General features: G+C 34.4%; 1 protein-coding gene across 1 annotated transcript; it reads left to right on the forward strand.

Annotated features, from left to right (window-relative positions):
- Positions 1-1,185: 1,185 nt before the first annotated feature.
- On the forward strand, positions 1,186-21,296 carry LOC136042714 (microtubule-actin cross-linking factor 1-like; the record flags this gene model as incomplete). Its single annotated transcript, XM_065727677.1, has 6 exons — positions 1,186-1,346; positions 2,819-3,159; positions 6,259-6,683; positions 13,301-13,557; positions 17,212-17,270; positions 21,205-21,296. Coding segments are annotated over 3 exons (895 nt in total), but the record flags the coding sequence as incomplete, so codon positions are not given.
- Positions 21,297-58,690: the final 37,394 nt, after the last annotated feature.

A 58,690-nucleotide genomic window follows, 5' to 3' on the forward strand; every position in this document is an offset into this window, starting at 1 on the left:
AATTTTTTTCTAATTATTTAAGAATAACCCCTTAATCACAAGGCTGTTTAATTAGAATAAATAGCTCTTTTGAAAGTACTGTAAAAACTTTAGCGTAAAGAATGAGGTATTGAAGAGCGGGTGAACCCCCTCATATACGTCACAATTTCTGTTCGTTCTTAGTTTTAATGTTGCTCCTTACTTTCAGTTGAAAAAACTTGTTTTTTATTTAATTTCTGATCGTTTTTTAAATAATGATGGGAAATCTAGCACCCCTTCATGTAAAACCTCTTCCCCCATGAAAAATTCCTCCATGGAAAGATCTTCCCACGTAACCCCCCCCCACCCACCAGAAAAAATCTCCCTTGAAAACGACTGTATACTTCCCAATAACCAATACTATATGTGAGCAATTGGCAAAGTTCGTAACTTGAAGCCCATCTTCTGGGGACTGTGGGGGATTAAGTCATCCTCAGAGACATCAACTATGCGAACAAAATGGCTATCTCAAAATTTAGATCTAGTGACTTTGGAAAAAAATGAGCGTGTGAGGAGGCCTAGTTGCCCTCCATTTTTTCTGGTCACTTAAAAAGGGCACTAGAACTTTTAGTTTCCGCTCGAATGAGCCCTCTTACGATAGTCTAGGACCAATGACCCCTGAAAAAAAATAATAAAACAGGCATCCACGATCTTTCTTTTGGCAAAACAAAAATCCATAATTTTGCAGACAGGAGCTTGAAACCTCTATAGTACTGTTCTCTAATACGCCGAATCTGATGGTGTGATTTTCATTAAAATTATATGACTGTAAGGGGGTCCTTCTCTTTTTTTTTATGAAATAAAGCAAATTTTCTCAGGCTTATAAAATTTGATGGATAAGAATAAACTAGATGAAACTTATATAATTAAAATCAGCATAAAAATCTGATACTTTTGATTGTTTTGATTCTTTTTGAGTCTGTTGATTCTTTTGTTTTTCTTTAAATACAAATTTTCAAAACAAGTGCTTCCCTTTTATTACAGTATTAGTGCCACTTATAGATTTACAAGTAGCTGGCATTTTAGAGGGTTCTTACATAGATTTAGGTCCTCCCTACTCCTAGTCGTAAATAGGGCAGGAGTGGTTGACCTCCACATCGGATTATCCTGAGCAAGAGACCACAGTTAATTAAGCGATGATCTTATAATTCTTACCTCATCTTCTAGAGAACGATCAATAGTGGTCTGTTGTCTTACCACTCAGTTTGAGGCCCAGAAGAGTCCAGCACCAAACTTCATTGGGAAGTCGCCCTTGCTTCATACGAGTCACTTGATCCCGGTATCGGCACCTTCTAAGTCGCACTTTGTCGGCTATTTGAGGTTGCTCGGTGAGGAACATAATCTTAGTACTAGTTACTCTATCAACACAACTGGTCACAAGCATTCTTCCCCGGCAATTGTTCCAAAATCCTAGTAATCTTTTATGTACAGATCTAGAAAGACTTCAATTTTCGTGTACTAGTGTCAATACAGAGATTCTATTGCTGTTGAATAAGCGCAGCTTCAACTTCAGAGAATACTTGCTAGACCTCAAAATACTATTTAATTAGGAGAATGCTGAACTTGAATGCGCAATTCAAAGGATCATTTCCCTGTCGCAACTGCCGTTTTGAGTTATTGTACTACCTACACTAGATACTTGAATTTACTGACTTCTTCTGTTTCGAGTTCCCCGAATTTAAGACCTGTTGGTAGCAAAGTGATAACGCCATTTGACATTACCTTGGATTTGCTCACATTGATCTGCAGGCCAGTTTGAGAGGCTCTTGAAGCTAGCTCCTCAGTCTTCCGTTGCATATTTTTAAGTCATCCATAAGTTCACTTCTGCTCTATTTGGCCGAGACACGGTCCCTTGAATCTATTATCCTGAGTACGAAAGAAGGCTGTCAGATGAAAAAACCAGAATCGAGGAAAACCGAAGATTTGATTTTATTAGTAACAAAAGCAACTGCCCCTGCCCCTGTTCATCAAGCACCATTCTCAACTGAGGTTGCCGAGTGAGCCCTCGGATGATTTTGGCATCTCTGTATTCCACCGGTAGCTCCTAGTCGAATTACCCCATATTGCATGGTTGGTGGCGTCCGAGGGGCAGGTCTTGGACGAGGTGGAAGGGCAGTTTAAATAACTTCCTTAAAATGACATACATTATCGTTAACAAGCCTCTCCCCCTCCGCTCATGGTTGCAGATCGGTACGGCTAAAGGACTAAGCTTGCGGCACACTCTACACCATTTACCATGGAGCAGGAGTCAAGTCAAGTAAAAGCGCAAGAAAAGTCAATGTATCTAACTTGAAAACCAAATCTCTTGAAAGTGACTCTCGGATAAAGAGAAGTGTAAAGTGACTAGGAGAAAAAGCTTGCATAGATAGGTTCTAAAACCATACTGGCTACACGTGTCGTGAAAATTATTCTTGTTTGGTTTGTCATTTTCGTTCTCTTTATTTTATTTATTTTTTGCACGAAAAAGTAGCCAACGTTTTTCAATTTCTCTGCTGGCTGATTAATCTGCTGTTCTGGTGCAAATATTTTACTTAACGAAAATGCGTCTTGATTCAGAACAAAATGCCACGAAAGCAAATTGCCCTGTATCTCTGAAGATCGTAAATCTGCTTTAAATCGTATAAATCCTGGATGATTGTTAAGGAAATATTTGATGATAATCATTTAGATGTAAATCCACTTATTTAAATGGCGCAAAATTTTGACAATCAAACTTTTTTTTTCTGCTTTTTTCATCGTTCTCCTATTTCTTGTTACAATTTTTTACAATGATTTACAATTGTAACGCTTCGTTTTACAGGCGACTTTAATGAACAACTTCGCGACTTGGATCACTCTCTTAAGAAGTGTGAAGATCATCTTTCCCCTCACGATGCGTTGGGCGATACTGGACGAGATCCTAAAATACTTGAGTGCATGAAAGCAATTCTAAAGGAAATTATAGCTCTCGATCAGAGGCTTGTCGCACTAGATGGAACAACACAAGCTCTTGTAGATGGTGCATATAAACATGGATCAAACGCCTGTCATATTGCAGACCAAGGTGAAGCTATTAGGGGACGATATGCAGACCTGCACCAGCAGCTTGAAGAAAGATGTGCTGCTTTGCAAGTGGCATTTGGAGCTGCAGCTCAATTTTCGGTCAGTTTCTATTTTAGTAAAATAATTGAAAGTATATCATTCCTAAGTAGAGGTGTCATTTGAGGTTCTCAGGCTGAGACTATACTCAGTCTTAATAGAAAAAGAAGGTTTTTATTCTTGTCGTAGTAAGTGCTCCACTGACCCTCAGGGGTGTTCATTCACTAAATTATTGGGGGAGGGGTATATGTTTTTCAAAATTGAGACAAGGGATTTTTTTTTCAATGTAAATACCAAAAAAGATGTTTTTTATATACCTAAAAATATATAACGTATCCTTGTGGAACTGTGCTTGGACGCAGTTAAACTGGACTAGACTTGGAAAATACAATAATACAAATTTTTTATACTTAGTGAAGGAAGAATTTTGTCATCATACTGTTTTAGTTCAGAAGAGGGAATTATTATTATAATTGTTGTTATCATTGGATGAGCTTAAATAATTATTGAAGCTCTTGCTACAAAGGCACATTGCATCCACTTCCAAACACAGGGGGCTATTTGGACCTTTTCGAGCTTGGTAATTGAAATAGGACTCGTCTATCTGTTTTTCCTTGGCATAGAAACCTTCCGTGGTAGTGCCAAGGTATCCACCATTGTTTTCTTGAAGTTGAGAACCCTACTCACCAGCTTCAGACCGGCTTGGGCAGGAAAGATTGAAGGGGAGAGCCAGCGGTCAGTGGCTGTAGTGCTTGATCCTCAGAACTGGTTCTAATAAGAGAACCTCTTTTCCCCACCTTGGATTGTTCTTCAAGGTATATTTTCTTATGCCACAGTCAGCCCTTCAGGTCTCGAGGAGGATTGACCGCTTGGGCAGCAATTACTGACCTCAATCTGTCCAGTCTCGGCAGGGTATCCCAAAGAATACTCCGCCTTAGGGTCAAGGCGCTGGCAAAAACGGCCAGTGGCTACACGTTGACTGATATTAGCAGTAGTAGGTTTTTATTTGTTCCTACTACTCCAGGGTCACACGAGAATGTTGGTTACCGCCCTCCCACCAAGGGGTTGATAAATTGATTCCTCCCATAAAGGTTGAAAAATTGATCTGTTTTTGCAGCTAGTTGAGAAGGGAATGTTATACTAAGATTACCATTTTTGTATTCGCTTTCAGTTTAATTACACCCCCCCTCCTATTGCATGGACGTAGTCCTTTATCGAATGTTAAGTTCGCTAGGTTTTCTTCCTTTTTTCCTCATTTATGAGTCTAAGTAAATATTTTGCTGTTGCATTGTTTATTTCATAAGATGGAATAAACTAGACTGTAACCTAAAAAATGGACAAAGAGACAACATATCCCTCGTAACCTTCGGTAAAAATATTTATTCTAAAAAAATCATCATCTACACATGTTTTTTTATTATGTTTGTTGTTTCTCAGAGCCAACCCTCAAACCATCCCTGGGGGGGGGGGGGAGGAGTCTCATCCCTCACTAAAATATCTTGAAAGAATGCCACACCAACTCATTCTTGAGAGTGATATGTAGTGGTGAGGTTTTAAAAGTACCGCTTTTCATTACAGACGGAAACGATAAAGGGGATGCTTTCGATAATACAAACGAATAATATTAGAAAGTCTTACACAACAATTATGAACACTGAAACTAGAAAAGTATATTAACATGACAAAAAATAAAATTTATGTGTGTTAAGCGTCTTAGAAGAAAAAAAAAAGTGAAAACATTTTATAGCTATTAGTGTAATGAAAGTATTGTAATTTCAAGAACAGTAAAATGCACAAAAACAAATAAATACAAGTATATAGTATTTTATGAAAATTCAAGTTATTTACCGAAAGTTATTAGCTGAAATTTAAAAGAAAAAAAAATACAAAAAAATGCAAGTTCGTAGCATTTATGAAACTTCTGAGTTACCTACCGAAAGCTATTCATCCTGTGAAATTTCTTCAATAATAATAAAAATGTATGGCTGACTGTACTGTATCTTTTGTCTAATTTACTTTTTTCGATGTTTGCAATTTGTTGTCTTTTTTTTTAACCGCGGTGCATGTAAACTAGGTACTGGAATATTTGTCAACAGTATCAAAACAACCCCGTTTTGTTCTGCTGATGTTCTGCTGATCCTCCCTGTTATAAAAAACCTAACAAATGGTTTTGACAATTATCTCAGACACCTCCTGTAGGTGTGACCGCGAAGATTCCAGATGTTTATTTGAACTTTCCATCTAAGATGAAATAAAAATGCAAAGCCAATAGAAGATAAATAAAAGGCTGGTCTCATGTAGCTTTTTACGGTGTGGATATACCAAATCGTTGTTGATTTGCAAAGAACGGTGCCGATTTAAGCTTGAAAAATTTTCAGATATTCATTGTCAGTTTACAAAAACAGTGTCAAATTTCATCATGATTATAAAAAAAAGTCTTCAATCCTCAGCAGCAAAAATCCCTCTCTTCAGCAGAAAAATCAAAGAATTAAATAATAATAGTAATCAAACAGTTAATAATCAAAGAACTTCATAATTTAATAAGGAAAAAGCTTAAAATTTAATGAAATTTTCTAAATGAAATAAAAAATTAAAAAGAATAAAAATTTCAATCATGTCAATCAACTTAACTAAATAGTAAGTTGAGATCAATCATCCAACTAAGATAACCTACAGTTGACTATTGATGTCCATGATGTTTAGATTTGAATATCTCGCGAAAAGGCATTATTTATGTACTACTATCGTTTGCCCACTGAGCTGGTGAATTCTGTTCCTGAAAAAGTTACGTGTGTCGGGCCCTTAAGGAAAGTTTAAAAGAACCCTGAAAAGAGAGAGTTGAGCATCATGTCTCTACTGATTTAAAACGAAAGCAGCTTTAGAAAGTTTAAGTGGTCTTCAGAATCTTTGCTGCGGTTTGCAAAAACCAATTTTATCACTGAAGACAGCCTTGTTTTTGTTCTGGTTGTATGTCTGTGTTGCACAACGTGGCAAAATTGGTGTAAACGGCCCAGTGCTTTTTTTTTTGCTTTATCAAGAAGGCATTGGGCTACCGGAAATGATACCACCAGTATCTGTTGCCGGGAACCCCTTTTGTGAGTCTTCAAGGAAAACAGCCTTTTGTTTACGAAAAAAATGTGATACTTATTAATTGTTTTATAGGAGGTGCTCAAATCTGTCACAGCTGATCTATCTTCATTGGAGCAAGAATTTGACAGTATGGAAGCACCGGCTCGGTTGTTGCCAGTTGTTCAAACACAGCTGGATCAGGTGGCTGACTTTTTCGCTCGGTTGCAGCAGTACCATGACCATCTTGAGGAGACTCGCAGCGCAAGTGAGAAACTGACAAAACAGGGGAGAGATATTCAATCAAGTACAGATCAGATTACGAATATGGAAAAGCATATACTCAAGCTGGAAGAGAGATCGAAAGCTCGTAATGATGAATTGGAAAGAGTTCTCGGGAAATTGGAAAGTTTCTATGGACTGTTGGATAAGGTTTTGATCAATATTGAAGAGTCTTCCAATGAAGAGGTGAAGTTTAAAGCTGTTTAAAGCTGATCAGGCAGCAACAAGCTGAGTTCAAGGTATGAACAGATGTTCTTATTTAATGATTTTCCCTTGTTTTTTTCTCATTTTAGTTTTTTGGTGTATTGCAATGAAAAGATGACAAAAGTGAAAAATTGTGAGTGGGAAGTTGGAAATTGTAAGCCGGTAAGTGGAAAAAATAACAAAAGTGGGAAATTGTAGATGGGAAAGTGGAAAAGATAACTGAAGTGGGAATTTGGGCATTGACTTGAAATTTTGGATTTTTTTGTCGTCTTTTGGCATCCAGAGAGAATGGGGGAGGGGGGGGGGATGAATTATTGCTTGTAATGGATAATATCCGATTTAGAGGGACTGTTGGCTACTTTGAAGTCTGAGATCGTAACCCGTATAAATTTTTTCAAATGCTCACCGAAGAGTCTAGGGGAATACCTGTTGATAAATGTGTGAACTGAATGAGAAATCATTCGGCCAAAATATTTGACAAGTTCGGCTAGATATTATTTATATCTTGGGAACATATCGAGGAGGGATGAACAGATTTTTTTATTTCATGCTTTTACCGTTATTCTGTTATTATTCTTCTTATTTCTTTCCTGTATCACAATGGATAAATATTAAAAAAACGTGAGAAATTTTAAGCTAGTTATTAAGTCATGAAAAAAAGACAGTTCCTCTAAGATTTCACCCAATTTAAGTTAATCGATTGGAAACGCTCGTAGAGGAATATAAAATACATTTTGCATATTTATATATATGTTATATGTGATGTTATGTACGGTGTACGTGATATAATAACGCATATACATTGTTACATTGATGATGAATTGAGAAAAGTTGAAAAAAATTTATTTTTTCAAATTTTGAATTTTAAATTAATTTTGTCCATGGTTTTTATTAGAAAAAAACTATAACCTGTGGGTGATCTATTGATAGCCAATTATTCACATTTTGAAAGTATAACTGATCTAGTATGAATTTCGTCTTTTTTCGTATAAGTTTACATTAAAATTATCTCACCAAATATTTCGAGCGAGATTGGAGAAGGGGAGCAATCGATTTGACCGACCAAAATCGATTTCTCAGTTGAAATCAAAACAGTTGTATTAAAAATACGGTAAAATTTATATTGATCATAAAGTTTAGTTTAGTATTTCAAAAAAGGTAAAGTTCAAAATAAAATATATATCTTGAAGGTTTTGCTTCAAGCTTCAATCGAATCTTCAATCAAACCCTTCAATCTCGATTGAAGCTAATCTAACACACTGTGTCTGGTCAAAATGATTGAGTCATTCAAACTTTCTATCAGTCACAGTCAACGCTTGACCCAAGCGTCAAATAGGTTCATAGACTTGAGTCTATCCATTGACGGAAGCTTTTGGTCAAAATGATTGACCCTCTCAAACCTCCTTTAGACGTTTCCCTAGAGTATAATCTAAACTTAATCAAAAATAGTAAAATTCTCTCATTTCCAAGAAACCTTTTTATTTTGTTGTTATAATAATGAGGGAGGAGAGGGGAAAGCAAAGTAAGCACGATCCCTGTCTCATTAACCGTTTTTTTTAGCACAGAGGTTCTTGCAAAAATATTTGCTTTGTCTTTTCATCGCGCTTCTTCTCCACTAGACGAAAATTTACCCTCGTTATTTGGTTTCTTGTAGGTTTTTTTTTTTTTTTTTTTTTTTTTTTTTTTTTTTTTTTTTTTGTAAAAACGTACGCTAGAAATTCCAAAATATAATTCGGTCGATATATAAACTGTATCTCTTAATGATGGCTAACTCCTTAAGTTGATAAATTAAAGCCGCTTGAGCTCAAAGACAATAACATATCAAAAACATATACAGGGAATATAAATCTTGAATTGGTAGAAGTATCCTTATTTACACGATTTAAAGAATAATTTTTTCTTTATAATTTTAAATAATATTTTAGTTCTGTGAGAAGCTGAGAAACTCATTGGAAGAAACCGTCCTGGAAGCCAACACTGGTCAGGGATTAGTTCAATCTGCAGCACCAGGCGTAACCACTACTAAGTTGGAAGGTGATATAGAGAATATTAATGAGAAATGGAACACATAAAAGGCTAAGGTGAATTCATCTTTCTTCAGGATTGTTACTTGGAAGCGGGAAGCTTTCCCTTTCTAGTTTTTTAAGCCTCCGCCCTAGATTTTGAAAAATACCATTTTTCAGGCCGCTCAAAGCTAAAACCCAGATTTGCCCCTCCCATATCTCGGTTTGCCCCCTAGAACCCAGTTTATCCCCCCCCTTCTAAAATTCAGTTTTTTGAAAATCTTATCAAAACTAAGATAAGCTTGCATAACTTAAGTATCTGCAGAAACAGGTATATCTTTACCTTGTTGGTACTGTTTGGTTCATTTTTTGTCCTGTTCACTTGATTTGGAAAAATTTACTCCAACTTTGCCTCCCTTCCTAAAGATTTTGACAAGGTTACGCCATTGTATTCGTATAATTAAAACCTGGTCAATTTCAATGAAGCCCCAAATAAGGGATTAAATCAATTAATTATTATTTGACTCGCAATCTTTGCACATATGAAAAATTAGAAGTCCAAATCTCCTTGTCCAAATTAAGTCCCAAAAAAGTCCAAACTAGTTGCCATCTGAGGTGAGAAGACAGCTCGCACATCTCGAGCAACACTTTGGGCAACTCCGTATCCAAACATCATCCTGTCTTCTGTTTGTGCTTGAAATATTATATTATACGTATCTGAAAACATAATAGATTAGGAAGGAGGGTTTCTTTCTTTTATTTTATAGCGTTTATGATTTTTATCTTTTTAAGTTTATAATTTTTTTCTATCATTTTATCAGTATTATTAAAGCTTTACCGGTTCTCAATACTTTCATTTAATTTAATTATAAATTTATTCAATCTAAATTCGTTTTCATTTCACTATTTCTTATATTTTTACAAATATGGGAAAAGTTATATGGAAGTACTTTTTTATTAAATGGTTGGCTTGGACTCTTTCCTAGGAAGTCCATCGTCCCTTAAAAATTTTCCTTCCTTTATTTATTGTGCTTGTTAATTTACTGCTAAAATAAATCAATCTTAATGAAATTTCATTTTATTGTGTTTTTGCATCAATCTTTTTCTGAGTATCCCCCCTTCCTCTGGCCTTCTGTATGTAACTCGATATAATTAAGCTTTAAGGCCGAGGGTTCTCAAAGAAACCATTCAATTATAGGTTCTCAAATTTGATTAAATATTAGTTCTTTGTGTCATTTCATGTTGGGGCACGAATTTGAGCATTCTTGCTCTTGGATCGTATATCCTGAAGTAATTTATACTAGATTGTTTTTGTGTTTATCGCTAGATGCTCGCTAGCGTATTTGTTACATCGTCTGCCGCGTAGTAGGTTTTTTTTTTTTCTTAACGTATTGTTTTTGGAGTAGGAAATACTGGAAAGTAGTATTATCTAATAAACATGGGCAGGGGGGAGATTGTGGGGGGAAGGAGGGTGCATTGGCGGTAAAGTGATAAAGAGTACCATATGTTATACCTAAAACATGCCAAATAATTGCTAGGGATTCCCGAGTAACGCCGGCTAGTTCGTTGTATTTCAGATTTAAGTATTCTATGTGTTTTTTTGTGTGTATTTTTTATGCCTCTCATCCGACAAGCTTTGTTGCTGGTATGTTTAAGAAACTACAACCGGAACTATAACTAAGAAAAATAGATTTTATTCTTTTCACTTAGCTTTGGATGTTGCTTGCTGCGATTATCTCAAACCTGTTTTTTTGGAACTTAGTCCATTATAATGCAGGACCGTCTGATTTTTAAACAATTTTTCTTTTTAGTTGTTCGAACGAGAGAGAAAATTGGATGAAGGTCTCCTTCAATCTGGTAAGTTCAAGGAAGCTTTAGACAGTCTTGCCAAATGGCTATCTGACACCGAAGAAATAGTCACTAATAAAAAACCCCATCAGCTGATTACAAAGTTGTCAAAGCACATCTTCTAGATCAGAAATTTTTAATGAAATGTTTATTCAATCGGCAACACAGCATGTCCGCTCTTTTGGATATGGGTCACGACCTAGCCTCGAAACTTGAACCAAAAGAGAAAAAAAGATTTGGAAGAAAGGATGCAAGAGCAAGTAGCCAGATTTGACGTTTTGAGCCAAATGGCTGATGAAAGAATGCAGGCCCTAAACACTGCTATGAGTGTGGCTAAGTAATTCTTGGTAAGTTTTTTTTTCATGCTTTTCTTCATATTCTGTAGACAGTATGCTATGTCAGGTCTTTTGGATATGGTTCACAAATTGGCGTCGACAGATCCCCCCCCCCAAAAAAAAGAAGAAGACGAAAAGAGGGAAGAGTTAGTAGCTATGTTTAATCTTTTTAGCTAGATTATAACAGGATCCAGATGAGTAAATTCAAGTTATTTATTCAAATCGAATGGAAGGGTAGCCCTCTCCATGCAACAATGAAAGGGCAACTGCATAAAAACACCAGAAATTGAATGGCCCTTTTTTATTTTAGTTTTTTTTAAAGGTTGGTTTTGTTTTTAATTTATCCTAAGGACATCTCTACAGCCACTCTTACAGCCACAGTGTGATCTACATTTTTGGACTTGTTAATCTTAATTATTTAGAGCAATGGTACCCAAATGATTTTTGGCTCTACCCAATCTATGCATTTCGAAAATCCTGATGCCTTTGTTGGGACAAATTTTTTTTTATTATTCAAAATTTTACATCTTTTCACCTGAAGGAAGGTTAAAACGTCATTAACTTGGTATATTTTTTCAGGTCTTCGTCGAGACGTACTAATGGCTTATTATTTTGTACCAATGAAAAATATTGTCTGAATACAATACTTTTACTCAATGTATGATGTCATTGCAATACTGTCATATATCTTTCTGTTTTTTAAATGAATATGAATGTAACGTCAATTACATGAAAATGTGACTTTCAGAATTAATGGTATAAAGTATAGTCATCCGAAGGGTGCACGGGATCGCTATGTGGTTGTTTTCAGAATTAGGGCTGTAAAGTATAGTCTGCCGAAGGGTGCATGTCCTGCCCATGATTCAGCTATATAGTTGGGTGTTTTTCAGTTATATCATTGGGGGGATAGGGGTTGGGAGTAAAGTTTAGCAACACTGCATAAAAATGTGTTAGGTACAATTTTTCTGCATAGGTTAAAAAACCTATATCTAATTGAACAAAATCATGTAAAACTAAACCCTCACACCTTGTTACCAAAGAGGAATTGAGAAGAACTATATGTATCAATGAATAGCTAAAATTCTAAGCTATGCTTCAATATTTGCATTATTAGAATTATTTAGGATCCAACACTTGAAATTATTAGTTTATTGACTTATCTAGAAAGACCTCTTTTTGGAAATACCTATTATCCTATTTTGACATATATATCCTTTCATTCTTTCAGTTTTATTGACATTAATACAAAGCTGAATTTCTTCTAATTCTAAAAACGTAACTTTTATTGCTTGATATTTATTCTATAAGCCACAAATATTGAATATAACTTATTTTTTTAATTTGCTGGTCGAAACAGAGACCATATTTTTAATTCCTGCTGACAAATTATTGGTGAAAATTTCACCTAGAAGGAGGGACTCTTGTTACTACCCTGTACTCTAGTATGGGTTATGCCTGTGCCCTACGTTTGGAATCGCAGCCCTACGTTGGAGCATGTAGCACATTTTTAGTGAATACTGAAATGTATGTTGACATGCCACCAACTGCATCGTATTAGTAACCATAGTCCTCTATAGGCTAGAATTTTCTTTTTGAAGCTAATTTTCTATTGAAAAATTACTTCAAATCTCTAGTTGCAATTGTGTCCCTTAGAGTTTGGTTATTTTCTTTTGTCTTATTAAAAAAAAATATATATATAAAAAAGCCCCTCCCCGCTAGATTAAAAGAAAAATACCTTATTTTTATCTTTGTTAAAAAAATTGAAAAAGCCTCCGTTCCCCCAATTGTTTGAAAGTGGACTAACTATTAATTGGGATAAAGGGTGGAGTTAAATCAAAAGACACTGTTTGGATCCAGGCTATCCAAAAAACAATGTCTGCAACATTTAGGGGGATGAAGCAGAGACTTTTGTTTAGAGTAAGAGAGATGCCTGAGGGAGGGGCAAGGGGACTTGAAATTATGTGTTAAGAGAGGGATTAAATAAATTTAATTGTCAACTGGAACGTTTTTGTTTCGACGCAGTTAAGTGTCACAAAATTCATTGGAAACAAGAATCTTATTTATTTTCCTTTGCTGATGCATATCTGACTAACTCAAGACTTTCGTATTACATCCACCATTTTAAATTGTCAGTAGACTTCTGACCTTTGCTTAGCTTCAGTTTCTTGTTATTGGTTTCTTACTATAAAAAATAACCCTCCTCTCCCTCATCCTCCTCACAATCCTTAGTAAGGATTCCTTACCCTCCCTCCCCTCTTCCCTTTTTCATGTCTTGAAATAATCTATCTACCAGGATCAACTATCTCCTTTTATGGAATAGTTGGACAAAAATGGGAAGAAAATTAGGGATATGGACAAAAATAATATAATAAACAATATGTAATATAAAAGGTAATTTAAAAACTTACTTCATCCTCCTCTGCCTCTTTTCTGCGTCATAGAGTAAGTTATTTCAATCCCTTCCAGGATCAATTATCTCCTATAATGAAATGGTTGGATAAAAATGAGAAGAAAATTAGGGATATGGAAGTGGTACCTACCGATGAAGTCAAAAGTTTCAAACGCGACTTAGGAACACGATCTATTGCATGAAGAGATCGTGGCAAAAAGATCGGGCTTTGCGACACTTTCAGATACTGCTTCCGCTCTTATGATCCTTGTTGGTGAAAAAGAGGCCTGTGGTTTGGCAGATAAAGTGGTCTACATCACTGACCGCTATGTGGGTTAGTATGTTTTAGTATTAATAAGAACATATATATATATATATATATATATATATATATATATATATATATATATATATATATATATATATATATATATATATACATATTGGAATTTGGAAAATATATTGGAAAATTCTTACTTTGGAATTTGCTTTTCTAAGAAGTCTGAGGAGTCGTCCGATTTCGTTTTTTCAAGGAACTTTCTGAGCAATTTATATAAAAAAAAAAAATGGAATTTATAAAAAGAAATATGAAAAAAATATAATTATGTTGTTGAAACTGGAATATAGTAAGAATAAAGTATAAAAAACTGAAATATGAGCCTCAATCCATATTGATATATGAACTAGTTCATTTTTATAGCACTTGGTATTAACCAAGTGACATATACCAATCGCAAATTCTGTCGGTCCCGGTTTTGCTACTTTAGGCACTTCCAGGTAAGCTAGAACGATGAAATGTGGCAGGCGTATCAGGGACCGGACTAGATTATATTAGAAATAGTCCCTTTCCCGATTAGAACCTCTGGGGGGGAGTGGGGGCCCGGTAATTCGGAAAAAATTGAAGTATTTTTAACTTACGAACGGTTGATTAGATCTTAATGAAATTTGATGTTTGGAAGGATATCGTGTCTTAGAGCTGTTTTTTAAATCCCGACCGGATCTGGTGACATTGGGGGATTTTGGAGGGGGAAACCTAAAATCTTGGAAAACACTTAGAGTGGAGGGATCGGGATGAAACTTGGTGGTAAAAATAAGCACAAGTCCTAGATACATGATGGACATGACTGGAACGGATTTGCTCTCTTTGGTGTAGTTGGGGGGGCGGGGTTAATCTTGAAAAATTAGAAAAAATGAGGTATTTTTAACTTATGAACGAGTGATCGGATCTCAATGAAATTTGATATTTAGAAAGATATCGTGTCTCAGAGCTCTGATTTCAAATCCCGATCGGATCTGGTGACATCGGGAGGTTGGGGGTTGGGAGGGGGAAACCTAAAATCTTGGAAAACACTTAGAGTGGAGGGATCGAGATGAAACTCGGTGGGAAAAATAAGCACAAGTCCTAGATACATGATTGACGTAACCGGAACGGATCCGCTCTCTTTGTGATATTTGGGGGGGTTAATTTTTTAAAATTAGAAAAATGAGGTACTTTTAACTTACGAACGGGTGATCGGATCTCAAGGAAATTTGACATTTAGAAGGATATCGTGTCTCAAAGCTCTTAATTTAAATCCCGACCAGATCTGGTGACATTGCGGGGAGTTTGGGGTGGGGGAACCTAAAATCATGGAAAACGCTTAGATTGGAGGGATCAGGATTAAACTTGGCGGGAAAAATTAGCAGAAGTCTTGAAAATTGAGGTATTTGTAACTTACGAAAGGGTGACCAGATCTTAATGAAATTTGTTATTTAGAAGGATCTTGTGCTTTAAAGCTCTAGTTTTAAATTCCGACCAGGTTCTGTGACATTGGGGGGAGTTGGAGGGGGAAACTGGAATTCTCGGAAAACGTAAAAACTAGGGTACTTTTATCTTACGAATAGGTGAATGGATCTTAATAAAATTTGATATTTAGAAAGAATTCATGTCTCACAGCTCTTATTTTAAATCCTGACCGGCATTAAGCCCTTGATTTTCCTTTTAAATCAATCTATTGATTCTTAGGATTTTGTTAGAGCTCATACCATATGAGCTCTTGGCTCTTCTTGCCTCGTCACAAGTGCCATACGGGCTCTTAGCTCTTGTTAGTAGATAGTAACGTATAGACTAAGACTTTATTTTGTAGCTGGTGACGATCAGCTTCAAACCGAAAGATCCCTATTTCATTTTAGCTTGTAGGCGTCTCTAAATGTTTAGGTTTCACAAATCAAAAAGTGCTCTTTTGACAAATAGTGTATTTTCTATGGATTATCTATCTACAGGATTGGGTCCCTAATTAGACTATTATGGCCCGTGGACTCTTAGAAAATAATAGGGCCCGTAGACCTTTATAAATATATAGGTTCCATGGACTCTTTAAAAGTAAGTTGAATTATTGAGACAATGCTTCTATTTTTATACTGTCCTACCATGCATACAGGGGTGAATTCTGAGAAATCAGTCCTAGCAATTCCGTACTTATTACATTTTAGAGTCTTATAAATCAGATATGAGAACGTTTTATTCCCGAGAACTGACATTGTAGCGATGTCGGACTGAAGTCCATGTGAAACTTCAGTCCATACTATTTTATCGCTGGTAAATATGAATGTGTGGACTAGGGACTATTTTTGGTAATGTGAATGATCTGGTTAATGGAAAAAATTTTGCCGGACTATATTTATTTTTTGGCAATTTTGGGTTTAAAATACTAAAATTGGTAAATAGAAAAGAATTTTAGAGTTATTTTGATCTCTTAAGGTTAATATTTTGGATCGAGTCCATATGCCGTTTGCGCTTTATTATTGAATTTGCAAAGACATCAAGAATCTTTAACAATTATACCAAGGACATCAAAGTGAAAATATTTTTGGCCGCTTGGACTCATCTTAGGTCTATTCATTTCTGAAAACCGCAACATTTTCAGATTTTTCTCTTGTAGGGTTAAAAATTATGATTGTTTCTCTTTGGAGGGAATCATGCTTTTGCCTGTTTTCCTAGACTGACACATGAAAATAAATGTCTAGTGATCCCCAAGACAAGGTTCAAGGCAATATAACCAATATATACAAAATATTAGGTAACTCAAGGCTGAGAGTATAGCTCGAATGCAATTGAGCTACCTTTAAACCTACACCTTCACAACTACACGACAACTACACCTTCAGAGAGAAGTTGTACCTGCTTAAGCTTTTTGGTGCTAAACAAAATTATTTTAATTACCAAAAACCACACAACTGCATATGGAGGTCTTTTGTATTAAAATCGAGTTACTTTTCTTTGAAGACATTCTTTTCTTTCAATATTAAATAAGTAAATAAATAATTGAAATAAGTTATTTTTTAATATAATTAATTTAATAACGTAATAAAGTATGACATAATAATTATAATAAATAAATTATTTTCTTGGTTAAATAAGTAATAAGTAGAGAGGAAGAAAAGAAATTTGAATCTTGAGTGAAGGGAATCTTGAGTGTTGAGTGTAATTTCTTGTGAATTTAATTTCTTTGGCAGTTGTGCCAAAGAGCACGGGGGGAGAGAGCCACCACAATAGAAGGCTTAGTGCAAAGAGTCAATAGTCGGTTTTATGCCATTTGTGAACAGATACAGAGACGTGGGTAGCGGCTGCAACTTACTAAACAGGTTTGTTGCATTTAAGACTATTTTGACATGATTTATATAATTTTATCCATTTCTGCGTATAATGAGGTTACAAAAAATATCCTAAGATGAGGGAAACGGATATTTTTTAAAGAAACAGAAAGGAAGGTATGAATAATTTCTTTTAAATCTGGTTTTTGATCCCTCCCCTCTCCTTCGCGACTTTCTGGGGTAAAACTGAGTGAAATACCCAAAACGTCATATATTTGGTCCTTTAAATATCCCTGCGCAAGTACCAAATTTTTCTATTTTTTAATATACTCATATGTTTTTAACTTAAAGAATGAAAAAAGGATTTTATTTTCACTGTGCTTGGTACTTATGAGCAAAATTTTTTTTATTCCAGAAAATGACCGCTGGAATTTCTGAACACAAACCATTGGTTGGCAAACTTTTTTTATGAAGGTACACAACATTTCTTTTTTATTAAAGTACCCTAAAAATATAATTCTGCCGTTAAAAGTGTCGCTAATAGAGAAAAAGCGTTTAAACCTGGCAAAGCCCTTAAAGGTATACAAAAAATAAAAAAAAAAAACTTTCACAAAGAAAACTTCTTTTTCTTACAGACCGCAACTTTTAGATGTAGCATGAAAGAATTTAGATAATCACAAGCCGTAGCATAAATTCGAATTGAAATCTTACTATATATTTTCGAAATAAACTGAAAAATTTAAGTAAAAAATCCACGAGATTTTTTTGTAAATAAAAGCGTTTGATCCAAGTTCTGTGCTAAAATAGAATTTTAATATCAATATTCCTTCTCTTTTTTTTTTACCTTGAAATACCAAAGGCAAAGACAAATTGACGCAACCTCCGATCAGGAAAAACCAGAACTTCAATTATTAATTTGGTGGTTGTTGGGACTGAATTAAAAAATAAAAGAAGCCTGGTTGAAGAATTTAGATAACCACAAATCGTTGCAAAAATTCGACCTTAAATCTTTCTATTTATTTTCGAAATGAACTTTAAAATATTTAGTAAAAAAGTTACGTGTTTTTCTAGCAAGAAAAACAAGTGTTCGATGCCGGATTGGCGCTAAGATCGAATTGAAATTTAATAATGTCGAATTTACATAATTGCTTATTTTTTTGACGGTTCAACGTCACAACACTGATAGAAAAGTGACCTTGTTCTAAAACTTCATTGATAATTAGTAACCACAACAAAAATCTTAGAAAATTATGGTTTTCAAGAATGAATAAATTTAGGGCGGATCCAGGAGGCAATTTTTATTTTTATTTTAATGCCTGTGGTTTTTTTACTTCTTGTATCTTATTAAGCTCCTGTTTCAATAAGGTAAAAAGTAATATATTATTAATCTATTTTATACAAATTCAAAATAATATGTTCTATTTTTTATTTTATATTTCAAAGAATCTAATCAGATTATGATATAGTCGTCAAATTACCTTTGGCATTAATTTTTGATAATTTGGTATTGAGTATAAGTTTGTTTTTTCAGTGTTTTCCAAACTTACCATGAGATTAAGGTTGGGTTCTGGATATATTTTAAATCTTGAAGTTGACTAAATGTATTGTCGATATATATTCTATATATATGCATTATATATTAAAAATTCTATTTCTTCTCCCCCTCCCCCAACATTGACTTGTTCGTTTTTTAAATTTTGGGATTTATATGCTTATGACTGTCATAAACCAAAACACATTTCCAATATATTTTACCTACTACTACTACTAATAACTCACTGCAGCACCAAGCCGCCTGAGGCCAACACAGCTACGCACGCTCCTCCTCCAACCTAATCTATTTAAAGCCTCCCTCTTTACACCCTCCCAGGAAGTTCCCATTTCCTTTAAATCCTTATTTATGACATCCTCCCAACCCAGACAAGGACGACCTGCTTTCCGTGTAGCCCCAGACAGTTGGCCAAAAAGGACAATCTTCGGTAATCTGTCATCCTTCATCCGTAGAACGTGGCCTAGCCATCTCAACCTTTCTTTCATTATAGCCCCAGAAAGCGGGATTGAACCACACTTTTCGTACAACCTACTGTTTGAAATACGGTCAGTCAGCCGGGTACCCAGAACAATCCGTAGGCAATTTCTCTGGAAAACATCTAGTAAATTTTCATCTGCTTTTCGGAGTGTCCATGCTTCAGAACCATATTTGACCACTGTCATCACTGTAGCTTCCAATATTCTAATCTTGGTTTGTAGGCTTATCTTTCTATTCTTCCAAACTTTTTTTAACTGTGAAAAAACACCCTGAGCTTTAGCTATTCTACTTTTAACATCTTCACTGCTCCCACCATCTTTACTAATAATACTACCAAGGTAACTGAAGCTCCCAACCTGATCAATCTTTTCGTTACCTAAGGTCACCTGTTCATCTTCACTTATTCCTAACCTTAGTGACTTAGTCTTCTTAACATTAATTTTCAAGCCTATTTTAGCACCCTGAACTCGTAAAACCTCTAAAAATTCATTCATTTTGCTCACACTTTCATCTAATATGCTTAAATCATCAGCATAATCTAAGTCCAGGAGCGTTCTTCCTCCCCATTTGATTCCATGGTCTCCAATTGCCTTTCCTGTGCTCCTTAAGACGAAGTCCATCAAAATGATCCATATAAAGGGGGATAGAACACAACCCTGCTTAACTCCTGATTTAATACAAAACCAGTTGCTAACCTCATTTCCTACCTTAACCGCAGCAGTATTATTCTCATACATAGTGCAGATCACTTTAATATATTTTTCTGGTATACCATATAACGATAAGACCTTTGTTAACGCTGTTCTATCAATAGAATCAAAAGCTTGCTCATAATTGATAAAACTAAGGACCAAAGGTGTTTGACAACAAAGGGACTTCTCAATTATTAACCTAAGAGTGAAAACATGGTCAACACATCCTCTACCTTTTCTAAAACTGCATTGTTCTTCCCTGAAAACTTTGTCTACAGCATGTCTCAGTCTAAAAAGTATCATATTACTCAGTAATTTGCTACCTACAGAGACCAGACTAATGCCTCGATAATTCCGACATTCACTCTTGTCACCTTTCTTATACAGTGGTTTAATTAAGGTTTTCCTAAAATCATTGGGTACTTCCCCTTTTTCAAAAATCATGTTCATAATCTTCAGTAGCTTATTCCTAACCTCAGAGCCACCATATTTAAGGAACTCATTAATCATACTATCAGCACCTGGGGCCTTATTATTTTTTAATCCTTCTAGTACTGTCGCTAATTCTTCCTCACTAAACAAATCTTCCTTCACATCCAAGGTATCACAAACTTTTTCATTTTCATCTATATCTTTTCCTGCAACTGTATCTCGGTTTAGCACATTCTCAAAATGTTCCACCCATCTTTCTTTAACTTTTTCCTTATCACTAATTGTGACCCCATTTCTATCTTTAACTGGGACTAGTCCGGATCGGCTACTCCCTTTCAATTTATTAACATGCCAGTATAATATTTTACTATTATGCCGTCTAGCCGCATCTTCCAGATCCTCAGCAATTTTATCCATCGCCTCCATTTCACATCTCCTTAGTTCATATTGTAATGCTTTCTCCACTTTCTTTACATTCCTTTTGTTTTCATACGACCTATCGCTCAGATAATTCTTATACAAACCCCTTCTACTCTCTATTAAACCTAAAGCTTTTTCACTAATATTCCTAGTTGCTGTCTTAGCACTCTTCCCTAGGACACCATCAGCAACTTCACAAATTGTTTTTCTGAAATTATTCCATCCATCTTCCACATTGTCAAATTTTAAACCCTCAAGTTTAGTACTCAACTGTTCCTGGAATTTTTTTCTCAAATTTTCATCCTGAAGTCTACCAACATCATAACTTTCCGGGAGGGAGTTACTCTTCCGAAATTTCAGCTTTAAATTAACCTTAGACACTACTAGATGGTGATCTTTACTTTTAACATCAATAACGGCACTCCTATACACCCTAGTATCTTGTATTGATCCTGCTAGTCTTCTGTTTACAATAACATAATCAATAAGGTTTGCTGTCTTACCATCACGTGAATACCATGTCAACTTATGGGCCATTTTGTGACCAAACACCGTATAGCACATTAAACCATATTTTATGGTGAAAGTATCTTAAATTACCGAAAGTATCATAACAATAAAAAAGATTGTTTTCCTAGTTTACTTTTACCTTGCCATGAAATTCATTACAAAGTTACTTTGCTTATGATATCTTTATATTAATGTAAAATAACCGTGAGTCATTAGCCATAATAGTAATAGCAGGGTTATACCGGTCTTTGTGACATAAATATGTGATTTTTGTCAATATGACAATCATTAAACACCACATTATAGACTTAATTTTTTCTTGAAGATATCAAGAAAGATGGATAAACTTTTAAAACTCTGGGAAAATGTTGTAAATGCTACATTTGAGCGAGGCAGATCGTTGGAAGAAGCCCTTTCCATTGCATAACAAATCTGGAACGAACTTCAAAACGTTTTGGCCTCCTTGAAAGATTTACAGGTACGTGATTCAGTATATCTACCATGTCCGTGATTTCCCTTTATTTCCCTGTATGAAAATTCTCCGAAATCTCCAAAAAAAAAACAACGCCAGTGAAAACTTTCAATTTGTAGTTCATGTTAGCGTTCTTTTGTTTACGAACGTTCATTTTAGAGCTTTAAACAATCAATTTAGCTTCTTGTTTTTTGCTAGAACAGCGATGTACATGCCCAATGGTACACTTAGCACTGTGAATAGAAAGCACAGACAGAAATGAAAGCCATTTTAACCTTCAAAGATAAAACAAAAGATTAAATCAATGATAATTAAAAATGTTTCCGTTAAAATATTCGGTTATTAATGGGAAAGCCTGTAGAGAGCAAAAGAATTAGCTCAATGAGTAACTTATTAAGTTGATTAAATATTAATTACATTTGATCAAAAACTTTTGCCCCCCCTCCCAAATGTCTACCGTTGATCCAATCCACCCTCTTTGAAAAAAAACAACAAAAAAACAAACACAGTAGAGTTTAACAATTCTAATTTTAGTCTGCTTAAAAGGGGGAGCAAAAGCCAGAACAAACAGGTAACTACAATTCCAACATTCTCATTTTTTGAAAAAAGAAGCTCAGTTTGACTATCTCATTGAACTCCTCCTACCCCGGTAGCACACACATCTTTTTTATAAGTTAGTTTGATTTTAAAGCTTTTTTTTTGTTAAGATGTGTATAAAAGATTGCATTAGTTATTACGTTCATTGATAACTAATATAGTCACTTGACCATTTATTGTATTTAATAGGAGGCTTCGGCCACTTTACAGCCACTTGCCATAGAATTCAACCGCATTCCTGTTGAAAATAATACCGGATAATCTAGACAATTTAATTTTTTAAATGCCCCTGAAAAATTGCGCAAAAAACAGAACACAACGAAAACTACAATTCAAGGATAACCACTCACTTTTTTCAGGAAGAAGTCTTATTTCCTCTCCCATTTAAATATTCCTATCCTTGCCACGTGTCAATTTAGAATTTAGGAATGGGAAGGTTTGGCCACATGCTTTAGAGCCAAGCCACATTGAATTTAGGATTTAGGAATTTAGGAATGGGACATTTTGGTCACATGCTTTAGAGCCAAGTCATATTTAATTTAGGATTTAGGAATGGGAAGTTTTGGCATCATGCTTTATAGCCAAGCCATGTTTAATTTATGATTTAGGATGGGAAGCTTTGGTCACATGCTTTAAAGCCACGCCACACTTAATTTAGGATTTAGGAATGGGAAGCTTTGGCCACATGTTTTAGAGCCAAGTCACATTTAATTTAGGATTTAGCAATGGGAAGCTTTGGCCACATGCTTTAGAGCTAAGCCAAATTTAATTTAGGAATGTGAAGTTTTGGCCACATTCTTTAAAGCCAAGCCACATTTAATTTAGGATTTAATAGTGAAATCTTCAGAAGGCTGCACAAATTGTTAATTATATGCTTCGCTGAAGCCTTCACCATTTGAGGTTTCCAGCTAGAAGCCTTCGAAAGGCTTCCCTATTTAAGTTGTTGGTTAGTTTATCATTTAATAGCGAAACCCTCAGAACGCAGCACAAATAGTTAATTATATGCTTAGCTGAAGGCTTCTCCATTTGGGGTTTCCCGCTGGAAACTTTCAGAAGGCTTCCCCATTTACGTTGTAGGTTAGTTTATCATATAATAGTGAAACCATCAGAAGGCTGTACAAATAGTTAATGATATTCTTAGCTGAAGGCTTCTCCACTTGGGGTTTTCAGCTGAAAACTTTCAGTAGGCTTTCCCATTTAAGTTGTAGGTTAGTTTATCATATAATATTGAAGTCTTTGAAGGCTGCAAATATAGTTAATTTACTCTCTTAGCTGAAGGCTTCTACATTTGGGTTTTCCCGCCAGAAGCCTCCAGAAGGCTTCCACATCTAAGTTGCTGGTTAGTTTGTCATTTAATAGAGAAACCGCAAGAAGAATGCACAAATAGTTAATTATATGTTTCGCTGGAGGCTTCCCCATTTGGGGTTTCCTGCTGGAAGCTTTCAGAAGGCTCCCCATTTAAGTTGTAGGTTAGTTTATCACTTAATAGTGAAATCTTCAGAAGGCTGCAAAATCGTTAATCATATGCTTAGCTGAAGGCTTCCCCATTTGGGGTTTCCAGCTGGAAGTCTTCAGAAGGCTTCCACATTTAAGTTGTAGGTTAGTTTTTCATTCAATAGAGAAACCAACAGAAGGCTGCACAAATAGTTAATTATATGCTTAGCTGAAGGCTTTCCCGTTTGGGGTTTCCGGCTGGAAACTTTCAGAAGGCATCCCTGTTTAAGTTGGATGTTAATTTATCATTTCATAATGAAATCTTCAGAAGGCTGCACAAATCGTTAATTATATGCTTCGCTGAAGGCTTCCCCATTTGGGGTTTCCAGATTGAACCCTTCAAAAGGCTTCCCCATTTAAGTTGTAGGTTTGTGTATCATTTAATAGTTTAACCCTCAGAAGACTGCACAAATATTTCATCATATCCTTAGCCTAAGGCTTCCCCATTTGGGGTTTCCGGCTGGAAACTGTCAAAATGATTCCCCATTTAAGTTGTAGGTTAGTTTATCATTTAATAGAGAAATTTTCAGAAGGCCGCACAAATAGTTAATTATATGCTTAGCTGAAGGCCTCCCCATTTCGTGTTTCGAGCTGGAAGCTTTCAGAAGGATTCCCCATTTAAGTTGTATGTTAGTTTTTCATTTAAAAGAGAAAACCCCAGAAGACTGCACAAATAGTTAATTATATACTTCGCTGAAGGCTTCTCCATTTGGGGTTTCTAGCAGGAAACTTCCAGAAGGCTTCCCCACCTAAGTTGTAGGTTAGTTTGTCGTTTAATTGTGAAATCTTGAGAAGGCTGCACAAATCGGTAATTATATGCATCGCTGAAGGCTTCCCCATTTGAGGTTTCCAGCTGGAAGCCTTCACAAGGCTTCTCCATTTAAGTTGTAGGCTAGTTTGTCATTTAGTAGAGAAGCCACAAGAAGGCTGCACAAATAGTTTATTATATGCTTAACTGAAGGCTTTCCTATTTGGGGTTTCCAGCTGGAAACTTTTGAAGGCTTCCCTATTTAACTTGTAGGTTAGTTTATCATTAATAATGAAATTTTCAGAAGGCTGCACAAATCGTTAATTATATGCTTCGCTGAAGGCTTCCCTATTTGGGGTTTCCAACTAGAAGTCTTCAGAAGGCTTCCCCATTTAAGTTGTAGGTTAGGTTATCATTTAATAGGGAAACCCTCAGAAGGCTGCACACATAGTTAATTATATTCATAGCTGAAGGCTTTCCCATTTGGGGTTTCCAGCTGGAAACTTTCAGAACGCTTCCCCATTTAAGTTGTAGGTTAGTTTATCATTTAATAGTGAAATCTTCAGAAGGCTTCACAAATAGTTAATTATATTCTTAGCTGAAGGCTTCCCCATTTGGGGTTTCCAGCTGGGAACTTACAGAACGCTTCCCCATTTAAGTTTTAGGTTAGTTTATCATAAAATCTTCAGAAGGCTGCACAAAAAGTTAATTGTATGCTTAGCTGAAGGCTTTCGCATTTGGAGTTTCCAGCTGGAAGCCTTCAGGAGGCTTCCACATTTAAGTTGTAGGTTAGTTCGTCATTTAATAGAGAAACCGCCAGAAGGATGCACAAATAGTTATTTATATGCTTCGGTGAAAGCTTCTCTATTTGAGATTTCCAGCTGGAAACCTTCAGAAGACTTCCCCGTTTAAGTCTTAGGTTAGTTTATCATTTAAGGCTAATGGTCTTTTTTGTTCCCGCCCAATTTCTGAAACAGATTATAAGAATCTTAATAACGCCACTGCTAGTATCTATTCGATAGCAAACCCGTTTATGAGACTTGACAAAAACATAATTAGTTTGTATGTTTTTACATAATGTTAATCCAGTGGGTGAAAAAAAAAACAAAAGATGTTTATTTAGTAAAAGCACGTTAGATTCTACGAAGATTAATTTAGATGAACAGGTTATGAAAAAGAAAATATACCCACTGCTGAGCTAAAAATAGTGTTTTCTTTTGCACTTCAATTTAAAGGGTAATCCTATATTTTTTCACTCACAGATTTTGATTCGATGTGTATTGAATGCAAATGGTAGAACTTGTACGAAAAGTAGACAAATCTTTTATTTTCGAGATGGGTGTCTGTTTTGAAATGTAAAGCGTGAACCCTCCCAAACCTCAACCGAGACCGAGTCCGTTTGGAAATGAAAATTGTTGGCTATTGGGAGAACCCTTGGGTATTGGGTATTGAAGATATTTAATCATCAGTTCTCGAAGTCCACCAGTCCCCAAGCTTAAACCTCGTCATGTTACTTCTGAATTCCTTTTTACAAATTGTGATGAAAATGAAATAAATGAAATAATTATGAGTATGAAATCACAATCCTGTGGAGTAGATGAAGTATCGTTAAAAGTTGTTAAAGCAACAAAAACAATTGTTAATTCTATTTTGACTCATCTGATTAATTTATCACTTGAAGATGGAACTTTTCCAGAAAGACTTAAATTAGCCCGAGTGCTACCCATTCACAAGGGGAAGTCAAAAAATGAACCGAGTAATTACCGACCCATTTCTATTTTACCTTTTTTTTTTCGAAGATTTATGAGAAAGTAGTCCATGAAAGAATGTATGATTACCTCCAGGAGCACAATCTTCTGTGCGATACCCAACTTGGCTTTCGCAAAGGACTTTCTACGGATATGCACCAGCTATCTGGAATTCAATCCCCTTGGAAATCCGGAACTCAAATAACCTTACTACCGAGCAGTGAAGGGTCGTTACAGAAATACTGTTTAGATTTGAATATCATGCGGTCCTCCTCTTTTCGGTCTTTTCTTTTCTTTTTTTTCTTTTCTTTCTCTTCTTCACCCCCCTTTTTTCTCTTTTTTTTTCTTTTTTGATAAATCCAGTTGATTCGTTGTTTCTGTTAGTTGATTGTTTAATTATTCTTTAGTTAAGTTTCTGCCCTAGTCAAGCACTTTTGTGCTTTCCTGGCAGATTATGTACATGTAATTATGTGTTTTTATTTAAGTATATATGATTGAATTGAATTGAATTGAAGAATTCCTGCGAACAAAACTCTAGCACAGCTTGCATGAAACAATAATTGCGTAATTGGTAATTTGATGTGTGTGTGTAGACTTGTTCCTGTGTTTGAGTACGTTTGTGTGTTTTTGTGCTCCTCAATCTCATCCTGCTAAATAACTAAGAAGACTAATCCACCTTTCCATCATAAATTTACTATGAAAAAGTAGCATATAGACAGAATTAATGGAAATAAAACTAATTTATTGGGAAAATAACAAGAGGAAAAGTTTGTGTACAACGAAAAACTCAATGCATGCCCGTACTAATGAACTTATTTTGGAAGAAATATAGCCTCTCAGGCGCATACGGGTTAAAGCACATAAAAAAGAATTTTTATTGAAATAGAAGAAAAGCGATAACAGTAAAAAGTCCGGGATTTCCCAAAAGGAATTTAAAAACCCTCGTCCATCTGTTACAGGGTGGTTTTAGTGAATCTAATCAGTTTGGTGGGAACTTTACTTAGGGGGGTTTTTACCTTGAGGTGCTTGGGACTTTTCTAAGTCTTAATAGCTTATTGCGGATACGAGATATGGGAGCTAAATTACTAACAGAATAAAAAGGCTTTGTATATAATCCGCAGTAACCCGGGAGACAGAACCATCTCAGTGATGTTCGAGGTCTCCTGAGACAATATAGATTCCCTTGGGACCGTACCTGAAGACTAGAGGAACTGTACCTGATGTCCTAGTACATAGACAGAAGATGATTAAATACAAGAAGGTTTATTTACTTACAACATACAACTTTGGACAAAATAGCTCCAATAACTTATAGCATGAAAAGGTGCACATGAACACTCGAACTTGACTATATCAAAACTCCCATGAAACTGACTACTCGCTCCTTGCGTTGAGCTGATATATCCAACGCGATTTCTAAACAAGAACTCCCCGGACAGACTTGGTGACCTGGGTGGTTGACTTCCGCTACTGTTGGTATTCTCCAATCATGTGACTAGTCCTGCACCCAGAAGTTATTTTCGTAGCAAGGATCTCCCTTCTGGTTTTGAGTCGAAAAAACCCAGAGTTCAAATAAACCAGTTAGTTGGTTCCAAAAGGAACATTTAACTTGTGTCTAAATGCACGTAGTCCAAAGAATTGAATAACTGCTAAATTCTTTATGATTTAATTTAAATCTTTTTCTAATTGAAATTTACTAAAGGGGTATGACTGAGATATTTAGTCTTGAACTTAAGAGTTTGTATGGATGGGAGATTTGGTCCTGTATTTGAGAATTTCTAAGGGGATGTGAATGAGCGATTTGGTACTGAATTTTATAGAGGGGGGGGATGGGCTGGTCTATATGTTACATATCCCCTTTCCCTTTTTAGATTGATGTCCCCATCAATCAGTCTAATCCCTTTCTTTAAATATTGCATTTAATTTTATTGTCTATAAAAATTTTATTATAACTCCATGACCTTATAGTGATGATTTTAAAATTTAAGAAATATTTTCCTTCACCTTATATATATATATGTCCTGCACCTAGCACTAAAAAAATTACTTAACAACAACACTTGACATTAACTGTTATTACACATGAATACCTGGTTCCAATTGTTTGTTTTTATTTGACTTATAAACAATTTTAACTGTTATATTTAATTTTCAATTGATCCCAGGCATTTTAACAATAAAATAAAAAATATACAACATTATATAAAAAGATTTCCACTGGCACTTTTATTTAATTTAATTTATTAATTCACTATTTGGCACTTTTAATTGTTCATCACTTATTATTTTAGGATATTAATTTCACACCGATCACAATTTTCGTGTCCTTGCCCTATTTACTGATTGAACAAATATAATGTCATCTTCTAATCTATCGCCTTTAAATGTTTTTGTTGTTTAAAAATTTAGCAATTGTAAAGACTGTCTTGTTTTCACGCTTTCACAAAATGGGTAGCGCGGGACCCGGAATCACCTATCCCCAGCAGTTTAAGTACAAAAGTACCGCCGGTACTACGGCTCTTCCGTCCCGTTCCCGCTCTCTTCTGCATTTTAAGCTTATCTTTATTGTCTTTAATTCAATTGACTGAGGTAGTATTTAAGACCTTACGTTGTAGTTGATTCCTAAGTCGAAAAAAAAGGTCTCAGCTGGACTCATCTAGGTCTGTGACTTTGCTGACATTATGTTTCCATATTGAATTAGGTTATCATCTATGGTGTCTTCGTGGGTATGTTGTGGTTGTACCCGCTGGCTGGATGTTTCGTCTTCTCTAATCTACGGTGTTCAGTCAGAAAGATGAATATGATTGTCACTTGGGTGATAGCTGTCCGGTTGGATCAGATGTGTTTTTCGGGCATTCTTCGGCGGTAGATAAATCATGATAGGTGTTTTCCAGTCTTTTACCATGACGTTCGTCGGTTATTGTCAAGAGTATGCCAAATTCTGTAATTAAAAATTTCCAAGCAGAATCATGTTGTCAACATATAAAATGATACTAGTGATACGATAACATGAAGCATTATTGTAACATAAAATTGCATAATAATAGCATATAATTGCATAACAGTAATATTATTTAAAAATTGAAAGGGAAATTGAATGTACAATTTCTTAAAAGAAGTTTTAAATTCTAATAATTTTTCAGGTACATTCGAAGTAACGTGAGGTATATGAAGTTATATAGTAATTAAGAATATTTTATTGTTGTTGCACTATTACTATATTATTATGATTACATTTAAATATAAAAACACTGAACTAAAGAGGGTAGTTAAATATAAGATTACATAGAGGTCTTAATATGTTCTGGATCATACTTTAATCCAAAATAAAAATTTGAACTTCCAATGCGTGATTAGTCGAAAAGTAATACATTTTGCATCATAGCCTTTCAATTATCACGCCTTGGAATATTTTTAGTTTGGAAATAGAGCAGCAAAATTACAAGAGATGACCTCTTAAATCTCTTGCACATGAAAAAGTTAGGAACGAATTTTTCGTGCTTATTGGAGGTCTATATTTACATAAGATTTTCTGCCAAGAGTATTTTTATGTATATGCCAAAAAGTAATACAATATGTTGCATCATAGCATTTTAGCTGTTATACACCAACAATATTTCCTACAGTAGGGAAAGGATGTTAACGTACGGGGAAAGACCTCTCAATTTTCCCGGATTATTACATCCTCGCTTTTAAAATGGCTTAAACATCATCAGGAGCAGTAGGGTTCAATTGATGCATCTCTTGTGCTTCAGTTGCATCATTATTTATCCTTTTTCGCTTCAGTAGTTTCCCATAGTTAATTGTTAGTAGCGCTCTTATTGTTAGTGACATAAGAAATACCATGAATATAGTGATTATAATATTATACCATGAGTTTGGTGAGAACAAACCGTATTGGCTCTCCACATATTTCAACCTTTTGTCTTCGTCAGTGAATAAGGGTATTTGCATATCTAACGCTTCCTTTATTTTTGTTAATTGCATTGTACCTTTAACCTTTTCTATTTTTGGCCATATGGATGTTTTAGATTCCTCATCATTTATATTCGGAATCGTGAAGGACAAGTTTATTCCTTGAAAGTTTATTATTTTTGCGCTCATGACGTTAGTGCTGGTTGTGATTAGAGGTGTTTGGACAGTTGTTTCTTTAGTTACAAGTCTGCAACCTTGTTTGGTTGTAATAGTTCCAACGTCCTGTAACAATATTTCAGTTCGATAGCTGGGGTCAATTTTTTCTGTATTGTTATAGCAGGATAGGGTTCCTACCGTGTTTTTAGGTACTGTAAATAACCATAAGTCGTTCAGCAATTTCTCTTTTGGTATTTCCTATTAAGGCTTCACAAGAATCAGGAATATTTTGCTGCTGTGATTCCTTTAATAATAGATCTAGCGTGCATGATCCTATCTTCACGTTATATATAGGTAATGTTAGTTGGCAGACCAAATTTTTAAATGACACGGATTCTTTTAATTCTTCGGCATTTGCTAGTGTGTATTTTCTTCTGTCTTGATCTATTAACCTATATTCCGCTTCTGGGATGATGCTCATGAAGGAGTTTGTCTCTTTAATGTTGATGGGAAAGGTAGATATTTTGTATAGGTCATTAATGGATTGTTGATTAATTAAAGGAATTGTGACTACAGCAAATAGTTGTTCATTGATCTCAGTGATATGCACCTTTAGTTTGGTATAATATAAAAACAAGTTAGCTACTTCTGGTTCTACTGGTAAGTGGAGACCAAATGTTAAGTGAGTTTTTATTTCGTTTAGGATGTTCTTAAGATCCGAGGGATCCACTAAGTCGTAAGAAAGGGATCCTCCTATTAATTCAAATAACGCGAATTCAAATTTACTGACATCAGTGGCTAAGTTCAACAAAGACATAATAACAATGTCGAGTGACACCATCGTTAGGCTGGAATCAGAGATTACTCTGTCTACTTCCTTTTTTAAATAGTTCATTGTGTTGACTGTTCTTGAGATTTTCTTGGATATGGCCTCAATTTTGTCTTTTTGATAATTGGCGATACTTGCTTGTATTTTTTGCACATGTAGTGTTCGTATTCATGGCTGTGTTGAGCCTTTTAACATTATCTCTTAATATATTTAAATCTTCTTCGGTTAACAAACCGAATAGTCGAGAAGCAAGCTCCCCTACTATTGGGATTAAACTTGTTGATCTCTTATATTTACTCCTCCGGAAAAATACTTCAAATATACGTGTTGTGCTCTGTTTGAGTTTTTGTATTTCTGTATTGAATAGTTCAAATAACGCTTCCAACCATTGTCTATATAATATGAGGAATGCCTGATGAGTTGATATTTTATGGGCATTTTCCATGGTTAATTCCGGGAGGGGTTCTAATTCATTCTTTGCTGGTTCGTCAGCCATGGCCAGTCGTGCGCAAGTTTTTTTTACCATCTATTGTCCAACATTCTCTCCAGTGACTTTCATCTTGACATTTTTTGTCTCCATCCGAAAATTGTGTTCTACCATAGTCTGTCTCGACAAAAGGAATTTGCCACCTAACTTGTATTCTTCCCTTCTTCGTAGAAGTCCATAACCAGCTAGTTGATTGCCATGGTTGCCTTACTGTTATTAAAATTTCATCGTTCTTATTTGGCTTTATTTCAGACAAATTTATTTCTTCCTGTACGGGCTTCTTCTCAGCCTTGTTAGCTTGTTTTGGTCCCTTCCATAGTTCCTTGAAGAAATTCCATACTGTGGGCAATTCGTTTAATAATGCATATTGTCCATCATAAAATTTTCTTTGTCTTAGTTGGGTCATAATTGGTTTAATTATATTTTGGGTCTCTTTATCGGTATATGAGTTTTGGTTTTCGTTAATTGATCTTTTTTTTCTCTTTTCAATGGCTTTCCCGAGTCCTTTAGCCTTATCAATTTCGGCCATTTTTGCATCAAAATCATCTACTATTCTTTTTATTTTGATTTTGGGATAGGTAGGGGATGGTATGTTTTTCTTTTCTTTATGGTTGCTTTTGCTTGCCTGTAGTCCTTTGTCTTATTTTAAAAATTGAAAAATTGATTCTTTCAGATCAAATGTATTTTTCTCCAGTCTATAACTTTCGGAACAATGTTTCAAATGGCTTAGGGTCTAGCTTCTTAAATATTTTCCAAGCGTTGTTACTAGTTAGAAGTGAATTTTCGTGTTTGAATATTATCCCATGCTTTACGACATCTTGTGTATGGGCACTTATACACATGGTCTTCAAAAATGTTAAGATCATCATTTCTTATCTGTAATTAACATTTAATAAATTATTTCTTGAATAAATATGATAGGAAGGAAAAATGGATTGCGTGACGGTGAGATTTATTAAGTATTATTTGAGTTGTTGAGCATAGATCTAAGGGGCTAATACGCTATAGTCATCAAGAAATAGTATTAAAATAGTTAATTTAAAAATATCAACAAATCTAAATTGGAGCTGAGAAAGGAAGTAATGTTTTTTATAAAATCAATTTATACTTAAGTAGTTTGTGCTAACAAACTGTGATAAAGAGCGATTTGGCTCAATAGTAACGAAACTTTAAAGTCCAATTGCAAATATCTTAGTAGTCCTAAAAGTAATTAACATATATTATCAGTGTACAGACTTTGACATGGGTTAGGACAATTTAGTTCTAAGAAAGACTTCTTGGTGTATATACTGCCTTAGAAGATTGACTGATGAGTACTTTCCTAGTCTATTGAAATAATCAAAAGGCAAGCTCCCAGGAAATATAAAACTCTAGCAAGGAATGATGCTCGGCCAATGTAAAAAACCAAAAGGGGATCAAAGAATAGCGAAGACGCTTCTAGTGAAGATTCTGTGTCTGAATAGGCTAAAGGGCGTAAAAACCATTACGAAACATCCGTGGTATCGCCTATTCCAAAAACAGGCTTATTTTTGCAAGTTAATTTATTCTGATTTCAAGAAAGATTCTTTTGTTATTGAAGTAATTAGGAAGTATTTGGTTATTTTCTCTAACGTCAGTTCGCCTGGACATCTATCGAGATTCACTCCCCATCTTTCATCTACCTAAATGGGCTTATAAGACATCTATTGTATTTTGACTTTACGCCCGGAAGTGAAAAAAAGTAAAAAAAAACTATCAAAGAGTTCGTGGTAACGAATTGTGAAGTAAGGAGCGACTCGGCTCAATAGTAATAAAACTTTAAAAAAATGAATTTTGATGTTAGAAGATATATCAGAAAAATCGAATTTTCATGTTAATTCTAAATAAAAAAGTTTTATTAAATTTAGTTCTTGTCATCAAAAGTTACGCGCCTGAGAAACATTGTCTTATTTTGGAAAATAGGGGGAAACACTCCCTAAAAATCATAGAATCTTAACGAAAATCATACCATCGTATTCGGCGTATCAGAGAACTCTGATACGCATAATAGCAAAAATTTTAAGCATCTATCTTCAAAAATGTTGAATTTTTTGTCAGAAGATTAATCAAGGGTGCGTGTTTTTAGAAGATAAAACAGTAATACTTTAAAGTTGTAATCATTAGGTACTTTAATATGTATATTGTCTACAAACTAAAGGGCAACTTGAGTCTTACTAATAATTTTTGTTTTAAGAAACTTTTTTAAAAATTTTTGTTTTAGGCCTGGGATGGGGTTAATTCAAGACTTATTATTTGTTCATTACTCGCTACTAAAAGCAAGCTTGGGGGGAGATGGATGGACATTTGCAACATTTACATTAAGGTATTCCATTGTTTATAAAAATACCTGGATATAGAAGGAAATAATAGCACTTGCGTTCAGAGAGAATCGCCGTTAAACCTCTTCATGATTTTAGACGATTAAGAACGAAAACTATTTAAAATTTTGCTAACCAAGAAATTTTTCTAACAACACATGTCTGATAATAGTATGAATTAATTTATTTGTTTGTTACGGCTTGAAGCTTACCTTACTGATTGTGTAGGTGTAATATAGGGGTAGGCATATTTTATTATCAAAGTTTTGATTTTTGGTTTAAATTAATTGGTTAAAATCTAATTATGGATAGGTTAATGTAGTCTGGAATTTAAAATGAGGAATTATTATTATATTATAAGATTATAAGGCCTAGTAATTATGTTTAAAAGATCATAGCTCTTTTTTTTGTATGCACTTTGAGAAATAATTATAGTTATTCAAAAAATTTCACAAATTGGCTGAGGGTGTCGTATTAAGGTATAAGAGTTAGACTTCCGACAATTTAAGTGTTCTTTTGCACTTGAACTCCTTCCAGCTCAAAATTAAGTAGCCTAGTTGTTGAAAAATAAAAAAAAACTTTTACTTATAATTTAAATTGACTTATAATTTAAATTTAGTAGAATTTTAGGCTAACTTAATTAATAAGTCGTAGGCTATTAGTCTTTTTGTAATATAAGTTTATATTGTCTCGCAATCAGGGAGAGATTGTTCCATAGAAAGTTAAACTATTAGATTAAAAATTTCGAAAAATTTTACACTTTTTCCCTCTTTTTTTTTCGCTTAAATGAATATTTGTTATAAATCACACTTTTCCAGCCGAGTTTCAATCAAAGAGTTATTTAAACTACCATGTATTGTGAAATTTTCTGTAGAAGAAGGAAAATTACTCAATTTAAATTTATACACATACGGACATATGTATTAAGCATGTAGTTTAATATAGCCTACATTTTAAAATAATAGTATTTATGTTTAATTAAAATTGTTTTAATTTTTAACCAACAGAGTCGGTTAAGGGATTAATTTAACACCAAGGGGATGGTTTATATATAAAAAAAAAATTTGCGAAGAAAAGAACTTTTAACAATTAAATGGTTTGATGATGATGATGATGATTTTATTGAGCGACCAAACCTTAGCAAGTATTTCACTGCTAAATGTCTACAAACTAACAGTACATAGGGAAAGAAAAAACAAACAGACACTTGAACAAGTGAATCTAATAACAATATTGATTTATGATCTTAAGGAGAATTAGGTTCTTAAGGCTTATAGTACTACTGTGTATTGTTTATAGTACTACTTTGTTTAGATTAAAAGGAAATTAAATTACTTTATTAATAAATGCACATTTGTTCAGCACATGGTGTAGTTTGGATAACACAAACTTATTAAGATTTTTTTTTTATGCAGCACATCTAATTTTAGTCCTATACGGTACATAGCGCAGCGCGTAGCGGCACATTTTTATCTTAGTTAAGTTTTACTAACTTAAACAGCGCAATATGGCGTAATTTTATACGGTTTATTTAATGTTGTTTCTCATTAAGGTTTTCCTTGTATAAAACCTTCAGGTTAGTTAGGAAATAGATAAGTGTGTTATTTTCAACTTGATTGAATAAAAAAAACGCATTTTTCCATTAGGTGAAAATACATTCCTAACGCAATTATTTATGTCGACTGAATATATGCATTATAATTACAACATCTTCGAAAAACCTTTAGATTTGAAGTGCTTACTAATTAGACAAGATCTGAACATTACACAGGTTTATTACATCCGAAGTTTACGACTTGTCACTTAGGTTCATAAATAAGTTTTGTTTGATTTTTCAGAAGATAATAATTGAAAGTTTTATTATAGTACATTAGGGGGGATGTACCAGGATGTCCTTTTATTGCTTTTTGGACTGAGTACTAGTTAAATTTAGGACAATGTTCCACATTGTAAGTTGATATATGCAATTTCTCAATAGGATAATGCAACATTGTTGACCTGAAAATTAAGGGTTCGTCTTGTTTCTTGTAATATAAAAGTCCTTGTCTTACGAATTATTGTTCAGTTATTAAGATGGAAACATCATATTTTGTTTATCTAAGCGGGATATATAAGTATATTTCGTGAACAAATGCTTATCAATTATAGTTATTGTTTTTTGAAGTGTTGTCAAAGTTCGGACCGTGCTACGAATCCATGTAGATGTTGGACAAGGTAAGAGGTTGTATTTTGTTAAATGTATTTGCTACTTCTAAAATTAATGAAAAAAAAAATAATTTCTTTTTATAACGCGCTATAGTTACATATAGTTACTTCCCCCTTTTTTTTCCAATGTCCAATAGTCACCTCTAGAGCTCCGCCTTCTTTTTTCTTAGCCAATCAAATCTTATCAAATATATATTAATATTATAAGGGGTCAGTAGGCTAAGTGTTAAGATTAGATTTTCCGCGTGGGATATATTCTTACACTTATTTATAATGGCCTGTAAAATTCTTACAAGATTAGCGGTTTTGGTAATTTTAAACATATTTATATTACTGTAGGCATATGGATAAAGATACTTATACGGAGGTTTTTTTTTTGCAATGTTAGTGTTGGTAAGCGTAATTTATTCATAAATTTATTACCTTACAAACATATTTCCTGTTTCGTTCTCTTTCCTTTTCCTGAAACGTTTTTTACTTTATTTTTTTTTTCAACTTTAGTTGCATTTAGGGGCTTTTTGTCCAAATGTTATTTCTGATATTATTTCGTAATAATTTTCTTTGCTTTTTGGCCCGAAAATAGATAGTAATTGTATACTATTTACTAGTTCTCTTCCAAAACTCATGTTTTTAAAATTGGAAGATAGGGAGGGGTGGAGTTTTCGTGCCTCTTTCCTTAGCTTTTTTACTTTTCTTAGGTCTACTAACGTTAAATGTGGCTTCCAGCTTTCTTGATTTGCGAGCTGTACACTGCTCTTGGTAATTTTTTTAGTAACTTCTTCTATAACTGGATTTAAGCTTGTTTTAACTACATCTTCGTTTTCCAATTTTGCATATAGAATTTGCTCAAAGAAATCTCCGATGCCTTGAAAATCAAGATATAGTTTTTCGTTTGTAAAATCTCGTTCATATTTTTCTATGGCTTTGACGAAAGCACTTTTTACCTGTTCAACTTCACTATTATTTTTCAGATGTAACATTTTAAACGTTAGATGGAAAGAGCTTTTTTTGATTAAGGCTTTTGTTAAGGTAGTTTTTTTCAATTAAATGTTTTTGCAAAATTGAAGCATTAATCCTTATCTGAGCGTTTTTGTCACAAATAGACCTATGAGATCAGCAGCGAAAAAAGCTAGGTTGACATTAAAAGCGTGTTTTTAAATCATTCTCTTTCATTTCAATGAATTGCCTCGTTTTATCACAATTTATTGTCAGTCTTGGTTGAACTTCGCTGAGCTAAGGATGCTTGGACTGTTTCGAAAAACTTTTCATTTTAGTTTTATTGATTTTGTCCTCTTGTAATTTGTTTCTACGTATATATTTTTGAATTGCTGAGGACGGCTCTTGGACATAGGGCCGAAATATTCATTCAAATATCTTTCCCACTGTCTTGGGAAATTCCCTATTGTTCTTCTTGTTTTTGGTGTTTACGAAGAGATTACATCCGAAACTTTTGTACCGGTGTGGAAACTTTTGTTGCAAGTTTTAAAAACTATCCAGGAGGATGCAGATTCTAAGAAATCATGTAGACTGGGTGATGGTTTGATTTATAGACTACGAGAAGTTCACTGTCCTGTAAAATTTCCAATACTTCACAAATATGTTGAAATACACTGTTGTACACACAGGCTACTAAACGTTTACCGTCCGTACACTTACAAATACGCACTACTTCACAAAGTCTTTGCTGTAAAGTGGGCTACGGATAAGCTTTGTAAAACTATCCAGGAGGTAGCAGATTCTAAGAAATCATGTACCCTGGGTGACAGTTAGAAATATAGGCTACGAGAAGTTCACCTTCCGATACAATTTCCATTATTTCACAAATATTTTAAAATACACTTTAATACGCACAGGCTACTAAAAGTTTACCTCCCGTAAACTTCAAAATTTGAAGTACTTTATAAAGTATTTGCTGTAAAACGGGCTACGGATAATTTTTGTAGAACTATCCAAGAGGATACAGAATATAAGACATCATTTACACTGGGTGACATTTGGAAATATAGGCTACGGTGAGTTCACCGTTGGATAAAATTTGCACTATTTCACAAACATTTTAACAAATAATTCATTGAAGAGATAACTATGTCTAAACACATGGCAAATACTGGCAAAAAGAAGTCTAAATGCTGCTATTCGTAACATTTACTTCTTCCTGAAGAATTCTCCTAACTTTCTCTTATGTATGATCTACAATTATGTATTCAGACACAATGATTAGTCGATATTCTTCTCGACCGGCCCATCGGACTAGTCGTGTTTCATCGGAATCTTTAAGGGTGATTGGATCAATCTGAAGTATTCTGCCAGGTACGTAAAGTTCAATCCGTTCTGCTACAGCCTCTTCTGGTACTGCACTCTCACCACCCTTAGCATAATCTCTTCTTCGTTCTGAATCCAAGGCTCTCTGATTGCCATGTTGACTTCCTCGGTATCCTCCGAGTAACTCCTTGTACTTAGGGATCTGAGCAGCGAAAAAAGGTAGGCTGGCATTAAAAACGTGTTTTTAAATCATTGTCTTTCATTTTAATGACTTCCTTGGACCATTAGCGCTCCTTGGGTTTTATTGAGGTGATATGAAGAAATGTGCTAAAAGTTACCGACAACTACAAATTCATAAATATCATTTTTGAATTTGGTCAATCTGTGAGATGAACATGTGGCCTAGAGAATATTTATGGCGCTTGGGTTGGTTGCAGCTCGACCAAGGGGTTATCCGAGTGTGGTATTTTTATTGTGTTTGAGCAAGTCTGTCATGGGTGTAAATATTTTTTGCTCAGAGTAGAAAAGACCCTTCCTTGGCCCATTAGCGCTCCCTGGGTTTTACTGAGGTGATATGAAGAAATATGCCAGAATTTACCGAAACTACAAATTCACAAATTTCATTTGTGGGTTTGGTCAATCTGTCAGATGAACCTGTGGCCTAAAGAACATTTATGGCGCTTGTGTCTGTTGCAGCTCAACCAAGGGGCTATCCGACTGCTCCAAGTGTGGTATTTTTATTGTGTTTGAGAAAGTCTTTTATGGGAGCAAATATTTGTTGCTCAGAGCAGAAAAGACCCTTCCTTGGCCCATTAGCGCTCCCTGGGTTTTATTGGGGTTTTATGAAGAAATATGCTAAAATCTACCGACAACTACAAATTCATAAATTTCATTTGTGGGTTTCGTCAATCATTCAAAGTAACATTCAAAAAGACTGCTCCGAGTGCGGTTTTTTGATTGGCTGGCCATCTGTAGCAAATAAGCGAACTTTCTGCTTGCGATTTGTAAGGAAATTCCTCAGCCAGTCTACTACAGCCTGATTGATGCCAATAGCGTATATTTTGGAGTGCAGTCGACGGTGAGGAACCTTGTCAAAGGTCCAAGCAAAGTCCAGCAGGAGCAGGTCAACCGGATGGCTGTGGTAAATTAGGTCTGTGATTTCCTCGTATTATTCCAAGAGGTTTGTTTCATTTGATTTCCCTGACTGAAAGCCATGCTGCTTGGGGGAAAAAATGTTGTTGGTTGTCAAATGCTTGAGGATTGACAAATTGACTATGCGCTCAAGTATTTTGATGACGACTGGGGTCAGGCTAATTGGCCGATAATTTTCAGACTTGGGACGATTACCTTTCTTGGAATCCGGTGTGGCCTGCTGGTGTGTTTGATTTTAGATTTTCTTGCAGCGTTGCAGCTTCGAAGTGCTGTTTAACTTCTGGGATAGTACATTTTTCCACCATGTTTTTCTCTAGGTTATCGACACGCTCTTTGACTTTATCTATCCTTTCGGTGATACCACGTTTAAGCTCCTCTACCGCTCCCTTAACTGAGTCCGCGATAGCCGAAGCACTTGGGAACATGGATGTTATAAGGCTCGAGATTTCTACTAATGAAGTGGGGTCTTCTGATGTATCAGATTGCTTGCAAACCAGACAGTACTTCTGCATATATCCTACGGTTGACATCTTTGTAAAGAGTTCCTACTCTGGGATGGATATGTTTATGCACTCTATACACTAGCCATTTTTCACATCCATCGAGTAATACAGCTCTAGATTCTGGCTCAAGACCTTGTTTGCAGCCTGCGCAGAAATCTAGAGATTTTTTTTGGACTGGATAATTTCCGTTAGCGGTCTCGTTTAGGATTCATGCTTGTTTGCACAACTTTTCGGATTCATGCGCTTGTCGCTATTTTCTTTATTTCTTATTCTGTGGCTGGCGTAAAAAGGATCACAGCGTGAATAAAAATGGAGCACGAATGAAAACGCAGGGTGAATGAAAAGACAGCGCAAAATTAAAAATTAATCGTCGTCTTTGAATGTTTACTGGATTTGACCTGTGGGAAGTGCAGATATCCGAATCGCCTATCCCATAGCAGTTTAAGGACATATGTCCAGCCGGTACTGCTACAGCCCTTCGTGTTCGTTATTGCTCTCTTCTGCACAAGTTTCTCCAAATGAAGAAGATGAACAACTCGGTTTACGAAATTTGTGTTTTTTGGAAAAAAAACAAATACTTTTTAATATGAGACGGGCAACACTTTCGATTGTGTTTTGGAAATTTTTCGTTTGAAAAATTTGATTTAGGATGTTTGGTTGGGCTCTTTCGTAGTTTAACTTGTCTTTGTCAGCTTTGTTTGTGTCTGAAAGATCATTTTGGAAGACGCTGTTTAGTTCCGATTTATCCTGGTTTATCGTGTCAGTGTCAGCTTAGTTGGTATTTTTAAGTGTTCTTCGAAAGTTTTTCGATTATAAAGAATGATTTAGGTATTCCAGTTGCGCTCTTTCGTAGTTTAGTTTGCCTTTGTCAGCTTTGTTTTTTTCTCAAAGAGATAGAATATTGGTAGAAGTTTTTTAGTTCTGTTGTTGTTTCTTGTTAGCTCAGATCTTGTTGTCTAGTCTTGAGTGTAGTTCTCATTAGACACAGCAGAGTTGACTGAAGTTCCTGCTGGATTTTGCTTCGCACTCACTACAGCCAACTGCTCTACAGTTTTTATATATGAACTGCATGTTCTCCGGTATCTGTTCTCGACAGTTATAAGAACTGACCAATCGTTCTTTGTTAAAAGAGATTCAAGTACCTGGACAGCCAATTCGTTTCTATATTTATTCTTTAGTTCGACAGTTTTCATATTTGCCACTTCAGTATCATCGTTATATAAGTCTATGACTTTCTGATTGGATACTTTGGATCTTCCTTTTGACTGCTTATACTTTGAAGTTGATGGAAGATCAAATGACAATGCACTTCCCAAATAGGATATCCCATTTGCGTAGTCTTGGACATGTTTGACAACAAAAAGTCCTCAGCTTGACGAATCTACTTGTGGAGCAATTCCACACGACCAAAGTTCAGGTTCTGTGTAGTGTTTATCAACCCCATCCATGAGATATTTTAGGTTGGAAAGAACTTGCCTCCCTTGAGTACGGTTTAATGGCTTCAAACTATCAAGAAGATTGAAAGTTCTCCTGGAGAAATCACATATTCCCAAAATGAAATGATTCTTGCGTTCCCTATCTGATATATCACGCATATTGACACACAATGGAAGAAACAGAGCACTGCAATCACGTGAAACATCACTAAATCTTTCTCTGGACGTTTCTGGGTACGACTTTAAAGCATCAATATTTGTCAAATTGAAAGTACAATAATTATCGATAGTTCTTGCTGACACACAGCTAGAAGTAACAAGATTCGCGAGGTAGGACACCTTTCCAGTTTTTAAGCCAAGTCTTAAAAACTTAAGACTTGTTTTAAACCAAGCCTCAGCAGTGATTCAAGGTCTTCAAAGAAAAACGTAAACACGTCTTTGTCCTTAAGGGAAAATTAGTAGTTTTCCACCAAACTAGTTTCGCTGCTTTTTCTACGACAGCAGAATTGGTAGATTCGACCACTATTCCAAAAAGCCTTTTTAAAAGCTTGATCACTAAAAGTGTCATACAAATCTTTTATGAGACCTGTAATCGCATAACCATGACAAATTGATTTTAGAATTGTACATGTAAGAAGATACATATGATTTTCGTTGCAAAATGCAACATGTCCCTTTTTCCATTGTGCTTCGCCTATGTCAACTATACCACTTGGCTGGTGGTCTTTTTTTTGTTGTATTTTTTTTTTTCGCAAAAGGAATCTGATCCATCTACTTCTTGGACCATACGCAGAAACATTTCTCTCCTGGATTCAACTGGATCTTCCTCCTTCTTTATATGAACTATATATTTTTTATGTGCCTTCTCAAGGAGTCTATAGTCTCCTATTCCCTTGTATCCACGAGATACGTGTGTATAATATTCATCGTCTAAACAAAGGAGGCCCAAGATATATCTGTCCATTGGTACGTCTCGCTGTTGTTGTATAACTTTTTTTTATCAAAGCGTTGAATGACTCTGCGGTATTGTTGGTTATCCTGGAAACTGGATTAAAATCTGGGAAACGATGAAGGCACAGCCATACTTCAGCATGTCAGATTCCAAATTAACTTGAAAATAGTTAAGTGCAGGGATGGACCATTTCACGAGCCTTTCAGTTCTTATCTGGTTGTACTTATCTTTGTTTTTTGATCTTAGCAACTGAAGAATATTGTCTTCAGCTACCTTGATGTCTTCTTTAGGTGTTCCCATTTTTTGAAGTGCTGTTTAGCATTGATCCAGTAGTGTAGCCAGCAATGAACAGCCTGAATAAGAGGAAATATTTTATTTCTCGCAACCTCTATACCGTTTTCTCTGTCACTCACAAAAGCATTTTGGGGTGAATTGATGCTTGGTGCTTTCTTTATAAGAACTATAAACAGCTCTAAGTGCGAATCAGCTGATCTATTTGTGTGAAGTAAAAATGCAATTGGAATGATAGGTGTTGTCCTTCATGGTTGAAGTCAGTAGGACGGAATGTCAGTGCTTAAACCCGTAATTTTCAATGTTATATTTTGTATTATAGTAGAACACTATCGGGATACCGTGTTTTACGAAATATATAACTTCTTAGATTGCAAACTCTTATATACAGGTGACAGCTGCTTTTCCTTGCCCGAAAAACTTTTCTGTCACAACTAAATCAGTTTCTATCATAAGATATCGAATCATGTTACATGTTTCTTTGAATATCTTGCTTTTTCTGACCAAAGAAAAGGTGTCCTTTGCCTGCCTCTGACTTCTTGGAACATTTGTCTTCAGCTCATTCACTGTCTTACTAAACTCCTATGAAAATGTTCTCGGGGCGTCATCGTTGTGGTCTTTGCTATTTTTTTTGCTATTATTAATACAGATATCTCCGAAGGCACAAAAGGGTGGGTTTTTCTTCCTTCTTTTTATGGTTTCCATGGGGGTCACAAATTGATTTTCCGTCTCAAGTACCAACATCATAAATAACTGTTTATAGGCAGTACTCAAGTGGACAGTTGAATACACATGGCTCATATCGAAAGATATATCTTCAAATCAACCGTCTTGCGATCAATCAGCCGTTGATTAACTCTCTTTCTGAAGTTTGGATGAACAGAGGGTACAGTTACCGAGTGTCCCCCATTACTACTGCTATAACGGTAACCATCGGCCGTGTAGTCTTTTATGCGTTCAATACTATCTGAATATACTAAAAAATATACTACCTGCAGCAGGATAGGACGAAATAGTGTTTTTGCACAGTTTAAATCTTGATATAGAGGTTTCGTGAGCGGTCTTCAAGATTATGACAGCCTCATTAGATTTAAGTGCCGGTTTCTTGGTTTCGTAAACATGTAGATCCACTGGATTAGAAAGTGATGCGCCACGTATTTCCTGAATAACACTTGATCAATGCCTTTGAAAATTTTTTACCTTTTTGGACAACCTGCTATATTTCTTGGTTTCGTTAATATTTGGGTCCACTGGATTACGAAGTGATGTGCCATGATTTACCTGAATTGTAACATATAGACCAGCCCCTCCCCCCTCTATAAAATTCAGTACCAAATCTCTCATTCACATCCCCTTAGAAATTCTCAAATACAGGACCAAATCTCCCATCCATACAAACTCCTAAGTTCAAGACTAAATTTCTCAGTCATACCCCTTTAGTAAATTTCAATTAGAAAAAGATTTAAATAAAATCATATAGAATTTAGCAGTTATTCAATACTTTGGACTAAGTGACTTTAGACATAAGTTAAAATGTTATGGAACCAACCAACTGGTTTATTTGAATTCTACGTTTTTTTTTATTCAAAACCAGAAGGGAAATTCTTGTTACGAAAATAACTTCTGGGTGCGGGGACTAGTCACATGATTGGGAATACCAGTAGTATTGCGACATTTTTAGCGGAGGTCAACTGCACAGGTCACCAAGCCTGTCCGCGGATTTCTGGTTTAGAAATCGCGTTGGATATATCAACTCAACGCAAGGAGCTGGTAGTCAGTTTCATGGGAGTTTTGATATAGTCAAGTTCGAGAGTTCATGTGCACCTATTCATGCTATAAGTTATTGGAGCTATTTTGTCCAACGTTGTATGTTGTAAGTAAATAAACCTTATTGTATTTAATCATGTTCTGTCTATGTACTAGGGCATCAGGTACAGTTCCTCTAGTCTTCAGGTACGGTCCCAAGGGAATCTGTATTGTCTCAGGAGACCTAGAACATCATTGAGATGGTTCTGTCGCCCAGGTTACTGGGGATTATATACAAAGCCTTTTTATTCTGTTAGTAATTTAGCTCCCATATCTCGTATCCGCATTAAGCTATTAAGACTTAGAAAAGTCCCAAGCACCTCAAGGTAAAAAACCCCCCTAAGTAAAGTTCCCACCAAGTTTCATCCTGATCCCTCAACTGTAAATGTTTTCCAAGATTTTTGGTTCCGCCCCCCAAATTCCCCTTCACCGGATCCGATCGGGATTTAAGTAAGAGCTCTGGGACATGATATCCTTCCAAACATCAGATTTCATTAAGATCCGATCAATCCTTCGTAATTTAAAAATACCTAATTTTTCAGCAAAACTGGGCAATTTCGAGTTTGCCATCCGCGCCCGAGGTGAGTTAAGCAAATGTATTTATGTTCAGCGCCCTTGGGACGTATTTAAGGATATTTGTTGGAGATGGATGTCCCCGGAAGTAATGGAAAGTCAAGTGCCTACGGTTGAGTCGGATAATTTTTCTCTGTGTATGGTGGTAGTAGAAGTTTTTACAGGAAAACTGCAATGGGAGGAGAGAGATTTTAAACATGTGCTTGAATTGATAAGTCAAAAAAGGGAAGAATCTGAAAATCATAATGAAAAGAATCCTGTCATCAATGTTGGACAGTTTCCCACACATATCCGAAGGCTGTTGAATAAAATTTATGTAAAGAAGACTCTAGAGAGAAAATCAAATCTAGACACTCTAAATCTTCCCACTATATTTTTTTTTGAAGTTGTGAAAACGTAAACAAGCAAAAATTGAAGGAAAAGGTTAACAACCACTGTAAAAAAAAAAACTAAAATACACTTGAATTCACACAAAAAGGAATACATTTGTCAGTAGTTTTTTTCAAGAATTCTTTAAAAATCTCTTCCATTTTATACGTTTTTTTGTAGCCATCTTCTGGCATAATTTTGGATTATCTTTAAATTGCTGTTCTATTTCACTAAGCGACTGATCCCCACTGGCATAAACAATAGTGGCTCTCGTTGTTGCTCTGCTAATTGCTTCTGCAAGGTCATGGATCTTCAGATTGTCTTGTAATTCCTTTTCACTGAAATATTTCATAATCGTTTTGAAGATAAATTCACTCCTCTTGAAACCTTTGGATTTCATTTCTTGAATAATTTTTTCTAGTTTGTTTTGGTCCGTAAATGATTCTAAGTTTTTGTTAACACAAATGACACTTATTTTGTAATCTTTTCCTCCAAGTGGAAAATTTCTACCATTAAAATTTTTTTACTGAATGCGCATCTTTAGTTTCTTCATCAGATATTGCAAGATAACTTATAAGGCTCTTTGCTCTGAAAGAGCACCTTCTCCATCCCCATTCATATCCAGACGAAGTACTTGCTTTATCACATCCTTCCACTGTCCAGTTTCAATTACAGCTATTTCTTCTCTCTTAAATCCTTCTGTTTCAAATTGTTGTATCAGTTCTTTCACTTTAAGTTGAATAACTTTGGAGTCTTTGACACAAATAAACTCAGGCTTTTCTCCAATAATCGGAGTTCCTGGATTGAAATGGATTCTCGACATCAATTCGACTTTCATATAATCTGATCCCTGAGTTTTCTTAAAAGGGTGTATGTACTACATGTATACCTAAGACCATCCTTAAGTTCTTCATAGCACATATAATCTTTTGGTGTTTCTTGATTAACATCTTGAGTGCTTGATTTTATATATGAGGTGAACCAGCAGAAATCGGATTTCTGATATATCCTTATCATTTCAGGACGGTTGAAACAAACAAAAACGAAAAAACGATTTAACATGAAAATGTTCAGAACCGAGGTCGACAGACATCTGGAAATGGGTATCAGCTGAAACGTCAAAATTGATGTCATCACAAAACAGCCTAAATCTTGTTTCTGAATCATATCTGTCAAGCAAAAATAATTCTCGGGTATCAATATCCATAAAATCCTTGCCAGGAATGAGTTTGATTAGTTTTATAATATATTCTGTTTTGTTTATGTTTGGTCTTTATTTTTTGACAGCTCACAAAAATATGTCTTTAACAAAGCATAGTGTCTTCTCACTCATGTGAAAAACGATAATTAAATCTTTTATCTTATAAGATTCTGTTCCTGGACTTGTCTGTTCTCTCTCCAACAGTTCCAAAAACATACTGATCATTTTAGATATTGAATAATAAGTATTGCTAGTGCCTGCCACACCTGTGATATACAATGAGGTATAGGTACATTCCATGATAGCTTTCAGTCTGGATGTTAAGAAAATTCCTGCAACATCTTTTTGTTTGTTCATTTTGATTTTTTTCTTTTTATGCTCTGGGTTTAAATATGTCTCCACATTTAGTTCTGGGATCAGTATATTGCAGTGATGTGCCAAACCATAGAACTTTTTTTCTACCGACCGCGCCATGTGTTATGGGGTGGTTTTAATTAGTTTGGTGGGAACTTTACTTAGGGGGGGTTTTTACCTTGAGGTGCTTGGGACTTTTCTAAGTCTTAATAGCTTAATGCGGATACGAGATATGGGAGCTAAATTACTAACAGAATAAAAAGGCTTTGTATATAATCCCCAGTAACCTGGGAGACAGAACCATCTCAGTGACGTTCGAGGTCTCCTGAGACAATATAGATTCCCTTGGGACCGTACCTGAAGAGTAGAAGAACTGTACCTGATGCCCTAGTACATAGAAAGAAGATGATTAAATACAATAAGGTTTATTTACTTACAACATATAACTTTGGACAAAATAGCTCCAATAGCTTATGCATGAAAAGGTGCACATGAACACTCGAACTTGACTATCAAAACTCCCATGAAACTGACTACTTGCTCCTTGCGTTGAGCTGATATATCCAACGCGATTTCTAAAGAAGAACTCCCTGGACAGTCTTGGTGACCTGGGCGGTTGACTTCCGCTACTGTTGGTATTCTCCAATCATGTGACTAGTCCCCGCACCCAGAAGTTATTTTCGTAACAAGGATTTCCCTTCTGGTTTTGAATAAAATAAACCTAGAGTTCAAATAAACCAGTTGGTTGGTTCCATAACATTTTAACTTGTGTCTAAAGTCACGTAGTCCAAAGTATTGAATAACTGCCAAATTCTATATGATTTTATTTAAATCTTTTTCTAATTGAAATTTACTAAAGGGGTATGACTGAGAAATTTAGTCTTGAACTTAGGAGTTTGTATGGATGGGAGATTGGTCCTGTATTCGAGAATTTCTAAGGGGATGTGAATGGGAGATTTGGTATTGAATTTTATAGAGGGGGGGGGAGGGTCTGGTCTATATGTTATATATCCCCTTTCCCGTTGTAGATTGATGTCCCCATCAATCAGTCTAATTCCTTTCTTTAAACATTGCTTTTAATCCCCATTGTCTAAAAATTTTCTTATTATAATTTCTTAACCTTATAATAATGATTTAAAATTTAAGAAATATTTTCCTTCACCTTATATATATATATATATATATATATATATATATATATATATATATATATATATATATATATATATATATATATATATATATATATATATATATATATATATATATATATATATATATATATATATATATTTATATGTCCTGCACATAGCACTAAAAAAATTACTTAACAACACTTGACATTAACTGTTATTACACATGAATACCTGGTTCCAATTGTTTGTTTTTATTTGAATTATAAACAATTTTAACTGTTGTATTTAATTTTCAATTGATCCCAGGCATTTAAAAAAAAATATACAACATTATATAAAAAGACTTCCACTGGTACTTTTATTTAATTCAATTTATTAATTCACTATTTGTCACTTTTTAATTGTTTATCACTTATTATTTTAGGATATTAATTTCATACCAATCACGATTTTCGTGTCCTTGCCCTATTTACTGATTGAACAAATATGTCATTTTCTAATTTATCACCTTTAAGTGTTTTTGTTGTTTAAAAATTTAACAATTGTAAAGACTGTCTTGTTTTCATGCTTTCACAAAATGGGAAGCGCGGGACCCGGAATCACCTATCCCCAGCAGTTTAAGTACAAAAGTACCACCGGTACTACAGCTCTTCCGTCCCGTTCCCGCTCTCTTTTGCATTTTAAGCTTTATCTTTATTGTCTTTAATTCAATTGATTGAGGTAGTATTTAAGACCTTACTTTGTGGTTGATTCCTAAGTTAAAAAAAATAGAATTTAGGATGTTCTATTCTAAATCTTCATCTAGGTCTGTGACTTTGCTGACATTAAGTTTCCATATTGAAATAGGTTATCATCTATGGTGTCTTCTTGGTTATGTTGTGATTGTATTTGCTGGCTGGATGTCTTCTCTAGTCTACGGTATTCAGTCAGAAGGATGAATATGATTGTAGTAAATAGTTGGTGCCATTTGGGATGTTACTTGGGTGATAGCTGTTTGGTTGAATCAGATGTGTTTTTCGGGCATTCTTCGGCGGTTGATAAATCATGATAGGTGCTTTCCAGTCTTTGACCATGAAGTTCGTAGGCCAATGTTAAGAGTATGCCAAATTCTGTAATAAAAAATTTCCAAGCATAATCATGTTGTCAAGATATAAAATGATACTAGTATTACGATAACACGAAGCATTATTGTAATATGAAATTGCATAATAATAGCAAATAATTGCATAACAGTAATATTATTTTTAAAAATTCAAAGGGAAATTGAATATACAATTTCTTAAAATAAGTTTTAAATTCTAATAATTTTTCAGGTACATTCGAAGTAACGTGAGGTATATGTGGTTATATAGTAATTAAGAATATTTTTATTGTTATTACACTATTACTATATTATTATGATTACATGTAAATATAAAAACACTCAACTAAAGAGAGTAGTTAAATATAAGATTACATAGAGGTCTTAATATGTTCTGGTTCATACTTTTATCCAAAAAAAATTTTGAACTTCCAATGCGCGATTAGTCGAAAAGTAATACATTTTGCATCATAGCCTTTCAATCATCACGCCTTGGAATATTTTTATTTTGGAAATAGAGCAGCAAAATTACAAGAGATGACCTCTTAAATCTCTTGCACATAAAAAAAATAGGAACGAATTTTTCGTGCTTGTTCGAGGTCTATATTTACATAAGATTTTCTGCCAAGAGTATTTTTGATGTATATGCCAAAAAGTAATACAGTATGTTGTATCATAGCCTTTTAGCTGTTAAACACCAACAGTATTTCCTACAGTAGGGAAAGGATGTTAACGTACGGGGAAAGACCTCTCAATGTTCCCGGATTATTACATTCTCCCTGTTAAAATGGCTTAAATATCATCAGGAGCAGTAGGGATCAATTGATGCATCTCTTGTGCTTCAATTGCATCATTATTTATCCTTTTTCGCTTCAGTAGTTTCCCATAGTTAATTGTTTGTAGCGCTCTTATTGTTAGTGAAATAAGAAATACCATGAATATAGTGATTATAATATTACACCATGAGTTTGGTGAGAACAAACCGTATTGGCTCTCCACATATTTCAACCTTTGGTCTTCGTCAGTGAATAAGGGTGTTTGCATATCTACCGCTTCCTTTATTTTTGTTAATTGCATTGTACCCTTAATCTTTTCTATTTTTGTCCATATGGCTGTTTTAGATTTCTCATAATTTATATTCGGAATCGTGAAGAACAAGTTTATTCCTTGAAAGTTTATTGTTTTTGGGCTCGTGACGTTAGTGCTGGTTGTGATTAGAGGTGTTTGGACAGTTGTTTCTTTAGTTACAAGTCTGCAACCTTGTTTGATTGTAATAGTTCCAACATCCTGTAACAATATGTCAGTTCGATAGCTGGGGTCAATTTTTTCTGTATTTTTATAGCAGGATAGGGTTCCTATAGTCTTTTTAGGTACTGTAAATAACCATTAGTCGTTCCGCAAATTAATGAAAGTTACTCTTTTGGTATTTCCTATTAAGGCTTCACAAGAATCAGGAATATCTTGTTGCTGTGATTCCTTTAGGAATAGATCTAGCATGCATGATCCTATCTTTACGTTATATATAGGTAATGTCAGTTGGCAGACCAAATTTTTAAATGACACGCATTCTTTTAATTCTTCGGCATTTGCTAGTGCGTATTTTCTTCTGTCTTGATCTATTAACATATATTCCGCTTCTGGGATGATGCTCATGAAGGAGTTTGTCTCTTTAATGTTGAAGGGGAAAGTAGATATTTTGTATAGGTCATATATGGATTGTTGATTAATTAAAGAATTGTTGCTACAGCAAATAGTTGCTCATTGATCTCGGTGATATGCACCTTTAGTTTGATATAATATAAAACAAGTTAGTTACTTCTGGTTCTACTGGTAAGTGGAGACCAAATGTTAAGTGAGTTTTTATTTTGTTTAGGATGTTTTTAAGATCCGAGGGATCCACTAAGTCGTAAGAAAGGGGCCCTCCTGTTAATTCAAATAACGCAAATTCAAATTTACTGACATTAGTGGCTAAGTTCAACAAAGACATAATAACAATGTCGAGTGACACCATCGTTAGGCTGGAATCAGAGATTACTCTGTCTACTTCATTTTTTTAATAGTTCATTGTGTTGACTGTTCTTGAGATTTTCTTGGATATGGCCTCGATTTTGTCTTTTTGATAATTGGCGACACTTGCTTGTATTTTTTGCACATGTAGTGTTGTATTCATGGCTGTGTTGAGTCTTTTACCATTATTTAAGTTTGTTTAAGTTTTTGTATTTCTGTATTAAATAGTTCAAATAACGCTTCTAACCTTTGTCTATATAATATGAGGAATGCCTGACGAGTTGATATTTTATGGGCATTTTCCATGGTTAATTCCGGGAGGGGTTCTAATTGATTCTTTGCTGGTTCGTCAGCCATGGCCAGAAGCGCGCAAGTTTTTTTTACCATCTATTGTCCAACATTCTCTCCAGTGATTTTCATCTTGACATTTTTTGTCTCCATCCAAAAATTGTGTTCGACCATAGTCTGTCTCGACAAAAGGAATTTGCCACCTAACTTGTATTCTTTCCTTCTTCGTAGAAGTCCATAACCAGCTAGTTGATTGCCATGGTTGCCTTACTGTTATTAAAATTTCATCGTTCTGAATTGGCATTAGTACACCAGGGATAGTTTCTGTAGTAATTTCTGACATTAAGGTGTCTAACTCTATTGATTGTGGGTCAGTCGTCGTGGGGTTTGACGAGGGGATTGTTTCTTCCACTTCTGTTATTGGGGTATGTTCAGTTTCGATTGTTGTTGGAGTAAATTCGGTTTCTGCTGTGGTTTCCTCGTTCTGAGTATCGTATTTCCAGAAGGTAGTCGTTTCGTATTTCTTTTAGGTGCTTTTGGAGATTTCCATTAATTCGTTTGTGTTTTCTTCGGTATTAGAAGTAAGATATAGAATATGGGAGGTCGTGTTGATTTTGGTAGCTTCCGTTGTAACATTTATTATTTAGAAAAGTATTGACATTTAAACTTGTATTTCGGTTCGCTGGTACCATTAGTGGAATTTGATCCTACGTCAATATTTTCTATACCCCTTATTATCTCTGGTATTTTATTTGTTCGTGTTGAAAGGTCAGATACAATGTTTGTTGTTCGGGTTTCAATTGCAGCGGTTTGTTGTGTGTTTGGGGAAATATTTCTTACGTTTTTCGTTTCAACTTCTGTTGGCTTTATTTCAGACAAATTTATTTGTTCCTGTACGGGCTTCTTCTCAGCCTTGTTAGCTTGTTTTGGTCCCTTCCATAGTTCCTTGAAGAAATTCCATACTGTGGGCAATTCGTTTAATAATGCATATTGTCCATCATAAAATTTTCTTTGTCTAAGTTGGGTCTTAATTGGTTTAATTATATTTTGGGTCTCTATCGGTATCTGAGTTTTGGTTTTCGTTAATTGATCTTTTTTTCTCTTTTCAATGGCTTTCCCGAGTCTTATAGCTTTATCAATTTCGGCCATTTTTGCATCAAAATCATCTACTATTCTTTTTATTTTGATTTTGGGATAGGTAGGGGATGGCATGTCTTTCTTTTCTTTATGGTTGCTTTTGCTTGCCTTTTGTCCTTTGTCTGATTTTAAAAATTGAAAAATTGATTCTTTCAGATCAAATGTATTTTTCTCCAGTCTTATAACTTGTTGGAAGAATGTTTCAAATGGCTTAGGGTCTACCTTCATAAATATTTTTCAAGCGTTGTTACTAGTTAGAAGTGAATTTTCGTGTTTGAATATTATCCCATGCTTTACGACATCTTGTGTATGGGCACTTATACACATGGTCATCAAAAATGTTAAGATCATCATTTCTTATCTGTAATTAACATTTAATAAATTATTTCTTGAATAAATATGATAGAAAGGAAAAATGGATTGCGTGACGGTGAGATTTATTAAGTATTATTTGAGTTGTTGAGCATAGATCTAAGGGGCTAATACGCTATAGTCATCAAGAAATAGTATTAAAATAGTTAATTTAAAAATATCAACAAATCTAAATTGGAGCTGAGAAAGGAAGTAATGTTTTTTATAAAATCAATTTATACTTAAGTAGTTTGTGGTAACAAACTGTGATAAAGAGCGATTTGGCTCAATAGTAACGAAACTTTAAAGTCCAATAGCAAATATCTTAGTAGTCCCAAAAGTAATTAATATATATTATCAGTGTACAGACCTTGACATGTGATTAGGACAATTTAGTTCTAAGAAAGACTTCTTGGTGTATATACTGCCTTAGAAGATTGCCTGATGAGTACTTTCCTAGTCTAATGAAATAATCAAAAGGCAAGCTCCCAGGAAATATAAAACTCTAGCAAGGAATGATGCTCGGCCAATGTCAAAAACCAAAAGGGGATCAAAGAATAGGGAAGACGCTTCTAGTGAAGATTCTGTGTCTGAATAGGCTAAGGGGCGTAAAAACCATTACGAAATATCCGTGGTATCGCCTATTCCAAAAACAGGCTTATTTTTGCAAGTAAAATTATTCTGATTTCAAGAAAGATTCTTTCGTTATTGAAGTAATTAGGAAGTATTTGGTTATTTTCTCTCTAACGTCAGTTCGCCTGCACATCTAACGAGATTCACTCCCCATCTTTCATATACCTAAATGGGCTTATAAGACATCTATGGTGTTTTGGCTTTACGCCCGGAAGTGAAAAAAAACGAAAAAAAACTATCAAACAGTTCGTGGTAACGAATTGTGAAGTAAGGAGCGACTCGGCTCCATAGTAATAAAACATATAAAAAAACTGAATTTTGATGTTAGAAGATATATCAGAAGAATCGAATTTTCATGTTAATTCTGAATATAAAAGTTTCATTAAATTTAGTTTTGTCATGAAGAGCCTAAGAAATATTGTCTTATTTTGGAAAATAGAGGGAAACTTTCCTAAAAGTCATAGAACCTCAACGAAAATCATACCATCGCATTCGGCGTATCAGACAACCTTATAGCAAAAATTTCAAGCATCTATCTTCAAAAATGTGGAATTTTTTGTCAGAAGATTAATCATGGGTGCGTGTTTTTAGAAGATAAAACAGTAATACTTTAAAGTTGTAATCATTAGGTACTTTAATATGTATATTGTCTACAAACTAAAGGACCAACTTGAGTCTTACTAATAATTTTTATTTCAAAAAAGACTTTCTTAAAAATTTTTGTTTTAGGCCTGGGATGGGGTTAATTCAAGACTTATTATTTGTTCATTACTCTCTACTAAAAGCGAGCTTGGGGGGGGGGAGATGGATGGACATTTGCAACATTTACATTAAGGTTATTCTATTGTTTATAAAAATACCTGGATATAGAAGGAAATAATAGCACTTGCGTTCAGAGAGAATCGCCGTTAAACTTCTTCATGATTTTAGAAGATTAAGAACGAAAACTATTTAAAATTTTGCTAACCAAGAAATTTTTACAACAACACATGTCTGATAATAGTAGGAATTAATTTATTTGTTTGTTACGGCTTGAAGCTTACCTTACTGATTGTGTAGGTGTAATATAGGGGTAGGCATATTTTATTATCAAAGTTTTGATTTTTGGTTTAAATTAATTGGTTAAAATCTAATTATGGATGGGTTCATGTAGTCTGGAATTTAAAATGAGGAATTATTATTATATTATAAGATTACAAGGCCTAGTGATTATGTTTCAAAGATCATAGCTCTTTTTTTGTATGCACTTTGAGAAATAATTATAGTTATTCCAAAACTTTCACAAATTGGCTAAGGGTGTCGTATTAAGGTATAAGAGTTAGACTTCCGACAAGTTAAGTGTTCTTTTGCACTTGAACTCCTTCCAGCTCAAAATTAAGTAGCCTAGTTGTTGAAAAATATAAAAAAAATTCGAAAAATTTTAAACTTTTTCCCTCTTTTTTTCGCTTAAATGAATATTTGTTATAAATCACACTCTTCCAGCTGACTTTCAATCAAAGAGTTATTTAAACTACCCTGTATTGTGAAATTTTCTGTAGGGGAGGGAAAATTATTCTATTTAAATTTATACACATACGTACATATGTATTAAACATGTAGTTTAATATAGCCTACACTTTAAAATAATAGTATTTATGTTTAATTAAAAATTCTTTTAATTTTTAACCAACAGAGTCGGTTAAGGGATTAATTTAACACCAAAGGGATGGTTTATATATAAAACAAAAATTTGCGAAGAAAAGAACTTTTAACAATTAATTGGTTTGATGATGATGATGATGATTTTATTGAGTGACCAAACCTTTGCAAGTATTTCACTGCTAAATGTCTACAAACTAACACTACATAGGAAAAGAAAAAACAAACAGACACTTGAACAAGTGAATCTAATAACAATATTGATTTATGATCTTAAGGAGAATTAGGTTCTTAAGGCTATTTATTTTTAAATGAAAAGAAATGTATTCTTTTGAAATAGCATATAAATTGGCTAAATTATAAGCATATAAAAATTTTACGTCGGTTTAATTTCTAATTACAAGTCATGCTTTCTTCAATATGTTTTTGTTTATAGTACTACTTTGTTTAGATTATAGGAAATTAAATTACTTTATTAATAAATGCACATTGGTTCAGCACATGGTGTAGTTTGGTTAACACAAACTTATTAATAATTTTTTTTTATGCAGCACATCTAATTTTAGTCTTATACGGGACATAGCGCAGCGCTTAGCGGCACATTTTTATCTTAGTTAAGTTTTACTAACTAACACTGCAATATGGCGTAATTTTATACGGTTTATTAAATGTTTTCTTTTTCAAGTTTTTCATTGTATAAAACCTTCAGGTTAGTTAGGAAATAGATAAGTGTGTTATTTTCAACTTGATTGAATAAAAAAAAATGCATTTTTCCATTAGGTTAAGATACCTTCCTAACGCAATTATTTATGTTGATTGAAGATGTGCATTATAATTATAGCAACTTCGAAAAACCTTTAGATTTTAGGTGCTTACTAATTAGACAAGATCTGAACATTATACATGTTTATTATATCCGAAGTTTACGACTTGTCATTTAGACCCATCAATAAGTTTCTCTTGACTTTTCAGAAAATTATAATTGAAAGTTTTATTAGGGTACGTTGGGGGGAACATACCAGGATGTCCTTTTATTGTATTTGGACTGAGTGCTATTTAAATTGAGAACAATGTTCTACTTTGTAAGTTGATATATGCAATTTCTCAATAGGATAAGGCAACATTGTTGACCTGAAAATTAAGGGTTCATCTCATTTGTTGTAATATAAAAGTCCTTGTCTTACGATTCATTGTTCAGTTCTTAAGACGGAAACATCATATTTTGTTTATCTAAGCGGGATATATAAGTATATTTCGTGAACGAAATGCTTAACAATTACAGTTATTGTGTTTTTAAGTGTAAAGTTTGGACCGTGCTACGAATCCATGCAGATTTTGGACAAGATAAGAGGTTGTATTTTGTTAAATATATTTGGTACTTTTTAAAATTAAAGAAAAAAAATTATTTTCTTTTATAACGCGCTATAGTTACATATAGTTACTCTGCCTCCTTTTTTTTCAATGTCCAATAGTCACCTCTAGAGCTCCGCCTTTTTTTGCCAATCAAATCTTATCGAATATATATTAATATTATAAGGGGTCAGTAGGCTAAGTGTTAAGATTAGATTTTCCGCGTGGGATATATTCTTACGCTTATTTATAATGGCCTGTAAAATTTTTACAAGATTAGCGGTTTTGGTAATTTTAAACATATTTATATTACTGTAGGCATATGGATAAAGATAGTTATACGGAGGTTTTTTTTTGCAATGTTAGTGTTGGTAAGCGTAATTTATTTATAAATTTATTACCTTACAAACATATTTCCTGTTTCGTTCTCTTTCCTTTTCCTGAAACGTTTTTACTTTATTTTTTTTTTTCAAATTTAGTTGCATTTAGGGGCTTTTTGTCCAAACTCTATTTCTGATATTAATTCGTAATAATTTTCTTTGCTTTTTGGCCCGAAAATAGATAGTAATTGTATACTATTTACTAGTTTTCTTCCAAATCTCATGTTTTTAAAATTGGAAGATAGGGAGGGGTGGAGTTTTCGTGCCTCTTTCCTTAGCTTTTTTACTTTTCTTAGGTCTACTAACGTTAAATGTGGCTTCCAGCTTTCTTGATTTGCAAGCTGTACACCGCTCTTGGTAATTTCTTTAGTAATTTCTTCTATAACTGGATTTAAGCGTGTTTTAACTACATCTTCGTTTTCTAATTTTGCATATAGAATTTGCTCAAAGAAATCTCCGATGCCTTGAAAATCTAGATAAAGTTTTTCGTTTGTAAAATCTCGTTCATATTTTTCTATGGCTTTGACGAAAGCACTTTTTACCTGTTCAACTTTACTATTATTTTTCAGATGTAACACTTTTAACGTTAGATGGAAAGAGCTTTGTTTGATTAAGGCTTTTGTTAAGGTAGGGTTTTTTTCAATTATATGTTTTTGCAAAATTGAAGCATTCATCCTTATCTGAGCGTTTTTAATCTGGACTGCGAGAAAGTAATTTGGTCGAGATTCCATTATTCCAGATCTTTAGACAAGTCCAATTTCTAAAAAAAGATTAAGTTGGGTTATTTTAATAATCATTAGGTGGAGTTAGACATGTTTTCATAATTAATTTCGCGGGATTAGCTGTTTGGTTACTCAGGGGTTCTAAGTAAAAATTTACAAAGTAGACAGTTTTGTTCCACAGTTGATTCCGAAATTACTTGGCATATTGAAAATTGGCCCGTCTAGATATGTTAAGAAATCTTTTGATTTTGGAATGTGAGCTGACCAAAAGGTTAATTCAGATATTTGACTGTTATTTTCTGAATTGTCCTCAGCGAACATTAGATATTTTTGTAAACCTTTAGGTAATTGAAGGCTCCACAAAGTGTAATTCATACTTGCCTTTCGCATGAGAAGACGGATGTGCTTCCTGCACTGTTCTTTTAAAGTTAAAGGTACTGACACGTTACGGATTATTTTGAAAATTAATATTTTATGGAAATATAAGGGGTTTCTACAGCTCATTAATTTTTCAAATACGATTACATCTGTTTGAGGCGCTATTTTTGACGCAAAATGGTCATCGCATTTGCTACAGTTAAAGATTATTTTCTTTAGTTCATCGTATTCTCGTTCATAAAGGTGGAATTTTCGGCCGTTTCCTATTAAGTTACTAGCTGAATAATGGGTCTTGTAATCTTTGTAAATTTTGTATAGTACGCTTGGTTTTTCCAACAAGACATTTGTATTTCTTTTTATCAGTATTGACAAAAATCTTAGGGGCCATATGATCGTATAGCCTTTTTCGTTATAGATTCTCCAGAAATTTTCGCTGATCAATTTTGCTACTAGAGGGTATTTTTTGAGGGAGATTTTGTCAAGTAAGATCGTAAAAGTCCAAGACGCAAGTTGTTGTTTATATTGGAAGTTTTCTCTTCTTATCTTGCGTGTAAATGAACAGGATGACAAGATAAATAAAATTCTCGTTATTAAATTATTAGTGATAAGTATAGGAACTTCGAGTAGGAGGTAGAGAGTTTGGTAAAGTAAATCTCTTGTTGCATTCTTAACGGCAATTTCTAAATCTCGGTCCAATAAATCGTGGTCAATTTTAGACAGGTTTGGCAAACTTTGGGTTTTACACGGAAACCAAGTTGTTCGGTTCTTGGGGTATTTTGGTGGACTTTGTATTGTTCTAGTTTTTACATCAAAACTTTCTCCAA

The sequence above is a fragment of the Artemia franciscana genome, unplaced genomic scaffold (assembly GCF_032884065.1).
Source record: "Artemia franciscana unplaced genomic scaffold, ASM3288406v1 Scaffold_1831, whole genome shotgun sequence".
NCBI classification, from domain to species: Eukaryota; Metazoa; Arthropoda; class Branchiopoda; order Anostraca; family Artemiidae; genus Artemia; species Artemia franciscana.